Source organism: Melozone crissalis, unplaced genomic scaffold (genome assembly GCF_028551555.1).
Source record: "Melozone crissalis strain CALT ecotype California unplaced genomic scaffold, PUWL_Pcris_2 ptg000006l_1, whole genome shotgun sequence".
In the NCBI taxonomy this organism is placed as follows: Eukaryota; Metazoa; Chordata; class Aves; order Passeriformes; family Passerellidae; genus Melozone; species Melozone crissalis.
Genome location: NW_026535784.1, coordinates 13,673,769 through 13,734,716, shown reverse-complemented (window position 1 = coordinate 13,734,716; position 60,948 = coordinate 13,673,769). Strand labels below are relative to the sequence as shown.

The 60,948-nt window shown below is 41.9% G+C and overlaps 1 protein-coding gene across 1 annotated transcript; it reads left to right on the top strand.

The window, feature by feature from the left end:
- Positions 1 to 7,596: 7,596 nt before the first annotated feature.
- Positions 7,597 to 36,670, top strand: LETM1 (leucine zipper and EF-hand containing transmembrane protein 1). Its single transcript, XM_054295286.1, has 14 exons — positions 7,597 to 7,712; positions 11,785 to 11,842; positions 14,967 to 15,423; positions 19,996 to 20,139; positions 20,821 to 20,958; positions 23,943 to 24,146; positions 24,600 to 24,719; positions 25,789 to 25,920; positions 26,534 to 26,704; positions 27,329 to 27,484; positions 28,238 to 28,372; positions 28,940 to 29,127; positions 30,993 to 31,131; positions 32,429 to 36,670. The coding sequence occupies exons 1-14, from the start codon at positions 7,634 to 7,636 to the stop codon at positions 32,576 to 32,578; spliced, it is 2,271 nt and encodes a 756-aa protein (XP_054151261.1). The 5' UTR covers positions 7,597 to 7,633; the 3' UTR covers positions 32,579 to 36,670.
- Positions 36,671 to 60,948: the final 24,278 nt, after the last annotated feature.

The window sequence follows — 60,948 nt, the reverse complement described above, 5'->3', positions numbered from 1 at the left end:
TACTGTGAACTTGGAAAAGATGCATAAGTATTTCCACACAGGAAGTTTGCAGTTGATAGTTTGGTGTCACAGATAGAAATGACTAGTCTAACATGCCATGAACTAAGTAAGAGCCAAACCAATTATCTAATGCTGTGAACCCTCAGGGTCAAATACAGTCTCTGCTACCATGTGCAATGCCAAAAAAGTTTGCTGACAAACACCAGCCATCAAAAACACTTCTTCCTCACAAACTCCATGTCATAGTTTCCAAAGTGGCCTGTGGTTACATCCTGCTTACCTTCAAATTCCCTCAAAAATACTACAGGAGGTTCTGAGGACGACTGGTTCAATAACGCTGGTTTAATAATTATTAAAAACATGGCATGACTTTATTTATCAGTGGCCTGATATGATCCTTAAACAAATCAGGTTAAGGTAAATGTAAAGCAATGAATTTGCAAAATCCAAATATAAGCAACACATTTGCATTGCTTATCCAAAGTAATCCACAGAAAAGAAATAGGGTATACAGGACATTTGCAGACCTAGCAGAGCAGCTGGCTGTGCTCTGTAAGAAAACTAGGCACAGGTGCTGGGACTGTGCCCAGGGCCCTGATTCCCAGCTGGCACGCTGAAAGAGGCTTCAGGGAGAGTTAGATGTCTGTTCCATGCGAGGAGAGGCCTCGCAGAGGGGAGAAGGTTGTTCCCTTGGCACAACAGGGAAGCTCTGCTGGCTAAGCCAGCTTTTTGTTGATATCTGTTGGGCATATTTCCTTTTTCAGCTGTTGGACTAGTGATTAGAAAAGAAAATGATTGATATGTGTCATATAGGAATGAGTGTGAGGCTTGCCACCCTGACTGATGAGCAGGCTGGACGGCTCACTTTTACCTGCTGCGCACATTAGTCCCAATGAGCTCCGGTCACTCTATCCAGCTGATGAACTCCTAGATATCTGCCGACCCCAGATAAGCCTTCAGTTTGTACACAGAATTCCCTCTTGAAATTGCTTTCAGAGGAGAGTGCCTGCTTTGGGGGTTTTTACTTCCCCTGGATACTGATCAAATCCAATGGCAAAGCTCTTTTACGTCAACTTGGTATTTTCTTACATACACGACTTGCTAGCCACGCTTTGTACACACATGCAACAGGATTAAAGCATATAATGTGTTACTGAGAAAATACCTAATTGCTTAAAGGTAACAGGATGTTTGGGGGTGAATGCCTCCCAAGTCTGTCTCTAGGGGATACTATAATAATAATAAAGTGAATAGAGGCCTAAGACAGGCAGGAGAGAGATTGCTGATTACATGGGAAAGCCCAGACAAAGCGTCTTCTGTTTCTGGTGCCTGAAATTCAGCCACACAAGAAAAAGGCAGGATACTGGCAAAGCACCACTGGGATGTACTTGTGCTGATGGCTCTTTGTTGTTTTTCTATAGCTTCACATCACATTTTAACAGGTATTTCCCCTCAAGATTCTCATATAGCTACAAATCAAGTCTTGTCAACAGAGCTGCCACTTCACCTGACTTGGAGGTCACCATTCTTTCTGTCTCACAAAAACAAAGACTAAAATGTAAATTTTTATCTCTGTCCAAGACTTTTATGATGCTATCTGGCAAGAAACAAGATTTGATGTTACAAGTACATAACTGCACTGATCCTTTACCACTCTGTGTGAATGTCTTTGATAGCAAAGGGTCATGGCATGCATTTGCACCTGTAGAATTGAGGTCCAATAGCTTAGGTCCTGATGAGGTCAAGGCACAGAGATCTAGACAAACACTGATTTGGAAAATTTACAGTAGAGAGCATGGTTGTAGAAAGGGAAAGTGCACTGACCATTCCAAAGGAACCAACTCCTTTTTTAAATCTCTTAATCTGCTTTTCATTATCTCTGTGGGGAGGCCTCTTGAGAAAAGCAGCTCTTTGACTTGAATAAAGGAGGGGCTGTGGGCTTGCATGCTGGAATGGGGAGGTCATTGTACGGCAGCGTGGAAGATAGGAGTGTCAGTCAGGTCAAGGAGAACAGGATGGAAAAGTGTGAGATCTGTGTTACAGGCTTGGTCTGGATTATGAAAGGTAGAAGGTTTAAAGCTGAAAGGTAAATAAGAGAGAGTGAATTCAAAGGTTGGAAAGACACTTTCTGGTAGGGTTATTCAGCCTGACTGTAAGGGAAAATATGAGCCAGGACTGATAAGATCATCAGCAAAACCAGCAAGAAAGAGGTAACGACAGCAGAGGCCCGAGGGGGCTAAATTCTACACAGGAATTTTAAGCATCAGGCTTCAGCAAATGAACATATCCATCTTCAATATTTTTCATTTGCTCTTTTAACAGAAATGCTTAGCTCTGCTCACCTCCTCTGAGGCAGAGAAAACACGAATATGCCTGGGGGACAATGGGACAATGTTGCATTTTGCCTGCACCAAGTCATATACAGCTCTGTGCATGTGCTGGCTGTAACCTGCTCCCCACCAAACCAGTACTTACCGTAAGGAGCCTCAGCCTTGCAAAATTGCTAAAGAAAGTTACATTGCTGCCATTAAAACGGCCCTTGGAAGTAGCACTTTTTCTCCTTTTTAGAATACAAAGGTAAAAATGCTCCTAAAATGGTATTTCTTTAATGGACACAAACGGAAAGGTATCTGTTTTGCAGGGACCTCCTGTCTTTCCAGGACTCCTATAACACTGCTTGACTTTACCAAGAATTTTGTGATATACAAGAAGTGCAGGACCAGGTCTACAAAATCTGGGATGGGGTGGAAAAGAGCCTCCCCAGTCACATGCATTTCTTGTTTTGCTTCTTGATGGATGCATAAAAGCAGTGGTGGCAGATTTAGGGCTTTTATTGACAATAACACAACATTTGGTGTTTTCTTAAAGACCTAACTCTGAGAGGCAGATAATGACACGAAATTATTGGCTTTCTGCGTTTCTGATTACAGACAGGAACTTGCAAACCCTACAGCCTAAAAAATCCTGGAGACCCAGAATAACTCTAAATGCATAGTTTTTAATCCTGTCATTCATAAAATCAAACTGATTCATTTGGAGGCACAACAGGCTACTTAAATACAGCACTGATGATTTTGCAGCAAAATCTATCTTTCTCATATCAGCTGGAGCCAACAGGCGTGTTTGTAACACTAGAGACTCCTTTTTCTTCTCCCTCTGTATTTCTCGTTTCTCTAAATCAATTTGCTTTTTATAGCTACATTCAGGGTTTTTTTTGGTTGTGCATGTAGCCTGAACACTGCCTGCCCTCCCTCTGCTTGATCCTGCCTTGGCCAGAACCTTGTGGCTTTCTCCCCATGTGTTCCTCCAGTGCTCCAGTCTCTCTTTGTGCAGCTTCTCCTGTTTCACATAAGCTCCATCTGCTGGGAAAAGGGAGAACCTCGGTAGTTTTCATTCTGAGCTGCAAATGCTTTTCCCTCAATTTGGAAAGATTTTCAAAATTACCTGTTTCTGCTCCCCCAGCTGTGCTCTTGGCCCACCTGCATGCCAAATTTAACTAATGACAACCTAATACATTATTTGTATGACATTTTGTGTTGCTAATTCGGGTCATGCCTAAGCAATCTTTTAAAATACCACTTTTTGACTTGAATTTGAGCAGGTAGTTAATTATCCTTGAAGGGGAATGACTGAAGCATATTATTTCCACCCAGGCACTCTCTGTGTGGTTCTTCAGCGCAGTGTTTGAAAAGGTACCCAGGGCAGCCTGTTTCTGTGCTAATGTGTAGCCAGTGCTGCTTGGTTTTGGCACATTTACAGACAGAAGTGAACTTGTGACCTGGACGTACATACAGCAAATCTGTAATCCAGCCACCACTTGAACTTTTACCTTTGGTTGTAACATTGACAGAGCAACAGGCTTCAGTATCCCATGAATCTCTCCTAAAAATCCCTGGTCATGAATGGAAGTATTTTCTTTAAAAAACTACTAATAATCTGTTGCCTTTCTCCCTGGAATAGAAACTCAATGCAACTTGCTACACAGTAATGTCTTTTCCCCTCCCTTTCTTCACATTTACGCTGAACACTGGTGAATAAAGATGAGGTTAATCCCGTATTGTTAAACCTATTCAGGGAGACAACCTGGGGGTTGCCATGGAAACAGATCCTACAGCCTAAAAACATAATTCTACTCTGAAGGACTGTCTATGGAACTGTACTGAACGTAGCTTATTGAGTCACGCTGTGTACACAAACACGATGTTGCAGCAGTGAAATGGCAAAGGTGCCTCCCAGCTCATCAGATGTTAATTACGCCCCCACCTCCTCCCGCTTACAGCCAGAGCACCAAACACTGCCCCCCTCCCCCTCCTGAATCCCATCCCCCGGCCCTTCCTGCCAGCTCGGTTTGTCCCCGCGTGTACCGGGGAAGCCAGCCCGTGTCTGTGTCCCTGGCAGCAGTGTCACAGATTCGGTACTGTCACACAGCCACTGTCACAGGCTACAGGGCACCTCAAACTGGGAGTGGGGGGAGCTGCCACCAATCCTCAAAAACATCAACAGGATCTAGGAGAGCTTCCTGGGCCCAGTCTTCAGGGAAGGGGTGACCAACTTACAGTTCTCCTCCTCGTTCATATAAACACTTGCCCCCCAATTTCTAGACAGATTTCTAAACTGCCTCAATAAGAATTACAGATTCATCTCTCCTTTGTCATGTCTATGCAGGCACTGCAGAGCCCTAGGGTTGTTCTGTGCTTTTATAGGTCTTATGCATCATACCTCTCTCAGACAAGTGAAACAGTCCTGCCTCTGTGATATCACTGGGCTCTGCTCACACAGCAATAAAATACATTTCAGTACTCACACAGCCTATAAAAACCATCAAAATGTCCTTATATTTGGAGGTTGTTTTGAATTGGCTTAGACAACTCCTACCTTGCTTTTGCTTCTATTTAATATCCAGGCAAAAAAAAAATTTAACATGAAATAGTAATCTTAGTTCTGTTCAAATATTACCTTTATTTTAATGATCCCTATTATATCCATCAAGAAAGAAGGCTTTGTATTTCTTCCTTTTAGTCTCTTTCATCCTATTCCTGCTGGAAAACAGATTTTTGAGCAAGATGGCTGACAACTTTTCCAGACAACATGGTTGCTGTAAGAACCAGGTCTAAAATGGCTGTGTAGCTGTTGATTTTTTTTTTTTTACAGAACCCCAAAACCCTAGTAACAATGAGGTATCATGTTTTATTCCGGGGAGAAGTGTTTTCTCTGTGAGCTGCTGGGCTGTTGCTCTGGCTGCAGTAGAAGATGTTTTTCTTTAAATCAAAAATTGACTCCTGTGGAAGGCCCATGTGCCACCTACAGTCACTCAGCGTTTTCCTGTGGGAGCAATTTGTACAAATACTTGAAAATTCTAAATTCTCAGTCTTTCCCTAAGCATTACTTCACAATGCTTGGTAAATGAACACAAACAATTAGTATTTTTAAACTGTATCTATTTGGGAAATTTTCATAGAGTGTATAATCAATCCTTTTCATATACAGTAGCAAACCCTGTAACTTCCAGGTATAAACAAATCTGGAACAAAAGACTGTACAAAAACATAACGAATTCAGCTCTGAAAAGACCCATGCATCTACATTGTCTGCTACTCTGAATACTAATGAATTTAATGAAACTATTGAAAGGCTGGTTACTTGTCTGCATAAATGTATTGAGACCTCTGTAATCATCTGTTTGCTGTCTGAAACCTCTTGTCAATAGTTTAATGACTTCAGAGCATATTATTCTTCTTGTATAGGCTTCATATAATGTTTCTACATAATTAAGCAGCTTTGTTAGAGGAACTGCCATTAGTTGCCCCATTTCATTTGGTTTTGTTATCAGCCAACCAGAGAGAAAAAAAGAATAACAAGAGAAAGATATAAATGCAGAGATGTGGAGATTGGGAAGATGTTGTTTGTTTGGTTTTTTTATGCCATTAACGTAAAGCACTATTGCCAAGTTGCACATTTTAAACAATTTTAACCATATAAATGCAGAACATATTTAAATACTTGGAAAACAAATACAGCTGACTAAAAATCTTGCAGTGCATTTGAGAGCCTAACAATTTAAAAGCAGCTCTAATAAGTATATAAATAGTAATACCCATTAATTTTTAAATGATCACTAAACGTGAACAACACTAGCATTTCTATAGCCATAGCGAGAAAAGCATTGTGATTATTTTTTATATCCAGACAATTTCATAGTCCATCTTCATGAATACTTTTGAATTTAAAAATAAAAGTAATATAAATTTCATCTAAATTTTTTTGTACTTCGGAGAAACCCTGAGTCTGTTCTTTAAATACATAAAAGTGCTCCATAAAATTACTAACTAATTTCCTGCATTTGCTTAGTCCTAAGCTTGAATAGATAAACTGCAAACTCACTTGCTTTTTATTGCTATGAAACACTGTTTTCAGTCACGTTTTGGGTCTAAACCTGAACGCTTCTGTTACCCCTTATGTGTAAGGTTAAGTACCATATATTTTCTTTGGGGTTGAGGCAGGTGTAGCAGTGACCGAGTGCCTGGTGTTGTGAGTTACCTGTGAGGCAGGAGAGGTCTGATCCCACAGCTCCCTGGTCCCCCTGAAGCCCTGTCCTTGGGGCAGCCATCTTGTTGGCAGGGCTGGCAGCCATCTTGTCCACACACAGTCCCAGCAGCTTTTCCCCCATTTTTTCTGGAACAAGGAAGGCATTAGCACCTAAACCTCACGTACAGTTTGTAAAATGTCACTGTTCTCAGATTAAATTATAACTTCTGCAGTTTGATTCTTGTTATTCACTGCGTCTACCAATAAAGTTAAAAATAAAGACAGTACAACATAATACTGCATTAATTGACTACTGAAATATTTGATAAGAGATCCTACTGCTGGCCAGGACTCGACTAGCACGCGAAGAATATCATACTGCTTGTAGTCCAACTATTAACCAGCACTAGCGTGGCACATCTGACACTGACCGATTTATGTGCTATTTCCTATTAAAAACCATCACAGCTCCACCAGAAAGCCATTTTTTCTGCCACACCCCGAGACCCACAAGCAACACACGTGTATGCAGCAGAACGCTGCCGCCAGCCTTGGCGTGCGGGCCCACGGCCGCGCCCAGCGCGGGATCACCGGGCCGAGAGGGCGGGGAGGGACCTCAGGGCATCACCCGATCCAACCCTGCCAAAGGGGAGCGCCGGGCGCTGCTGGAGCGCTGCACTTTGCGCCGGGGTTATGTGTGGCCACGGCGCTCTGGGCGGCTCCGTGAAGCACCGGCGCCCGCCCTTCACAGCGGGCACGGCCTGTGGCCTTCCCGACCTGGCGGGACAGTGGCGTGCGAGCGAGCCACGCTCGGGGAAAGAAACTCCGGCACAGGGACAGGCCCCGGTGCCCATCGCAGCTCCCCTCGGGCGGCCGTGAGGCAGAGCCGCAGCCGCGCCCGCCCCTCGGTGACGCCATCCCCGCCGCCCGGCGCCACCGCCGCTCTCACCGTGCGCTCCGGACTACGGCTCCCGACGTGCCCGGCGCCGCGGGGCGGTGCCGGAGGAACGCGGCTCCCAGGCGCTGCTGGGCGTGTGAGGATCGCCGCGGCCCGGGTGGCGGGACAGGAGCGGGGCCGGAGCCGCCCGCCCGCCCTCCGAGCGCCGCTATGGCGTCCATGCTGCTGCAGAGCTGCGGGCGGCGCGCCTGCCGCCTGCCCCGAGCGCTGCGCCGCCCGCCACGGCCCGGTGAGGCTCCCCGCGGGCCGCCCGCCTGCTCCGGCCCACCGGGCCTGGCCGGGAGGGCAACGGGGAGGGAGAGCGGCCGGAGGCGTCGGGGGGCTTCGGGCGTGGGCGGAGAGGCTGCTGCGGGAGGGAAGGGCTGCGGCCGAGTCCCCGCCGCTCTGTCCGTCCGGGCTGGCGCTGCTCCCGGGCCGGCCCACGCTTGGCGGCTGCTGCGGCCTCTTCGCATGTGCTTCCGCGGCAGCGTGGTTGGAGGGGATGAGTTACCCTAAGGGCAGTGGACACGCGTGTCTCCGAAATGCCGGCTGGTTTGGGAAGGGAAAAGCACACGTGCTTTTTGTTGAAGTGCAGGAACGCGTTACATACTACGTCTCGGTCCTGCCTGCCTTGCTCTCGACGCGGCTTGGGTGTGAAGTGGGGCTGTCACTAGTCATGTGCTTCTTTTCTCTATGAAAGCACAAGGGGGTGTTTTCTTAGTCTGTGTTAGGGACGAAATATGAATTTGCCTCTTTCCAAATGGCTTTGGAAGCTTAGGAAAATAAAAAGGGAGCGTATCGTGTGATACTGATTAATAATGAAGATAATTCGGCAGTTTAAATATCTGGTTGGTGAAGCTTTGTGGCAACAAAATTAAACAGCTGATAACTTGTGGGGTACTCGGGGCCTGTGGCTGCTCTTTGCATCCTGAGCTGGAATGGCAGGGAGTGAGCAGGGAATTGTCTGTCCCTGACACAGGGAGGGCCCTGGGCTGGAATGGCAGGGAATGAGCAAGGAATTGCCTGTCACTGACACAGGGTCCTGGGCTGGAGTGATAGGGGGTGAGCGAGGAATTGCCTGTCCCTGACACAGGGAGGGCCCTGGGCTGGAATGGCAGGGAGTGAGCAGGGAATTGCCTGTCACTGACACAGAGCCCCGACTTGTCATGGGAGTGCTGTCACTGAGAGCAGGGCAGCTGTACATCCAGGCAGACCTGATGAGCTGCAGGGATGCTTGTTCATGGCAAAGAACAGCTGTTCTCTTGGTTACCAATAGTCACTCAAGTGTGGTATCTTCCTCTGACTGGTGGGTTCTGTGAGCTACTGTTGTAGAGTCATTTATTTAGGTTAAGCCTGGACAATGTCCTGAACAAAAACCTGGGGTATCCTAACCACCCAGTTTATTTAAAGTGGAAAAAAAGTCACATCCATGTACCTTCAAATTAGATGGGATTATTGATTATTCTTGTGGCATAGCATAAAAAGTACTGCTAATGCTAATTATTGATTATTCTTGTGGCATAGCATAAAAAGTGCTGCTAATGATTGCTGCAATTTTGGTTATTATAAATCTTAGACAACCTAAGCTGAAATGCTGTGATAGAATCAAATAATTAGTGTGCTGTGGTGCACTGTGGTTATGATACAATTAATACTTTTATTTGGGGTGTTAATCTATTAACGCATTCTTGTATGCTGTGGGTTTTTTTATATTGTTTTGCTTTACTTAGCTCATCTTCTTTGCTTTACGTGTAAGTAGTCTAAGATTAAGTTAAAGCTAAGTGCTTCTAAGAATCCTAAACGTTATTCCTGTGAAGATCAGACTGTTAAGTACTGCAAGCTTACACTTCTCTAGGGAATTACTTCATGATAGCATTTTATTTTTAAAAATTCTAAACATAGTAACAGTATGGCTATTCTACATTAAAAACTTTGGGTTTCATGCTTCATTAAATTCAAGTATGAAGTTTCCCATGAAGTTTCCAAAGTTAACGTGTTCCTCACGGACTACTTTTCCGTGAGGGACATGTTAACATACAGCTTCTCTGGCACTACTGCCCTTCTTTCTTACTAAGCCAGTGCAGGTTTCTTAAATAAGCAGTGTTGAGCAACGTTCACCTTGTTCAGATGCTTTTGGAGGTCTGTATTATCCCAGAAGCAAGGATTATGGGCTTTGCCCCTTTTTGAAGGAAGTATATCTTTTATTTCAGGGCTGGTTTACTCCTAGGTGCATGGTTATAAGAGACACTGCAAAACCTAAAGAGCGCTGGCCAGAACTGGCAAAGTTGGAATTAACATTTTCTGTTAGCCTGTTCACTCTGAACGTGCTGTACAGCAAGAAGCTCAGCATGTTTTCTTATGGTAACCTTGGAATTTTGTTCTTTGACCCCTCCCTTAACATTTAATGAGCCTGGTTGGAAAGAAGGTAAGTGAAGTGAAAGTGTCTTGCTACTGTGGAGTTTTATCTGAGAAACTCCAAGCCAGCTGAGTTCCAGATCATCCCTCCTAGTTCTAGGGGCACTGTCCATAGCAGGCGATGTCCTTTCCTAGCAGGACCCTTGCTTTAGGCATGTTAGGCCTTGTGGGTTTCCTGGCACCCGGGTGACACAGATTACTGTGCTGTCACTTATCCCTCCAGACACTGAGCACTTCTCTGCTTTGCTCAGCTGCTCCTTGAGGTCAGGGATGTCCTTCTGGGTTGGCCTCTTGGGTTGTTATTTAGCTACTGTTCTTTCTGTAAATATTGGAGAGTATTGAAGAGTGCCTCACAGATTCTCAGGGCTTGCTTTTTGAGCCAGAAATAGACAGTTTTTCCCTGGCTCTACTTGCCATGACAGTGTGTATTTACTCACTTGATGTGGGTAAATCCTTTGACTTAGTAATACCACAGCTTTTGCTATAATTTCTTCAGAGCCTACTTACTATGGGACATCCCTTGATTATAAAGACTTTCTTCAGATAAGTTCACTTATCTTCTATACCTTCCAATTATCCCATCTGATTTTGGCAGCATCTAGTTTCCCTAATAATTAGGGTATTTTGTTGGGGAGGGCTTTTGGCCATCAGCATTGGGAGCTGTGTTTTCTCATAGGTGTCTCACAGGTGATACAGGTGTCTACTTTATGTTCTTTCATAGGCCACTTCTTGTCTTTGGTGGTGGGAAAGGGTACCACGGATCTCTAAAATAACCTTTGTATCCTGCTGGCTCTTAGGATTGACCAGAAATGGTAGGTTCCAGATAGGAGAAGCAAACCACAGTATGCCTACTCTATCCAGCCTTCCAGTTTTACTTAGGTTACAGTGAATTCTGGAAAGATTGGCCAAAAAGCATCAACACATTTGAAGTCTTGCTTGTTTTGTTTTTATTTATGATCTGTCCAGGAGTCTTTTTGGTCTTGGTGGTAGCTACCTATTGAGTTACTGTAGCAAGATCTTAATACAAGATTTATTTTTTTAAGTTGTTTTAGGAAGATGAATTCCTTTCTAGTGAAATCAGGGATGAATTTCAGTGATTGTAGACTACTAGCATTTTATGTGGTTTATACTTCTTCTGGGGTTGGAAGACTTTCAGACATGGCCATTTACTGCAGCACGTGACTTAAATGATTCATGATTTGATGATCTTCTCAATTTATTTCTAGAATGGATGCTGTTTGTCTGTGTAGCTGAATAGAGGGTGCTCATATGTAGGGACTTTATTAGCTACTATTAGGACTCATCATGAGGTAGTGTTTCAAATAAAGTTCATGTTGAGGGATACAGTGTTTTCACGTGCTTTGGGTCAGGCTCTCACCCCTCCCTTCAAGACAATTTGTATCCTTTGCGGAGAGATCATGGGGTAGAGCTGTTTTTACCAGGTGCTAATCAAAATGGGTAGCAATGTATTGAAATGGTGTTGTGCTTCCACCTCTCTAGTGAAGTCTCTTTAGGTTACTGCTTGTATTTTATTTGTTTTGCTTAAAACCAAAAACCCATTTTAATCCTAAACACTTGGCAGGGGCTCCATTTGCATCATCTGATACTATGTTGTCATAGAGCTGTTAAAAAATTACATTTGCTTTCAGTGAATTTCCACTGCAATACAGTTTCTTGCCTGAGGGACTTGGAAACCTGTCTTGGGACAGTTGAACAAGAGGAAACCAACCTCACGCATCCACAGAATTCAACTCTGAATGTTAAGCAACATCTTTTTTGTGCTTTCAAACGTAGTCATTTCTATGCAAAGATTAATCTTTTCGCACATATATTTGTGTGCAGTTCACTACATGGATAAATGTCTTCCTGAATTTCAGAATTGGTGCTAATTATTGGTATTTTTCTAGGTAACTTGGGAGATCGGGCGTGTCTTAGCTGCACATCCCTGAGGCTGGCAAACAAAATGTGAGTAAATATAAACATTTTTCTGAACTATCAGGGAATGTAGGTTTAAATCTAGACAAAGTACTATAATGTTAGCTCCAGTTTGTGTTAATGACAGATTAAAGGAAGTCTGAGTATTACTCTCTTCACCTGGTTGGTTGTGTGTGGGAAAAAGAAAGTGAAATGTTCTCCCTTTTGCCCACTTCCTTCCTTTTTGTTTCACTTTTAATGTGAAAGCAGTAGAATATTAGTGTCTGTCTTGGGTGATTCCAGGTGTCATAACGGGATCTGATGAGCTTCTTGCATACTTTCTCCATGGAGTTCCACAGAGTAAACATTCAGTTGCAGCTAGTTGAAAATCACAGTTGAGAGATAAGAGTGCAGAGCATCTGAGTGGGATCTCTGATAAACCAAAGAAAGGAGTTTATTGTATGTTGCAGCCTTGGGTGATGGTGTCCTCTTCTGAAAACAAATCCAGCTGTTGTGTGCCCTTATGGAGCTGAAGGAGTTGAATATTGGCAGAATCCATTCTCTGTTCCTGACTTGGCTCACAAGGCATACTTGTAGAGAAGAATTTCCTAACGCCTTTCCTTGGAATGTTAAAATACTGGTTCTGTTCTGTATTTATAAACTGACTGCTCAGGATACAGGGTCTATTCTTTGATTTCCTGAGTTTTCATTTTAACATAAGGATGTGTCCCTAGACACAACCCTGTAGTACAAAACAAACCAATTCTTTTTTAGTGATGTTACTTCTACATCACTTGCTGTAGAATTAATGATGATTAATTTTTTTAAATACATAAAACCTTTTCAAATATTTATTTTTAGTATGTTAGTGTATGAGACCTCTCTCGGGAAGCTGGAAAATTAAGGTTTTAAATCTGTTAGGCTGGAGCACCTCTCCTATGAAGACTGAGAAATTTGGGGAGAAGAGAAGGCTCCAGAGAAGGCTTACAGCACGTTCCAGTACCTAAAGGGGTTACAGGGGAGCTGGAGAGGGACTTTTGTCAATGGAATGGAGTGACAAGGTGAGGAAGAATAGCTTTAAAATGAAAGAAAGTAGGTTTGGATTAGATATAAGGAAGAAATTCTTTGCTCTGTGCTGGTGCGGCACTGAAACAGGTTGCACAGAGAATTTGTGGATGCTCCATCCCTGGAAGTGTTCAAGGCCAGGCTGGATGGGGCTCTGAGCAACCTGGTATAGTGGAAGTAATCTCTGCCTTCCACTAGCAGGGGGCTTGGAACTGTGTGATCTTTATGTCCCTTCCAACCCAAACCATTCTATAATTCTGCGATGAAATGAGCAGCAGAATATTGGAACAGAAAATCTTATTCTATTGAGAAGGTTTGGGGTGGGGTTTTTTGTTTGTTTTGGTTTGAGTTTGTTCAGTTTTTTTGTTGTTGGTTTATTTGTTTTTTTTCCCTAACCAAAGCTGCTATTAATATCATGTTGTCACTTAAAATATAACAAACTAATGCCCACACCCCACATGACACAGATCTGAATGCAGGGGACTCTAGTGATAAGTACTGAGGACAGGTGGGACAGGAATTGTGTGTCTGACATCCTTCTTATGAAAGTGTGCTCAGAGAGGCACATTTCTTGCAATATTTTTATTCCCTGCAGACTCAGAACCAGTTCTGCTGTCAGAGCTTTCTTCCCCTCTCCATGCAGAAGAGTGTCAATGTATGTAGGTGGAACTTGGCTTGTAGGCCTGGAGCTCTGCTTTTGGGAGATGCCTTGGAGTCAGGGTGGATTGATTTATGCAGGTGTTTTAATCTGGTTTTGAATATGTAGCTTTTTTTCCTAAAGTAATTAAACTGTAATTCTTATTAGTTAATATCTGTGTAATGATGTAGTTTTCAGCTAGCCAAGAGACTGTTCTATGTAGCTGTATATGTTCCAGCAGTTGTCTGACCACTGAATGGTCAGATGCTAAAACTTCAGTTTAAACTAGAAAATAGTGTGTCTTTAAAAAGTAATAATTTAGTAATTTTTTTTTGTACAAAGCTCTATTTGAATAACATTGGGTAGACAGAACCATTAAAGTAAATTAAAACTCTGCTGAGGGTGTAATAATTAAATTAAAAAAGTGTTTCTATCTGAAAATAGAGTGAGGCTAGCACTTTTAAGTGTATGATAAACATTTTTTCCTTAAAATGTTACTGAGACCTGTAAAGCCACTTGCACCTATTTTCTGTTCATTGACTGAAGACAAAATCACATTCTGATTTTGCTTTCATGGATTTTGTTTTTCACTGGCTCCATGAAGAAAACACCTCAGTCAGTTCTCTCCTGTAGATGTCTTACTGCTGCTATTTCAGTTTGAGGGACACTAAATGGAAGTAATTTATATGAAATATTTTATCTACTATTTTATTTTTGTCCCATCTTTTTATTAAAAGCATGTACAATCCTACCTGCATATAATGAGTGGTTCTTCTGTGTATATAAGGAGTGCTAGTGGTGTTTAAGCAGTGCTTCCCTGCTAACTTCAGTTTACATTTAATTAAAGAAAAGAACAAACTTCTGAACAAGGTAGAAAAGTGTTGGTTCTTTCTGTCCCAGATCAGTCCTATGATGGAAGTTTTTGCAACAGGTTCTGCTGAATAAGGAAAACTGGATGCATGGAGGTAGTAAGAGAGGAACTCGAATGAAATTGGATTCCTCTGCTACTAATTCTCTGACTCAGCACCCATCCCAAGTATAAAACTTATATTTTTTTTGTCTTGACTGTTTTGCACAAACAGGAGAAGTAATAGAAGGGACTTCATGTTACTTAAGAATTTACATTTAGTTTTATGAAATTACAATTAATTTTCAAGTGTAGCTTTCTAAATGGAAAGCATATGTGATGGCTGCTGTTTATTTAATTGGAGTGAAATAAACTACCTTTTCAAAGTCGTATAATGGAAAATTCCCTGCAGGTTAGTTTTTTTTTGTAATGAAGTAAACCAAATGTTCTTTTCATGTATAGACATTAGTTTTAATAATAAAAAATTATTTTCCCCTTAAATATGCAGTAGATATTTCTCAAATTTTGTGGTTTATAAATACATAGATATTTATATCTGTGCAAATATATGTCTAGAAATAGCTGATGATCTGTTGCTAATTCTTGAATGCTTTTTTCTTTTGAAGGACTGTACACTTTAAATATTGCACTAGTGTCCCTCCTGTTTACGCCTACTCCAAAAAAGCTCACTATTGTTGTTGGACTAAAGGATCTGAGCAAATACACTTCACTCTCACGAGTTCCTCTGGCTCATGGACGCCACTAGCATCCCTGGGTGTTTTAGGTCCCCAGTACCTTCCAGTTAGGTGGTGGCATTCTTCACGTCCCCTTCAAGATGACTCCATAGTTGAAAAGTCACTCAAGTCCTTAAAGGACAAAAACAAGAAGCTGGAAGAAGGAGGTCCTGTATATAGTCCAACAGAAGTGGAAGTTGTAAAGAAATCTCTTGGGCAGAGGATTGTGGATGAACTGAAGCACTATTACCATGGGTTTCGCTTGCTGTGGATTGACACCAAAATAGCTGCGAGGATGCTCTGGAGAATCCTGCACGGGAACACTCTGTCTCGTCGGGAGCGGAGACAGGTACTGAGAACAGACCACCTTCCTCTGGGTGTCCTCGGTGATTGCTCTGCTTGTTAGAACTGAGTTACTGCTTTTTGTTGTCTTCTGTTCCTAGAATTAAAATTCCTCAGTGTGTTTCCTTCCTCTTCACCATGTGGATGCTAAAATTTTTGGGTATTACCCCAAAACTTTTTTTCTATGCTCCCCATTATTGAAGACAAATTTGTTATTTTCTTGTTGGAACAGCAGACATGTACGATTCTGTTTTGTCACAGGGGCAGCAATTGGGGTTTGTTCTCAAGTTCCCAACCATGTGCCATATACAGTAATTTTCTCTGCTTTTTCACTCCAGCTGGAAAAATAGTGGGAAACACTCCTAGGAAACACTCCTAGTAAACACTGCTAGTAAAGGTTATATCTTTGCCAGTTCAGTTCCCATTTGTTGCTTAATGGGGTTCTTTTGAATGGGCTAAAAGCTGCAGGCTGAAATGCATGATTGATGATGTGCTATCTCAGTTATAAATGTATCTGAAATAATTTTAGCCCAGATATATTTCCTTTATTTATGGCATGTTGCTTACATTTATGAAACTAAAAATGCAACTGATAATTTTAAAGAAAAGGGAAATGAAATTGGAGTGCAAAATGTGATTGCTTTCAAATTTGGATAATATATATGAATTTCAATAGTAATTTCAGGTTTTGGACGAAATAGGTGTATTTAATTAGAATGGAAAATTATATGGGTATTTAAAAACATTGGATGTGAGTTCATTTATGAAAAGACTGCAAAATATTAAGCTGGTATCATTAATTTCTTTTTTTTTTTGCAAGGAATACATTGATATTCAACTTCAGTTCATTGGCAAAATATCAAATATGCTGATTTGACAGTTCTCATTTTACCGTTTTTAAGGACAAGCTGTTTAAGCAGTTTATATAGGTTAAAAATTCAAGTCTGTCTTCCTCCCTTTATAAAAAAAAAAAGCATTTAAGCTGTTACTGGAAAGATGTTCCAGAAGAAGAGCTGGAGAGCAGAAGGTGTGTGTGCTCTGGGGCAAAGTGCTCAGTGCTGCCTGTGGGCAGTGTGGCTCTCTGCAGTTTGTACACCTGCACACACAATGTGCTGAGTTCACATCTCTGCCCTCAAAACTTCCAGTAAATGATCAAAAATACAAGTATCTACTCATTGTTTTTATCATTTCCTGATCAAAGTTGGTCACATTTGAACAATTTGGTGTGTAATTAAAACCCATCACCCATCACATCTTAAATGCTGTATGAAAATTCTTCCTAAGTTCACAAGGTTAGACAAGTAGCAAAAATTGTTACAGGCGCCTGTAGCTGTTTTTGTCCCTGGGTGGGTGTGGTTTCCTATCAGACTCCTCTGCTCCGTGGTCTCAGCATCTTCAGTTCTGCCTTTAGTTCTGCTTCAGTTCTGCCATCTTTCTTGGCTGCTACAAGAGAGTGCTTGGCAGCTGATCCAGCTGAGACGGGCCTCAGCAATAAATAAAACAGTCTGCTGACGTGAGAGGGGATTATGGAGTACCAGAAAGAGTGACTGAGGATAGGGCAAGGTGAGGACTGCAGGACTGGTTTATTGAGAGCTTTGGGGAACTTGAAAAGCCAAGCGAGACAAATTAATTCATGGTTTAAAACAGAATGGGAAATTCTCCAGGGCGAAGATTGGAACCATTGACTTTCCTGCCTCTTTCATGTTTACTGAGCCATACTTCTGAGAAATTATATGAACACAGTAATATTACATCAATTGATGGATTTATTCATTTGATTACCTTTTGATTTTGTTATCTAGTGATGATAGAGCTGTCTTGCTCATGCTTAAGTAGTGGCCTGGCTTTTGGCCTTCCTAGAACATTTGCTTTTTGTGCAAATGTTTACTTTCAGTATTAATTCTCTGTTTAAATGAAATGGCCATTTATTGTTTGCAGATATAAATTAGTGTTTACATTGGTGTAGCCTGTCTCTGATCTAATGATGTATGTATGTGATTATATGCATGCAAATCCAGTGTAGGAGATGTAGAGAAAATAGTTTTAATAACTACAGTGATATTAGTTTCTCAATCTAAGTTTTTTGTTTTCTGTATTTGGAGGAAGTGGACATTGTGTCTCTGGAGTTGAGGACATGGTAGGTTCAGAACCCAGGGTCACTGAAAAGCAATCCAGGCTGCAGCTGAAAAAACCCTTTTAGGGTTTTTTTAAACCTTATTTCAAGTTTGTTTCAACACAGCTCATTTTTTTTTTATCAGTTCAACCTTAAATTGTAGTATACTGACTGATTTAAAGAAGTCTTAACATTTTGGTGCTGGATTACCTCCTGAACTTTAAAAAATATAAAATAAAAATTGATGTATATACTGCTTTAAAAGTATTAAGCTGCACATGAGCTGGCAGTCCTAGAGAAATCTTATCTTCATGCAGACTGACAAATGCGTTATTTCTGCCTGCCCTTTCCTTCCTCTTTGGAGGCAATAATGGAAAGATATCCAAGTAATCTAACCACATGAACAAGCAATTGCAACATGGCTAATGCAAAGGGACCTCTTGCTTATCTAAATTACAAGTCAATTCCAAAATTCTGTGCCTACAATTTCTGTCAGTGTTTGGATTCAGCAGGGTCACAGATGTACATTTAGGAGAGAAGGCAGGAAGAAGTAAAACGTGGTACTGACTTTGAAAAACCTAAGTGCTCTGGTGCTGGCTCCTGCAGCAGGGTGGTTCAGGGTGTGGCAGTGAGGTGGCAAACCCAAGGGAGTTTGTGGCAAGTCTGCCAGCTTTACAAACCCTTCCCTACAGAGGAGGGGAGAGTGGAACGCCCAGCTGTAGCAGCAGATACGGGGAGTCACGAGGTTCTCCTGCTGTGCTGCCAAACACTGTATGTGTAATCGTACACCATTGTATTAGGTTCCTGCAGAAAGCTGTCTTCCTTGAGTTAGCCGAGGCTGCAGTGCCGTGATTTGTGAAAGCTGATCCAGGCCAGTGCTGCTCGGTGCTTAAATCAAGTTTTCCCGCCCCACCCCTGCTTGGTGTGTACTGATCCTTTTCCCCTGTCTGTATATGTATTTATGGGTCAGTTTTAGCTGGATCAGTGCTGTGGCTGCCAGTGCACCCTCATGGCTCCTTATACCTCGTCTCAGGTTAGCATTAAGTTGCCTTAATCCGGTGGTAAAACTGCTCCCTTGGATATGGATTTTGTAGAAATACTTGCACGCACTGTCTAAGAATAGAGACGGGGAAAAATAAGAATTCTGTATTCTATAGAAATTTTTGAGGTTTTTTTTTAAGGGAAAATCTACTTTTCTTCTGAGTTTTAAAATTTTCTTCCAAACTTTCTTACTTTTTTTTTGTTTTTTAACTCCATGGTAGTCATTTGCCTTCCATTGTTGGAATGAATGGAAAAATCCTTGAGCCTCCAAACAATGGACCAAAGCATCCCTTCTGGGAAACTGAATTTTTTTATATACAAAGAAAAATGCCAGACGTTCAATCTGTAGAGCATGTGCTTTCCACATACAGTAGTGCTTAAGATTTTGGCTGGTTTTGTGGTAAGAAAATTCTGAATGAAGTTTTACATGTTTTGTATTCTAGCAAATCAGTCCTGAGGACATGGGGTCTGTGCCGGTTGTTGCTGCTGTTCCCCTTGATTGCCATGAACTGTGGGAGTGGGAAGCATGAGTTTACTGTTGTAATTGCATTTATGCTGCCAGTTTTTGCCACTCAGAGCTGTGGTTATCAAGTCCTGATGTGGAACGACAGTGCTGTGGCAGTGGAGACCAGAGTGTACCTCTGATTTAGGGGCTGATGGGATTCCCAACAACCAGGTTTTTTCATTTGTAAAATGAGGTAGAGTCAAGCAAGATCTTCACTCCCTAATATAAACAGAGTTGTGAAGCTTTCAACAATTACTGAAAGATTTAATAATAGACTGTACAGCCTGGTATATATATTTGTGAGTGTCCAGAAATCACAAGGACATTATTTATTTCATGCAGTTCAAGATTCAGTAATGAACGTCGCCTGCTTCAGAGGATTACTGCTCTGGAAATGCAGTGGGTTAAAAAAAAAACCTACCAAGCTGGGCTCATTACCCTGGATTTAAATGTACATTACAATTGTTATAAGGCAGAGGGGGAGGGATCTTTCATTTTATTCTTGATTACTTATTCCATAGTAGCTCATGCATGTAAGAAGTGGTGGAGCACAAATAAAGATGCATAAAAGACGTTAAGCAGCTTTAATGACAACAAATGACCACCTCCTGTTTTCAGGTGCTTTTAAGAGGTTTAAATGAGATACTTGTTCAATAATCCTATTGAGACACAGTGAGGCTTTTGAAATACTTTCTATAGTGTTGAAAACTGGTGAAACTCCAGCACTCTCTAGTATGTAGCAACTTGAAAAAAACACTAAAAACTGACTTTATCACATCCTTTTCTTATGTTATTTTAAAATTTCTTCATAACGAATATATATATATATGTGAGCCTAAATGACAATTGGATTATTAAATCAAGTATTTTTAAAATAAGTTTTTAAATATTAGCTTATCGATATTTTTTTTCTCTTCCAGTTTCTTCGAATATGTGCTGATCTTTTTCGCCTGGTCCCTTTCTTGGTTTTTCTTGTTGTCCCATTTATGGAATTTTTACTTCCAGTAGCTCTTAAGTTGTTCCCTAATATGCTTCCCTCTACATTTGAGACAAAGTCTAAAAAGGTAAGCAGGTTTGAATTTATAATCCAGTGGTTTTTTTTAAAAAAAATAGAAATTTCTTGGTAAAAAAATTAGAAAAAGTCTAAAAACTTTGGAGTTTTTTTCCAGTATTGGGGTAATGCTTTTATCTTCCTTATTTTGAAGATCCTGCTTTTGAACATATAATAATGAACCAGTGCTGTCCTGGTTTTGATATGTGCAGGTGCTAAGCTATCAGGGTTGAAAGCCTCTCTTGTCTTTTCTGCTGTCCTCATTTCCATTTTCTATGACTCCTACAAAGGAGAACTAAAGCTATTTTGTTTTTCTGGTTGTATTAAAGTAGACATTGTAACATTTGCAGTCTTAAACCTTGATACAAAGTTTTTCATATGTATACTTAATATTTAAAATAGTGTCTTACGCTTATTTTAGTTTAAACTTTATTTCTACTAGTTATGTTTTCTCAGAATTGTTAGAGCTTTGTAAAAACCCACCAAAAGAGCCCCACAAGTTTTTGCTTTCAGAGCACACAGTGAGCTCTTCAGTGTGATTTGGGGATCTTTGGGAAAAGTGAAAGCCCCTTTGGAGTGTGTGTATTATAGCAGAAGTTCAGAATTACTCCACATAACTCATCTGGGGGCAGAAGTGATGGTTAGTCCATGTGTTTCTGGCAGGAACTTTTATCAATAAATATTTTTTTAACAGGAGGAAAGATTGAAGAAAGAATTGAGAGTAAAGCTTGAATTGGCTAAATTCCTTCAAGACACCATTGAGGAGATGGCCTTAAAAAATAAAGCAGCCAAGGGAAATGTTACAAAAGATTTTTCAACATTCTTTCAAAAGGTAAAAAGTTTGGAAAATATGTTCTCTCTTCCTACAAAAAAAAAGCCTTTGTTATTTTTTTGGTCTATGGTAATCATCACATACCTTATTTTTTTGGACTTGAAGAAACAGCATGTAGTAGTTTTTTAGGATAAATTTCTTTTTTGTCAGTGTGATGAAGTTTTCTTATTATTAACTTTGGTGTTCTAGCTGGTGCTGTTACTCTCTAATTCTAGAAGCATTATATTTCTGCTCATTTGTTTCTTGTTCACTTATTTGCTAATAGCTTAACTCTAACACGAAACATGGTGTACTCAGTGTTTACTCATGGAGGGTTTGACCTCTTTTTTTCAGCACAGAGTATGAAAACTGAGAGAGGACTTCTTTCCTAATTAACTGATTGAAACTTAATGGGGGAAAACTAAATTTTTTTGGTCAAATTTAATTCTGCTTGTAAAAACAAGTTTTTAAGTGCACAGTTGGTATGCTGACTAGAATGTGGTATAATCTGAGGTTTAGCTAGAATGTAGTTGTTGTGCAAAATTTTCCTATTTAAGTTCAGTTGCTGACAGAGAGACTTAAATGTCAGACATCTGCCTCCTGCATTAATGGCCTTTAGGTTTCACAGCATTTCCTTTCACCAAACTGTAGGTGAGAATAAGGTACTCCCCGGAGAGATGAAAAATGCATTCTTTAGTCTTCTCAGGACAGTCCTTAGCTCTGATTTCTCTTAATTGTGGGGCTGTTGAATAAGAGGTGGAGCCAACAGCATGACCAAGTGTTTGTTGGAAGAAAGGCAGTGGTCCCCTCCTTTGGAGAGAGTGTGTATTTGCACAGAAAAAGGCACATAAGCCCAGGGGTTTCAGACATGAACTTCACAACCTCTTCCAAATAGCTTAAGATTTTCCTGCATGTCAGGGCTAAGGATGAAGTGTGGAATGATAAGATGATGTCGATAGGGCTAAGGATGAAGTGTGGGGTGATAAGATGATGTTGATAGTGCCATGTAGATCACCTCACATAATCATAGTGGTAAATTTGCCAGTCAGTAACTTCTTGCAAAGTCCCTGTACTTTGAAGCCTCTCTGCAGTCATCTGTTTCTGTTCTTTTGAATGTGCAGAACATTGTAAGTGGTTAGTTACAGCAGTTAGTGGCTGAGGCACTGCCCCTGCAGGCTCTGGGAACTTGCCCACTCATGCTTCATGTTCAGAACATTTCTTCTTCTGGAAGAACTACTACTGAGAATTTACATTTGGCCGTTAATTTTCATGGAAATAAATGATGTTTCACTCCACATTTGCTGGAGGAAGTCCCATGTCCCTCTGATGACTAAAAAAGAAGTTTCAAGCCCTGCATTTCATATGTGTGGGTGTGCTTTTTAGAGCTTTATATTTCTCATTTGTGCCACAGAGACAAACTTCATTGATCTCATTTCGTTGTACCGGATAATAAATGTCAGAGCAAGAAACAGCTTCAATGTTTCTTTCTTACCTTTTTGCTATTCTCTAACAGTGGCTTCTGTGGTGAAGTATTTGATACTGCAAGAGCCATTGATTGCAGGCTTAATGTATCTGCTGCATAATTCCAGAATTTGTCTCTGTTGCTTTGTAGCTAGTGATGCACTAGAAAGCTTCAGAAACACATGCTTTCAAGTACTTTCAAGAAACGCATGCGTGGCTCTGTCAAAATCTTTAAACATCTTTAAACAAGGGAGAAAATACTTCCTGTGTTTTTGAAGTGCCATTTTTGGCTCCTGTGGTGAAGGCACTGGCAAAGTGGAATAACAAGGCCTTTGACCTTTCTTTCTTCAAGATGGTTTCTCTGCTATAAAAGTATCCTGGAGGTTGATGGCCTCAAGGCCATCTCATCTCCTGATTTTTACCTTTTTCTGTACTCAGTAGCTCTTCACTAAAATATTTGAGTTTGCAGATAAAACAGGTAGGCATGATAAGTCAGGCAGTACAGGTAATGTTAGGTTTTCAAACTGTACTTGATGTCACCTAGTTTTATGTTTTCTTTACAAGAGTTAAAAAAAGTAGAAGTATTAGGAATTTTTTTTTTATATCTGTGATTAGACTGAAGATGTTAAGACTGGGAGTATGTAATTGTAAGTTCTGTAGATTTTGATGTAGTGATGTCACTAATAAGCTTTTGGTGGCATACCTGAAATAGAAAAATCAACATCTATACAGGTGATAATGCTTTACTGTGACCTGATGAGATCACGGAATTTTTCTCCTCCTTCTTTGAACTGTTATTTCAGCTTCCAGTAACTGGATTTAGTGATTGGGAATTCATTGGTAACACATCACTGAAAAGCTTAACTTTGCATTTGTGCAAACAATTACATAGAACCTGCCATCACAAAGATGCAGAGTCCTTTCCCAAACAGTGCTTTAAACTTTGGAATAACTTCAAGTGCAAAAACATTTGCACTGAGGTGCTGCAGAACATCTAGGAATTGAAAGCCAGAGTATTGTAACAAATGAAGAGAAGTAGGTAGTTAGTATCCAAATCTGTGATTCATGGAGACACCAGTGTTGCAAAATTTTTGCCATTCTTACTTTATCTTCCCGTCTTTATCTTATGTGTTTCTGTGTTTCGTAAATATGGTACCAGAACAAATATCTGCCAGTGTAACTCCTATAGCAACTATTTAGTAACTCAAAGGTGTATATGTATTTCTTGAGGAGGTATCTCATGGCAGTGCAATTCAGCTAGACCTGCTCCTTAGTGTACAGGTGCATCTAATTTTTGTTTTGTTGGTTTTATCTCAAGTACGTTATGCAGTGTTGTTGGAAACTGTCAGCACTATCAATTCTTTTGCCTAAGTAAGATGTTTGTTTTTTTGAGAACTTCTTTCATTCCTTCCGTACGTGCTATTTCTTATCCCAAAACTGTTGCAAAGTGCTTGACAAACGAGGAGAGTGTTTTTATTCAAAATAATGCCCAACTATGACATGTGCTTTGAAAAGCTTTGTGTGTGTTTGGTTTTTTCTCACAGATCAGGGAAACTGGTGAAAGACCCAGTAATGAGGAGATCTTAAGGTTCTCTAAACTGTTTGAAGATGAGCTGACACTGGACAATCTGACCAGGCCTCAGCTGGTGGCACTTTGTAAATTGTTGGAACTTCAGTCAATTGGGACAAATAACTTTCTCCGCTTCCAGCTGACAATGAGATTGAGGAGTATAAAAGCAGATGACAAGGTGAGTCATTCTGAATAGGCACTGGGTAATAATTTTGACACATAGCAGTAATGAATGTGTGTGGATATATGTGTGTTTGTTTTTCTAGGCATTTTCCTTTTTTGTTTTAATTGTCTTGTTGGAGAACTTTAAACAAAAAGGCTTGAAGAGCTTAAAATCAGAAGCATCCTTATTTTTTAAGAAAAAACTGATCTTTTTTTAATCTACCATTAATTGAAATTACAACAATTATATCACAAAGAAAAACACTTCTATGAAATTATAATTTGTAAGGGAGTTGGTAGAAGTATCAGCTTAGGTGTTGGCTGTGCGTGCTGGAGCTGTGGGAGCAGCTGAGGCTGTTTTGTGTTAGCACAGCAGCCTCTAGTGGCTGTTGTAACACGCGGCTGTGCGGTGCTGGCGGTGCCTCTGTTTTGAGCTCTAACACGGCCAGATTTCCTTTCCATTGTGCAGATGATTGCTGAAGAGGGAGTTGATACCCTGACTGTTAAAGAACTGCAGGCAGCTTGTCGTGCCCGAGGGATGAGAGCTCTTGGTGTGACAGAGGAGCGTCTCAAGGAACAGCTTAAACAGGTATGGTTTTGCAAGACTCAGTACACAAACCTAGTTCCAGTTGTTAGCTCTGATGCTCTGGTTTTTGTTTTGATTCAGAGAAGTCATTTTGATTCTGTTCTCATTAAAGGCTTGGTTAAAACAGTCTTTCTCCTTAATAAGCTTTTGTCACATGTACTTTGTAAGTATCTGGTAGCTGTGGGTTGCTGCCTTTTGACCATGATGTTTTGATGATGCAGACAGATACTTTAAATTTAACATATCTGAAATATGTTTGCAATTTTGAAAGTTTGTCTTGTCAGTTATTGTCTTGCTCAAAGGAAGTTTTCACCTAGTAGATCAGTTGTCTCTTGATGTTGCCTGGTTTAGAGGAAGGTCTGTTGGAACATGTCTAGAGGAGGCCACTAAGTTGATTACAGGGGCCAGGAGCATCTCTGTTATGAAGATTGACTGAGGGAGGTGGGGTTGTTCACCCTGGAGAAGAGAAAACTCCAGGGACACTTATAGCACCTTCAGTAGCTAAAGGGGGCCTACAGGAAAGCTGGAGAGGGACTTTTCACAAGGACAGTAGTTGATAGGACAGAGGAGAATGGCCTTAAGCTGAAGGAGGGTGGGTTTAGATTAGATATGAGGAAGAAATTATTTTCTGTGAGGGTGGTGAGATGCTGGCACAGGTTGCCCAGGGATGTGGACTCCCCATCCTTGGAGGTGTTGAAGGCCAGGTTGAATGGAGCTCTGAGGAACAGTTTAGTGGAAGGTGTCCCTGCCCATGGCAGGGAGTTGGAACTAGATGAATGATCTTTAGCCCAACCCAAATGGTTCTGTGATTTTAAAATGCATGTGAAACAAACCACTTGTTCAAATATTCATTCAATATTTCTTGAAATACTTCTTCAAACAAAATACATCTTCCTATATTTCACTGCAATGGCTGAAATTCTTTGCTGGTTATAATTTGTAGTTCCTGTGTTAGGATATTGACTGATAAGTAGTGGTAAAAAAAATTGTATTTACTTTAGCTTGATTTTGTTTGTAAAAAAGAGTAAAACATCCTGAAATTAAAGACTTGTTTTTTATATTGCACTTACAGTGGTTAGATCTGCATCTGAATCAGGAAATTCCTACTTCCTTGCTAATTTTATCCAGAGCCATGTATCTTCCAGATACCCTTTCTCCAGCTGATCAGCTCAAAACAACCCTTCAGACACTACCAGACAGTGCTGTAAGTATTGATGGACATAGTGAGTAACTAACTTTCAGTGTCATGACTGAAAACCCATCCCCAAAAGTAGATGTTCTTCTCAGTTCCTTGCTTTTCCTTGAAAAACTAAATCATAGCTAGGTTTATTTGTGTGACCTTCAAAGGCAGAAATTGTGTTGTATGTGGAGAGATATGAGGATAAAGCAAACACAGAGCAATATTGGATTACATAACAGCAGACAGTAATAGCATAAGCAGATTTAGAATACACCTTTCACATACAAAAAACCAATGAATGCTTCAGGCCATAGAAAGACATTAATACTTAAAAATACATGATGTTATGCAGAGAGAGAAATTATCAGAGTAGATTGTTGGTAGTCTTGAGAGAAAGAGAATGAAGAACATGTATAATTTCAGGGCGAAAAGTTCATGTTTCCACCAAAACTGAAAAGTTTCTCAAGACAGAGAGTCATCTTTTTCTGAGAAATGCAGAAATAGGGTAACATCTAGGGGCTTTGACTTTATTCATTAGCATACCTTTACTACCCATCTCAATCAGCATATCTAAACCTACATTATGCAGCCATACCTGTATGTATGTACACACTTCTATTACTTTTGTTATTTTTAGGCCAAAGAGGCTCAAGTGAAAGTGGCAGAAGTTGAAGGTGAAAAAATAGATAACAAAGTACGACTGGAAGCAACACTTCAGGAAGAAGAAGCCATCAGAAAAGAAAATGAAGAAAAGAAAATGTCTGAAGCTGCAGAGAAAGCCAAAGAAACCCTTGAGGCTGCAGCCATGGTAAGTTCTGCTCACAACTACTGAGGAGTAAATGTCAAGTGATGTGAACACTAGCATGTTATGAGTTACTGCCTCTACTCTGGGTATTGTCTGCAAGAAACTGGACTTTAAATCCATGTGTGGAAGATGTGAGAGAATATTTAAACTCACTGCAATACAGAAGTTTACTATAAAATATTGGCTCAGTCTTACTTATCTTTGATTTCTCTTTTTAATTAAAGCAGTAAGAGAAGACTTCTTTTTCTGTAGCAAAGGTAGTGGTTTTGTTTGTTGTTTTTTTTTTAGTTTTCTGCACCCCACATTTTAAATGTTCTTATCTTTGGCTCTTTCTATTTGTCATTAACCTGAAAATGTTACTGTATAGAATTTGACTATAAAAGCTGCTGGCCTGCTTCATTAGTGAATTAAGCCTCAGGAGCTCACAGAAGTAGTTCTTGAAATACAAGTGGGTATGTTAATGTGAAACCACTTAATATGTTGCAGTTTTTTTAACCTCTTCTCATAAAAATGTGTGTTTCTACTTTGGCAACTATTTCTATTTTGACAAGTCATTCTTTACTGAAGCTAATAGAATTAATGTTTTGGGTTTTTTAAATGCAACCTAATGAGGTGTTTTAAATTTAGAAAGCGGCGGAACCAGCAGCAGGTCTTGAAGCAACTGCTCTGCAAGCTAAAAAAAGCCAGATGGTGGTGGATACTGAACCAGAACTGGCACGGGCAGGTGCAGCAGTGCACTCAGAGGCCCTGATAGATACAGCACCAGTGCTGGAAGGCATTAAGGTAATCTGGAGAACTACACATTTTCATACTTTTGAATGTAAAGAGCATTTGTGTGAGGACTGTGATAAATTGCTTGTCTGCCCTTCACTTTTAACCCTCTCATCACATTCTGTCAGTTATGAACAACTACTTAGTGGATTGAAAATTCACCACTGCAGAAGCTGAAGTTGGCACAAAACATCTCCTGTATCTCTCTGCATTACTGAAATTAATATACCTGTGGGGGGGGGCATTTGCACTCTCTGTAGATGGAATGGGTCTGTGCATATTTTATTATGCACTTTTCAAGAGACAGGTGTACTTACTATGGATGTTCATCCTCATTCTCACAAAGGTTATTGAAGATAGAAAAGTTTTCTCAGCTGTAGAAAACTTTCTCAGCTTTCCAAACTTTACTCTTTTTTTTGGTGTAATTTATCTTTTCCCATACATGGTGAATTGTTTCTCAGTTGTTTTAATTGCTTAGCCCAAGAATGAAGTTAAACATTCTTAAATTAGATCAGGTATGGAATTTCAGAAACTCACATAATCAATCACATTAGCTGAACTTAATACTGGTGCACTTCAAAAAACAGTACCATAGCAAATTAACTGCCTTACCATTTAAAATCTTTGTATTAGCCTCAAAATGTGATAGTAGTGATTCCAAATATGTAAAAAAACCAATCTTGTGTTTTCTCTTTTCTGCTAGAAAATCTTGCAGGAAGATCACAAATGTACCTTTCACTAATTTGTGTATGTTTTCTATTGCAGGGTGAGGAAATCACCAAGGAAGAGATTGATGTGCTGAGTGATGCTTGCAACAAGCTACAGGAACAGAAAAAATCACTAACAAAAGAAAAGGAGGAGCTTGAGGAACTGAAGGATGATATCCAGGAATATAATGAGGTGAAGAATGGGGCATGGAAGTTCTTTTTCTGTTCATGTTTAGTTTTAGCAGAAGCGATCCACAAATTTAAAGATTATCTTTCTTGGTTGTCTGTTAGTCTGAAGTTGGAAGCTGAGTGAATGAACTTTGTGTGTGACAATGCAGAACCTCATTTGTGTAACATGTTCAAAGCCTAATTGTTACCACTAGAGCAGTTTCCAGCAGATGAGATTCCTGCTCCTGCTCTTGCTCCCAGGGACTGGGGTAACAGGAGCTGCCTGACTGCTGCATGCTGCAGTTCTTTCTTAGCAAGTGTAGATGTCAGTATTACAGAAATTTCCAAGATAAGTAAAATGAATCTTAACCAGTCTTATGAAAGGTGTGGAAAATAACATTTAAGAGGTGCATAAAAAAGGCAGCAGTGTTAAAATTTATTGTTCTAATTCCATCTAGTTTTATATCTCTCTAGAACTTGTATTTAATCTACAAATGGCTCCTGTCTTGAAATGCTGGTTGAAGTCAGTAGTGTCTGCTGTTGCAAATTCACACCAGCAAAACCTTTTCTCTCTCTTGACAATTTCTTCTAGGACTTGCAAGAGATAAAGGAGCTTTCTAAAACTGGTGAGGAACAGGCAGTGGAAGAGTCAAAGGCAAGCAAGAGACTGACAAAGAGAGTGAACCGAATGATTGGTCAGATAGACAAAATTATTGTAGAATTAGAAACAAGTCAAAAGACAGCAGATGAAAAGCTGGATGGTGAGGATACTCCTGCTGGGTAAGTGATCTGGGATTACTGGATGTGTCTCTGATTGTTCACCTTCACTCTTGCTTTTGTCTGATGTATGTTTAGAAAAGAATTGGTGAATAACTTGTTTAGAATATTGAGATAATTGATTTTTAAAAAATAAAATTAACAAAATTGTGCTGCAGATTTTCTCTCTTCTAAGGCTAAGTATGGTTGAACTGATGAAAGAAAAAAAGGATGTAAAATTCCCCAGATCCTGAGGATGTTTTGAAAGTCAGTGTTGATTAGAATCTTACCATCTTGCCCATGCCTCTGGCACTGACAAGATTACAGGTGAAATCATCCCCTTAGTCAGGCTCCTCACACAGTAATTTTGCCCTGTGCCATTGACTGAAAAGGTGCACAAGAGTTTGTATTTGTTATTATTTAGTAACAAAGGTGTTTTTGAGGAAAAAAAATTGCAAGGGTCTATGGTGTCTTGAGACAAGTGGGGAAATGCATCTAATGGAAGTGAGATCATTTTACACACTCCCTTTCCTAAAGATTTACTTCATTTTAATTTTTTTAATACACAGATTTTCAGTGAAAGATCTTTCCTGATAGTTTCATTACAAAATTCATTTATCAACACTTATCCAGATCTTAATATTATTGGAGATAATCAGGCAATCCTATGTTAAATGGTCATACACTGCTTGTTACACACTCTGAAATACTTGGAAACTGTGATACAAACTCTCATGGTTTGTAATCATGAATGCTGTATTAATCTGGTTTATGCTTGCACCATTGTGTGTGATTCACTAAGAGAGTATGGCAGCTCCCAAAGAGCATAGCTAAACTGAAATAGGGACTCTGCTTTTGTTGCTTCTGAGCTCTGTGTTTTCCAGTCCCCAGGGCAAACGGTCATTTGTTGCAGATTTTGTGTAATAAGGCAGCCATATGAATGGTGCTACAGAGAAGTCATTGATCAAAACCATCTGAATTTGTAAACTAACAATACAATGCAGAATCTGCTTGTACTGAATGTAATTATACTTTGTAATGGCTGGTTTTCTGGCTAATTTTGTAGGTGATTGTGGCTGATTGAAAATTACTAGTTTAAATATTGCTTAGTTGTCAAAGGCTTGTCTCTTAACTTTCAGGATGGGGCAGTCCTTATCAAGCCATGTCCAGGACATTGAGCAGCAGCATGAGAAATGCTCCTTGCATAAAAGTCTGTCTGTGCCCAGAAGAGCTGGGACTACACTGATAAAACCCCTCTGTTTAGTATTTATTGGCTTCACTGTCTCCTGCATTTCAGCTGGATCTGTGCTGGAAGATGTTTCTTCAAACCAGCAAAATACATGCAGAAATCATGAGATCAGTGAGAAGAGAGTAACATCTGAAACCTGCTAGTCCTTCCTTCCCCAGAGTCTGGTCCTTGACAGGAGCAAGTGAAGCTGATTTAACAAAACAGCTCAATTGCTCAAGTAATTAGTTCTCAGCTTTTGTTTTCCTGTGACTCATTGATTTTCTGTCAGCCAGCCCCTATATGTAAAAGAATGCCAGAAACATGGCACTATATCTTTGGTAAATGGGGAGTGAAGGGACAAAGGGCATTAGATACATAGTCTGGGAAGCACAGAAAACTTTATTTCAGATGCTTCTGGGTACTTATGTTTGTTTAGTAAAACATGTGGAAACTAAAAACATGAGATTTGATTATAAGATAAAAATCTGCTTTCTGATCAGTAACTCCTTTTTTGGTTTTTTGCATTCTGTTCAGGATTATAAATAATTAATTAATAATTTTACAAGCATCCTGCAGTGTAGTAGCTTCCAGTACTGCCTTTTATCAACCTTTTTCCTTTGGAGTAACTGCTTGTCATGAAGAGTTTGTGCTTTCTCTTCAGGAAGAATCTCATCAGCATTACTGAGCTAATTAATGCAATGAAACAAATTCAGAAGATTCCAGAGGAGAAGCTAACAAGGATTGCAGAGGCACTAGATGAAAACAAGGATGGCCAAATTGATATAGATAATGTTGTTAAGGTAAGTTTGTGGACTTAAAGAAAACAAGGCTAACCATCCTTCAAACATTGCACCTGTTTGGGCATAAATTCATAGTGCAGTCTTTTGCAAGGGTCTTTACTTGATGCCAGTGAGGTTTTTGGCATGTATTGTAAGTAGATCTTATATAACAGCATCTTTTGGTGGGGGGGAAATCCTTGTCCGTTACCACATAACCTTTAAAGCTGTAGGTTTTTCTGTATGTCTCTGTCAAGTTCAAAATATGGTAATTTTCTTATTACTTACAAATGAGAAGGAGTAGAACTACCACTGTTAGGGAAAGTCTTGACGTAACATCCATAGATATATTTCATATCAATACAAAATAGTAGCTTTGCTTGCCTATTTGTACTATTTCAGATATTTCATTGAGATCTGTATTTCCTGTGCTTGAAAGACAAGTTGTGTTTGTTGCGTGATTTGTCCTGTTCTCTCATTTTGCTGAACATTCTCAGGTTTTCTCACCCTTTCACCTTCATTTTCTTGTTTCTTTTTCACTTGGTAAATTTAGATTTGTCCTGAAACTTACTTCCCTCAAGTCATTCTGCTACTGGATACAGAAATAGCATTTAAACTATGACCAGCTAGAAAATACAGTATCAGCCTTTTGAAACACATTTTTCCTCTCTGCTGCCCCAGTGGTGATTATCTTCCCTGTTGCTCTAAACTGCCGTTGCACATTTAGCAACACAGATAAAATGTACTTGTAAATTCTGCATATGTTGCACAATAAGTCTAGGAACTTGAGGAGATATGCCAAGAATACATTTGTACAAAAAACTATTTCAAGGAATTTGGAATCATTTACTAGATTATTTTTTCGTTTGCTTTCTGAAAGGCCCACCCCCTCTACTTTTAAGTTTTTCTAAATTTGTGCCTGTCTGATAGAGTAGGTATTCTTAAATAAAATAAAATTAAGCCTATAAATTACTGTCTTAAATACTTTTTCAACACGTACTGAATCTCAGCTTTCCACTGAAACAGATAAAATAAATGGGTGTGTTTTACTAATGCTTTAAAATGTCTTTGTGTACTCCACATACAAAGGCCAATAGTTCTAAGTCTTTTAGTTTACATTTTAGCTTTTTTTTTAGTACTCTGGATGTGTTTGAGGTACTGGTTGTGGTTTGAATTTGTCTTCCATGTAAGAAAGAAAATGCTGTTTTTCTTGAACAAGAGAACTCAATACTTTTGTTGTCTTAACAAAATTTATTGTAGGAAAATGCCTCCATCACGTAAAACCTAAATGTGCGCTCAATTTCATTTTGTGTTTGTGTAGGTTGTAGAATTGATTGACAAAGAAGATATTGATATTGGCACCAGCCAAGTTGCTGAGATTATGTCACTGCTTCAAAAAGAAGAAAAACTGGAGGAGAAAGAGAAAGCAAAGGAAAAGCATGATAAGGAAGCTGCGGAAGCAAAGAATTAAGCTTCAGAATCTGAAGCTAATCGCAGTTATAACCAAAATCTTGTATATCTTTCTGTGTCTAATGGCTACATATTACTTGAGCTTTGTGATTATGGGAAGTGTTTTGAGCTGATTCTGGTAATAAATCGTAGATAAGTTTTCTGACATATGGAATGAAATTTCCGTTCGTCAAGAAGTGATTTAGTGTCATTCCATACTGATGAAAACAGAATAGGCTTCTGTAGCAGTGCTCCTGCCCACAAAAACATGTATTTGCACTCGTTGTGGTACAGTGATCCATTAAACTTGGAAGTTTGCTGTATAAATTCAGTGTATCTATCATGAAGAAATGTTTCCCATTTATTTTCTTCCATCATTACATGGGGCCCAACCTTGCTCTGCTTCTACCTTTTAGCTTTTTCAAAATTTAATACAACCTTTCTGTTCCATCACAATATTACACATTTTCTAATCTGCTGGTGAAGATTCTGTGGCTTCAGTAGTAGCTTTGTAGATTTAGGGGTTTTTAAGCTAAATATCACTAAGCTGTTGCCTCACTGACAGAGAATGTGGCATTATGATCACTTTTATGAATTCATGGTTATTTTTATTTTCTGTTGAGGGGAAAAATCAGATTTATTTTTCCCTGGAATGGAAACTTGGCATGAAGTTTGCTACTTATGGGTGCCTTAAATTTCATAGGACTAGAGAGTAGAGTATGTTGCTTCTACTCAAAATTCCATTAACTATTAAAGCATTGGAATCACAGGAGCCTTTAAAATAATTTCAGAACACAATCTGTCACATGTAAACTGAGTTAAAGTGTTTGTCTGAATAGCAGGATGAAAATAATCAAAAGGGGGAAAATGTCAGTTGTGATCTTTTTGCATATATTTTAAAAAATGTAGCTATCTTTGTGTGCTTGTTTTTCATCTGATAATTATTTACACCATAACTAGTTTTCTTACCTCTCAATTTTCATCTCAGGTATAAAGTCATTAACAAAGTGTAGTCAGAGTACATAAATATGTTCATCTCATGGCTTTGTTTACTGTGCAGTCAACAAGTCATTTCTGGTATTGCCAGTGCTTTGATTACATCCTTGGTTTATAGTCATTGTCTTTAAATGTGTGACTACATACTGGCAGTAGGTCAAGATTTTCTCATTAATATTTCTTCTTAGCAGTAAATTTTAAAGTTTTAAAACTAAAATACTAACTCTGGGATGCTCCATAATTCATGGTAGCCTAAATTTTACACTTTTCTTAAAATATGTTATGAAATACATGTAGTGTGGCTTGAACCAGCAGGGTTGTGGTTTGGGGGTTTTATTCTGTTTTTATTCTGCACCCAGTATTATAAAATGTACAACCATTCTTGATTTTGTGTACATTATTGAGAGCACATCTGACAATGGCACTGTATGTGATGATATTGAGGTGGGCAGTTAGTACTTAATGCTTTTAGTCATAGTAGCATATTTTTGTAGAAAATACCAACTCCCAAGCATATTTCAGCATAATTCCATGTGCAGTATTTATCTAGATTGGCTAAATTATTTGTACAAACTTATTTGAAGTCAGTGGAACAAAAGAAGTTTTGACAGTCTCATGGCTTGCATGATATGGACCATTGTATTTAGTTGTTTCCAAAGCAATATGTACAGTGAGATGTACAGTTCTAGAAAAAGTCAGTGTCTAGTTCAACTATTGAGTTCATATTCTGTACAGTTTGCAAAGAAAGCTGCTTACAGCAAGATCCTCCTGAGAATTACTGTAATTGTATTTGAAGTGTGAAATTGCTGTGGTGAAGCTGAAATTTCAAATCAGTACAATCTTTATAGTTCATGTATCCCAGAACAAGGGGGCTGTTCTCTTCCTCATAAATCAAGATTACCTTGGAGATTTCAGCAAGGAAGTCACTTTGTAGATTTTTGAAGATCTGACTTCACTATGTGCTTTTTTTTTTTTTAGGCCAATGCTTGTGTTAGATGAAAATTCAAGAATAAAACTGATTTCACAAAAATACAATCTAGAAACTAATTTTCCATTTTATAATTTACAGCTAGAATTTATGGGCTTTGAAGTTCGCTCAGTTTTTACAGTGGCATATTTTCAATTTTAAAACAATGTATAAGAATATTACTTGACATTCCTGAAACGTGGTAAAGATACTCTAAAATTACCTGCTACCTTTCATGGAATATCAAAAACCTAAGAATTGTATTCACTTGAATGCATGCAGATTTAAACCAGGGGAAGTAGCAGAAAAAGCTGTTTTTAAATATTTATTGATTAAAGTTTTACAGAGCTTTAACTGTCCTGAAAGTAAATTGACTGATTGCAGTATTTGGGAGTTTAAAACACTTTGCTGCAGTTCTATGTTTACTGTTCACTTAAATTTTCTGTGGATTAAATAAGAAGGGAGCCAAAAATAGCTGATTTTTTTTTTTTATTTTATGAAGAATATTATGATTAAAGTAATTGGAATACATTTGGACTTGCATGAAATTTGCCATATTGTGAAATCTTTACAGATTACATAAAATTCTTTTAAATGCCAGTCAGAAATGGCAGCTTTGTGCTGTGACCTGAAGCGATGACAGGATGTGCACACCAACCACAGGAAGGACTTTCATGGGGAATACCTTCCTTCTGTTGAAAGCAGGCAAACCCATGACAGCTGGACTTGAACAACATGTGTTCTGCAAGCTTTAAAAGATTAGGGAAGCCCTTGGTGATCCACTTTACCCCAACTTTGAACCTCCGAAGCAGCTCTGTACTGGTGATACAGGTAACTGCAGCAGAGTGGAGTAGCTCCAGCTAATGTGCTTGGTTGCCTTTGGTGTTGACCAAAAACCAGGAGCTGCAGCACATTCAGAGAAAGGATGAGTGTACAAGTGTACATTAACTGGTCATAGCTTATTCCTGAGTGAATATTTAATCAGGAGATGTAAATATTTCTTTAAATAATTTAAAGGATATGTGAGATTTCGATGACTTTGTGACTTACACAGGCAAAGCCTCTGAGCTCAGACTTAGGTGATTGGTAAGACCATTGATGGGGTTGTTGCAGATTCAAATAAATTTTGACTATAAACTATTCAGGGGGAAAATAAAACATGCAAAAAGCTTTTTAAAAAATCCATTTAGGAACAGGAAAGAGAAGTGGAGTAGGATGTGATTTCTTTCCCCCTTTCAAAACAAGTGAGTTATAGGAGCTATTTTATTGAAAAACTTGTTTCTTTTTCATCTTAGCCCAAAAGATGGTTTTCACAGAGATTTTCATCCCTGACTACCTACTGTGAGAGTCAATCTGCCTGCAGGTTAAGTGCCAGGAGGCCGGTTCTGTCAGTTTGTCAGCAGGACTGCATGCAGGTAGAGAATATCTCTTGCTAGGATTGTACCTTACACTAACATAGGCTTTGTCCAGGGGGAAAAAGTTACATCTTTTATACAACTCCAAAATACTTCTTGTAACTTTATATCTGTATACCTTGCTAATAATTTTAACTTTAGCTACTTCAGCATGTATTTAAATACTTTTAAATTGTTAATATCAAATAATTGGGTGTACTTAATTGAAAGAATAATCCCATTTTCTGTTCTTCATATGTATTCCAAATTTTGCTTTTCAGTTGATGAATTTCTGCCTGTGTTACAAATTTAAGTTGAAAATCATTTGTCTGTGCTCTGAGCATACTGGTCCTGTGTTTGCCATAACTCAGTACAAATTTTTTATTTTAATTGGAGCTTGTGTCCTTTGTTTAGTTACAATAAAAGTATCATTTTGAAACCTAATCTCTCCATTATTTTTTTGTTGGTTTTGATTGTTTAGTGTTGAAGTATTGCTCTTCAGATGAGATGTCAGGCACAGGGCTGGATGCTGATGAGCTGTGTCTATGAAAGTAATCTCCTGTCTGCTTTAAACCAGGATTTGGGAACATGCAAATGCTGAATCTGCTCTCTAGTGTCAAGTGTTTCAACAGGTGGCTGAAGATAACCCTCTGCCTTGACATGCTTTTAAAATAATAACAAGCAAGGTTGTGTTGCAAATTTTTCCTTCTTCTGCTTAAAGCCAAATACCTAATAAAAAGCTTTAAAAGTGGCAGAACTTGTTCCTTTTAAGCTTTTGCTTTAAGAATTTCCTTTAATGACCCTTTAATTGGGGTGAATAGGTGTGGTGTGCAATGGTCAAACTGGCTAGCAGAGGAATTGGGGTTCGAGTTTGTGAATTAAATGTGGACATTGGCAAGTGTCCTTGATCATATTTACTGAACTCCCAAGAAAGAGGTTGATTTCTGGATTCACTGTTCTCTTTGCTGAGATGTATTGGTTATTACACTATTTAATGAATCTTTATGACACTTTTATAACAATGGTGTGTAACTGTTAAAATTTAAGGGGGAAAGCTTGTAGATTGAGATAAGGCAGTTTACTAAGGCAATAGCAAGAGTTTGTGCATGCGCAAGCAAAGAGGAAAAAAAAATGTGTTCTCCCCACCATCAGGTGATGTTCAGCCACTTCCTGGGAAGCAGGGCTTCAGCAGGTAAGGAAGTTGCTCTGGAAGGCAAACTTTGTAAATAATAAATGTCCTTCCTCCCTCCTCCTTTCCTTGGCATTATATCTGAGCTGACATCACAGGCTCTAGAATATACCTTTGGTAAATTAAGTTGTGTTCCCTCTCAGGACCTTGCCCACTCCCCGCCCACTGATGGGGGGAATGTTGAGGCAGCGCTGGTGCTGTGCCAGCCCTGCTCAGCAGCAGCCAAAACATGGGGGTGTTATCAACACCTTTCCAGCTCCCAGGGCAAGGGCTGCTGAGGGGAAATGAACTCCAGCTCAGCCAGGCTCAGTCAATTACAGACATGGATTTGTGCATTGCCTGCAAATATGCACAGAGGGAATGGCAACTGCCTGCTCTATAGCAGCTAATGAACAGATTGCTGTGACTTCACTGGATGGAATCTTCTTTTGCATCAGGCTGGTCTTGCAGGCAGGCAGAAAACTGGTTGGAAAACCTCTGAATTCAGGACATTGTGGTCTGAAAAGGATTAATGGGGAAGCTTTATTGCAAACTATTTTGGTGAAATGTCATTTAGAGGATGAACACATCTGCATAGTGGTGGTGAGAGATTGATGGCCTTGTGGTTGTTTCATCCACCTGAGGCTTGAGAAATCTGTGTTCAGTTAATGCCCAGTCTATCAATAATCCATCACTTGGTTCTTGTGCCACTGTAACATAAAACCTCCTTGACAGTGACTGGGCAGACAAGTTCTCCAGAGCAGAGTCTGTGTCAGGACCTAGTACAGCATTTTGTAGCAATAAGGATTTTAAATACCAAATGCAGACAGTGACAGATCATACCAGAGAGTTTCTCTGGCTAAGGATTCTCACTTTTCTCACTGCTTATATATTTGGTATTTTCTTGAATTATTTCTCAATGCTGATGTGAGCAGGAGGATGTTTGTAATATGTTTCTAGTTTCCCCAAACCCTGTGTTCACTTCCACTTTTCTGTATTATTGGATATAAATCTTTCTCTGTAGTTAAATATCCTTCACAGGTCAAAATTCTTTGGGGGCTCGTTAGCATGTACAATTTTACCCTTGCCAAACCTTCTGTGGTTTGCAAACATCAGTTTCTCTCATCTAAGTGGTGTAAAGGATTTCTGCTATGCTAGAGATGGATCTAATGCAGATTTGCTGCTTTCCATCTAGTATTTCTCTCAATGTATATTGGCAGAGCAGCCCCTTCATGAACAGCCTGATTTATGGCTCAGGGAGTGCTGCAGCCAGCAATTTGAGATGTCAGCTCTCCCGTGCATGTTGGATTCTCCATCCCTCCTTTTGTCTTAGCTCCAGCCCAAAAGCCATCCAAGCTTTTGCATAGTGTTTTCTAACTGCATTTTCAGGTCCTTGATTAAGCAAGATTTTCAGACTCTGTTGCAAGGAGAGTTTCAGCAAGGAGCTGAAGAGCAACTGGGAGATGAACAACAAAAAAAATAATTACAAAAAAAAAAGAAAAAAAAGAAAAAAAAGGTTATTATCTTAATAACCTTACTAAAGATGACAAGTAACAACCTGTTGTGAAGAAAACCAGGGATCTTAGCAGCCTACTCAAGACTTGTAAAAGTGTTTTCTTCCACAGATGTAATCCCAAAGTAGTGAGCAAATCAGCAGGTGTTTATTCTCCATCCTTTCCATCTCCCAACCTTTTCCTTTTCTCTATCCTTTACTTTAACATGCAGGACCAATTAGAAAAGATAAATGGAGTCCCTGTTGCACATCAGTTCCTCAGAACCTGGCTTTGCCCTGGTAGAAATGGAGTTAAAATATTAATGTTTCCAATGAACTGGGTGGTGTTCAGTGCTTGGTCTGTGCAAACTCCAGTAACCAGCATCCTTCATCAAGCTCTGCTCTCACCTTCCTCAGTCATGACTGCCCCAGCTCATTGTGGGCCCTGTGCAGTCTCTGCTCCTAAGAGCAGGATGCTTTTATCCCTCCCTTCCAATCCTGCATGCTCTTATCATCAGGAGATGCATAAGCCACAGCACTATAGTGGGAAATATGTTCCTAGGATGAGTCTTCAAGATCAAGAGTGACACTGAGAGGAAGCCATGCACATGGCTGTTTTTAGACCTACCTTCTGCAACCATCAAATTCTGTGATTAAACTAACACTGCCATCCCTAAGTGTGATTTAATTTGAATTTTACCTAAGCCACTTATGATCTTCTTCCCAGAATATCCTTTGTATTCTGAAAGTGAGACCCTTTTGGCTATCTAGGTTTTGGACTTTCAAATTCAAGGATTGACTGGTGGCAACCCAAAAGCCCTTTTCAAGTAATGACAGGGGAGAAAGCACTAACAGAAAATCCCTTATTTGTACCTTTTCCGTGCCTTTTGGTGCATAATTTGTAGCTTTGTGCTCAAGAGAAACCTGGTGTGGAAAACAGCTCACCTAGCCAGGCTCAAGGAAGATTTGTAACAGTGAATGGAAATATGCAGGGAGAGCTGATTGTAGCATTTTTGTTACTCATTCTTCTGTGTAATTTTCTTTGGAGTGAGTGGGAGGTTATAATATTAATTTGTCTTACTTTTGTGGATATAAACACACCCTCAATCAAGAGAAATATAGTATAAATATAAGATATAGAGAAATAGAAAATCATTGATGTACTTATATGTGTACCATCAGGCATGATACTCTCCCTGAAGCTGTTGCTGGTACCTGGACGCTTGAGAAAGCGAGGGAAAGGCTTTGAAACCTCATTTCAGCTTTGAATACACGATGCCCGGTGGCGGGTGAAGCAGACAGGACCAATGGGATTTTCAGGAGAGCAGAGAGAGAATAAATTGGCGTGTCCCAGCCCCGGGACCAGGGAGCATCATCCCGCCGGGACCCAGCCGCGCACCGGCACCGCCGGGCCGGGCCGCTGGGGGGCGCCCGCCGGCCGCCCGCCCGCCGGCAGCGCCCCGCGCGGATCCCGCCGTCTGATCCCACACGGATCCCGTCTGATCCCACACGGATCCCGTCTGATCCCAGCCGGGTCCCTGCCCTGATCCCGTCTGATCCCAGCCGGGTCCCTGCCCTGATCCCGTCTGATCCTACCCGAATCCCATCTGATCCCACCCGGATCCCGCTCGCATCCCATCTGATCCCGTCTCATCCCGTCTGATCCCACACAGGTCCCTGCCCTGATCCCGTCTGATCCCACCCAGGACCCTGCTTTCATCCCGTCTGCATCCCATCTGATCTCACTCGGGTCCCTGCCTTCATCTCGTGTGATCCCACCCGGACCCCTGCCCTGATCTCGTCTGATCCCACCCGGATCCCGCCCAAATGATCCCATCTGATCCTTCCCGGATCCCTGCCCGGATCCCATCTGATCCCACCCGGATCCCGCCCAAATGATCCCATCTGATCCTTCCCGGATCCCTGCCCGGATCCCATCTGATCCCACCCGGATCCCGCGCGTCTGATCCAGCCTGGATCCCGCCCGCATCCTGCCCGGATCCCTCCTGGATCCCAGCCCTGATCCCGTCTGATCCCACGCGTCTGATCCCACCCGCATCTCGTCTGATCCCGCTCAAATCCCGTCCGTTGAATCCCGTTCGAATCCCGCCCGGATCCTGCCCGGATCCCGCATCTCCTTCGTCTCCAGGAGCCTGTGCGACACTCACGGGCTCTGCTCACACTCTCGGGATGGTTCGTCTGGAAGGAACCTTGAAGGATCACCTCGTTCCTTTCCCCCGCACGGGCGGGATCGCCGTCACTGCATCAGGCTGCCCCGTCCAGCCTGGCCCTGAGCGCTTCCAGGGATGGGGCATCCTGGATAACCTGTTCCAGTGCCTCACCACGCTCCTGGTATCACAGAATCACAGTCGTTTATGTTGGAAAAGACTTACAGGACCATCAAGTCCAACCTTTAACCAGTCATCACCTTCTCAATGAGACCACAGCACCAAGTGCTAAAAACCTACCTTACATCAAATTGAAATCTACTCTCAATTGAAAATTATTACACCTTCTCTCATCACTGCAGGCCCTGCTGAAAATTCTGTCCCAATCTTCCTTGTAAGCTTCATTTGGGTACTGAAAGGTGCTCCAAGGTCTCCCTGGAGCCTTCTCTTTTCCAGGCTGAACATCCCCAGCCCTCCAGTCTGTCTCCATAGCAGAGGTACTCCAGCCCTTGGAGCATCTCTGTGGCCTCCTGTGTTTGCCACTCCAACAGATCCCTGTCTCTCCAGGCCCTGTGGCCAGGGCCCTGGGGCTGGGCACAGCACTGCAGGTGGGGCTCATGAGAGAGGAGCAGAGGGGCAGAACCACCTCTCCTGCTCTGCTGGCTGCACCACTTCTGACGCAGCCCAGCACATGGTTTGCCCTCTGGGCTGTAAATGCAGAGTCTTGTTTCTCAAATCTTTCATTCCTCACCCTGAGGATCCTGTTTTCTCAAGGGGATGTGTGGCTGTTTCTGCCTCAGTGCTTGGTGCCCCCACACTCCCTCTTCCCATGTTTCATCTCTCTGTCAACAAGCTAACCTTTTCTTGTGAACCAGAATAAATCTTTGCTATCTGGTCAAATGAGCTGGTATAATCAGACACTGGACTTCTCAGAATTAATCCCTCTTTAAAACACAGCACCAGTTCTAAGTTCTCCAATCTCAGTTCAAAATCTGATGGTGAAAGGAAATCCACCACAAACCATTGGTGAACTCTAGTGCTCATGTGTTGCTATCACTCTGTGGTTTGTGGAGGTTTTCTTGCAGAGGGAAAAAAGTCTTTAAAAATAGAAAAATAAATTAACTCCCCACCCTTGGAAAATCAAATAACAAAAAGCCAAACTGTCTCCAGTGAATTTGTCTAACACTGGTTTCTTATTCAATATTTCTATATTGGCCTCAGCTGGTTGATGGAAAAGCCCCTGACAATGTTTTCTTTGTGGGGCTGCTATGGGCTGTATTACCAGAGCTGCTCAGCTCTTCCAAAACTTTCCTGACTCTGTCATCAGTGACCTGTGTCCTGCCCTCCCCAGAGCCCTTCCCTCTGTGCTGGTGGTGTGTAGCATTTGCTTATTAACTCTTCAGTCCTGAGGGCAAGGGGCTCAGTTGTACCTGGGGGAGTTTTTGTGCCCTTACTGCAGAGCAGTGGATGTGACTCCACTTTGAGAGGTGACATCTAAACCCCCAGGAAGGTATCCATCCCATTTGTGATGGATTCAAGTGTTCATCTGGATTTGCATCTCCCCACAGAGCCCAGCACCTTCCCACTGCTGTAAAAGCAGCGGTGCTGCTGAGCACTCCTGTGCAAAGGCAGATTCAACTCTTAACAAATAAAATACTCAGTGCAATAAACACTTAGTTACCAAAAACTGAAAGTCCACACTCTTTTCTTAGCTTTGAGGCACTTTTAGGATCAAATGTTAGGTCAGGTTAGAGTAGGTTACACAGATGTGATTCAGGGGCTTGGATGCAATGCTTCAAGTGACTTGGGTGTGTTATAAAAATCCATAGCTTGGTGAAGAGGTGTGAATCAGAGAGTCAGAATAATTCAGGGTGGAGGAGATCCCTGGGGTCACCTAACTTTCTGCTCAGAGCAGGACCAAATTTAGATCAGGTTTCTCCTGCCGTGTCCAGTCATGTTTCGCTTGTCTCTGGGGATGACAATGACACAGATTCCTGGACCCTGTGTCTGACCACGTTCAGGGTGGTAATTTTTTTCCTGAAATCTGGTGGGTGTGTCCTATGTTGCACCTTATATCTGCTGCCTCTTGTCCTATTTCTGTGCAGCCCAAGGAAGAGTTTGTCTCCGTCTTCTCCACAACTCCTCATTGCAGACTGCAGCAGGATCCCACTGAAGCCTTCCCCTTCCCTTCTCCAGGCTGTCCCCTGAATCCTTCCCCTCTCCTGGCTGGCAGGCCCATGTGGCTCAGCCTCTCTCCAGCCCCTGGCCATCCTGGTGGCCTCTGCTGTGTCCACCCTGGTGTGTTCCCATCTCCTCCTGCTGAGGAGCCCAGCACTGGACCCCACACTCAAGGTGTGCCTTGCCAGTGCTGAGCAGAGGGAAAGGACCTTCCTTGGCCTTCCTTGCTGCCAGAGCTCACTGCCAGCTCATGGCACCTCCACCAGGGAGATGCAGAGATTTTTCTGCAGACATTCTGCCTGGCTGCTCAATGACCATCGTGTGCTGGTACATGGGGTTATGCCTCCCATCTGATGGGCTTTGCATTCACCTTTCCAGCACTTCACGATGTTCCCATTAGCCGGTTCTCCAGCCTGTTGAGCTCCCCTACACACAGCTCTCCCTCCCCTCCCACACAAGGACCCTCTGATCACAGTGCTGAACACTCCACTGAACAGGAGGGGTTGAAAGGAAACAAGGAGGTCACACAGTTAATGCACAATGTGGAATAAGTGAGTCTTACTTGCCAAATATAAGACGTTATTTGGGGTAAACCCCGTTTAATGACAGGCATGACAATTTACAAAATTATTATTAAGTGAATAAACTACCATGTGGTGTTACAGAAGGCCTGAAAAAAATATTAATAAACTGTTGGTTCAAATGTGAAAGTGCTAAACTCATCGACTATGATGTGCTCTAAAAATAGAGACTTGAGCCTCTGCATCAAAAAAATAATGCTTCCCTTAGGAAGACTTAACCAGGTCCAAGCAAAAAGCTTTCTGGCTGAAGTCCAAAAACTTTTTTTGGAAGTCCTGTATTAGCTTTCTTTTCCTTACTTCCCCCAACCCCCCCCCCCCCCCCCCTCCCATTTCTGTTGAGCAGTAGTGTGTGTTCAGTTGCTATGATAATAACAGCAATGACATTCCTATCACCATGAAATGTTTTAAGTTTAAAAGCTTATGTGATTTTTGTACATACTGATCTTACAAGTTAAAAATGCCCTGTTCCCTATTTACGCTACATGGAATGAAACTTTAAAAAAAGGCTTGTTCTTCAATTCAATCTCCACTTCTGTTTTCTGTCCTATTTGTTTTCTAGATGTGTCCTATAACAACATTTTTCTGTTTATTTTACAGAGCTGGTAACTTCAGTTTAGAAAATGCTGTGAAGGAGAGCTGGAACTTGCCAGACCATTGTCCAAAGTCAGTGAGTTCCAAGGTTTTTGTTTGATCTATAGATATTTACACTGTTTGCTCTTGTAGGGCTCACCAGCCCTACAGAAGATATTTAAATGCTGCCTCAATAGTTCAGAGAAGCAGTTTGTTAAAAAGGACTCACAGCCATAGGGACTGTCGGGTTGTTTGCTTCCCAGTGATACCTTAAGGTTATAAAAAAATTACTAAACCCTTGAACTAAGCCCATTACAAGCCTGGATCCTAGTGAGGATTTCTTAGGGATGAGAATCACAAGGCAATTGCGTGACTGCAGATCGCAGTGAGAGCAGTGGGTTAAAAAGTATTTTCAGACTGTAATGAAACAGAATACAAAACATAATGATATCAACAAAAAATACAGTGATATCTTCCATATTGAGCTCCACACTCACTCCCTGGCTCCCAGCCCCGGAAGACTCCGTTTTTGCAATGATTTTGCCTATAGCTGCTGTCGAGCTACCAAGTCTCTGCATCATGCTGTAACCTCCTGGGCATCAGTGTGAGCTGAAAACTGCTTAGCTGGAAGTTAACTATTGAAATAACCCCCAGGCAGTGGTGGAGTCTCCCTGCCTTGCTGTCTCCCACCTGAGGTCCAGTTGTCATTCCTTGCATGGGGTGCACGTTTCCCTGGGGAGGAAATGCTGCTGGTCAGGGGTTAACCACAAACCTGCCACCAGCAAGATGTGAGCAAGAAGGTATGACCCAGTACACAAATTCCTAGAGGAGGCAGCAACTGGTGAGGCTGCAGAGTGATGGGGAAACATCTGGAAGCTGTGGGAGACTCTAATCCAAGTGGGACAGTGTGACACCATTTGTCTGCCCCAAAAGAGCTTTTGGGGCCACATCCTGGGAAAGATGGGTATGAGATAAGGGGGATAGATACACTGGGTGTGGATGAGGTCTGAAGGAGACTGTGTTGAAGCCATGTTTGGGCATTGCTCCTCACCCCTAGACCCAGTGAACTGGAGCGGGTCTGGATTAAAGAGCAGTTGGTTGCTGTGAGGAAGAGTGAACAGCATTGAATGGCTTTAATCTGGAAAATACAGGACTGGAGGCAGGGAACACCCACATTTGGAAATGTTTGCTGCATGGGCCTGGTGCTCCATTTTCCTCAATAACTGCTGGGAGGAGACAGGAGCAATCATCTTAATTTTCAGTGAAATTGCCAGAACAGTGGGGTTTCCACAGACTCTCACTGGCACAACTTGAAGCATTGCCATTTCTGGTGCTGGCTGGAGGCTGCTGGGCCTGTAGCTCACAGCTGTGACAGCTGCTGCAACTCAGCAGTTGATGTGTTAATTTAAACCAACACCACTCATGCTTTAAGTTATTGCACCAGAGCTGCACTACAGAAGAATTTGGGATGAGATCAGGGGACCTCTGTCATCCAGTGCCCTGCACAAAGCAGGTTCCAGCAAGACCAGGCTGCTCAAGGTTTCATCCAGCTGAATTCAAGGACTCAACTCCAGGATAAGGATGCCACAAGCCCTCTGGACAACTCATTTAACCACCTTTACAAAGACTTTAAAGAAGTTTATATATAATTGTAACTTCCCACATTGCAACTTGTGTCCGTTTTCTCTCTCCTATCAATACTGTCAGCTGTTCCTTATTACGTCCCACAATTAATAACTTGTTTCCTGGTAACCAGCTACTGGACTCTGGTTCCATTCCATGCTGCAGAATTGGAGGACATTTGGTTTGAGCATCCAACCAGGACTTGTGCACCAGCTGAGCTGCAGAGATGAATCAAAGCTCTCCCACAGCATGGCAGGCTGGCTGGAGCCCTGGGAACAGCCACCTTTTCACAGGGCAGAGGATTCATCCCTGCCTGTAACTGATGTGCAGTGGCTTGAAGCACTCTGGGTTCCTTGGGGATGAAAAGCTCTATAAAGACTGGAGTTGTTTAATATGGTGATTACTGAAATAAAACTTTAAAATGCCTTAATGTAAGGAGTTTGTTGGCAGGTTTACAGTTTGGTGTGCTTTATGAGGGGAGAAGTTATTTCCAAGAATCACATTAGTGTAAGTCCCCCTTAGGATGATGCAAAAGGAGAGTTCCAGTGTATTAAAAAATCACCATGGCTATAGCTTTCTAAGCTTTTAAGACCCCTTAGTATCAGGGGGAAAGGGGAAAGGAGAGTAAGGCAGCCAGAACAGGAATCTGTTTCTATTGGGAAACTATTAGAAAGATGCAATGTGATGGCTGGGACCCAGACAGAATTTAAATGTCATCCTTTTCCTATAAATAATTAATAAGCATCATTGTGTTCTTAATGCAGAGCTCAGAGGAAAACAATCTCTCTTGATTGAACTGAGATGCAACATTTTGGACTGGAATTCAAAGGTCCCAGGTTCAGGGGTCCCGGTGTGTCCCAGCTGCTGTGTGCTCTCCATTCCCATTCAAGCATCTCAGGAGCAAAGGGATGAGGATCCTGAGGATCCAGAACACATCAGGGGCTGCAGCTTGTCAATTTTGAGGGTTGTCCCAGATCCACTGCAACCCTCACCAGGAAAAATGGACATTTAATGTGAATAATTTTTCATCTCTGGAGCCTGAATTTTACCACCTACATCCACAGTCACAGGGTGTAAAGTCACTGCTCTGAAGCTTTGCCCTATTACAGTCTCACTGGTGGTAGAAAATACCACAAATTTTTCCTGCTAAATACTGAAATTGGAGACATGCCCCTTGTGTGGCATTTATGATGTGAACAGACAAGGCATGAGCAAGGATTTGAGTTCAAAATACAGAGGTTAACACAACTTGGTGAGTCAAAAGACATGTAAAGGGGTGAATGACATGTCCCACATGCCTGTCAAGTGTCCGTCCCATCTTTTAACAGGAACTGTTCTGCTCACTTCCTACCTCAGTGCCTTTGAATTGCTCTACGTGCAGCACATTTGTATGGGAACTGCCTTATTTACACAGCCTGCCCTCTCTGTGTCTGAGCTAGAGAACAAAACTGATGGAAGGAAAATGAAGTGGTTACTAATTAGCAAATGGTTCATTACCAGGAGACATCTGCTTCATATTAGGCAGGAAGAGATGAAGGCTGAGTCTCACATTCCCAGTGACTGGCTGGTTATGGAGCTGGAATTAAGTCAAAATCAGGCCCTTTTTAAGGTTGCTTTTTTTCCACTAGGGGCCATCCACCCTGCCCTGCATCCCAGCTCTGCCTCATCCAAATTTCTTACCTTGGTATTGAAGGGAATGGCTAGGAGGCTTCTGGATTTGGGAGGAGAAACTGGAATTACTCCTACAATGAATTCAAACAGGCTTAAGCCCAGTCTTTAAAGTAATGATGGGAGCAGTCTCCTGTAACAGGTGACCAAAACTCCTCCAAGACACACAGCTCAATGCTCCATCACATCCAGGGAGGTGATGGAGCTGAGAATTTATTTATTAACAACTTACTGGAAGAACACCGATGGCTCATTGACCAAACCATTTTTAAAGCTGTCTGAACAATTGACTTCCTCGGCCACCAGGGTGCCTTGGGAAGTGCCTGTCACTGCATTGTGTGAATATTCAAATCAGGAACAGGAAAAGTTTCCAGCTTCTCCACAGCAGCAGTGGTTTTCTCCTGAAAGGCAGGGAGGAGGATGATGAACTTCACATGGAATACTGTGAAACTGAAATACCACCAAGTCCAAAGATTGTTGTACATGGCCTGGAAAATAGCAGGCAGGACATGCCTGGGAAGTTCTTGTAGTTTTATTTTCTGCTGGAGAATTTGGAAACTGTGTGTGATGAACACATACAAATCATATAGGAACATATAAAAAACCTTCCTTTCCCTTGAAAACCATGCAACTGGCTATAAGCAAATCCTCTCCTATCAAAGCAGCAAAATTCCCTAGATTTTAGGAGCAGTGGAATGGATCAAGAAGAGCAGACTACTGGTTGCATCAGCTACAAAACTCCTTTTCTTTGTTCCCACATGGATTTTCTGCCTTATAGATCAAGAGTATTTGAATTTTGGGTCTTGTCTACCAAGCAAAATTGCCTAGAATAGTCTATTTTGTCAGAGCTGCTCTGGGGCTGCTGCTCCTCTGAACCCAACTGAGGGAGTGTATTCCAGAGGAATTATTTCACTCTGGAAGTGAGCAGTGATTATTCCATCCTAAAATGAGTGTTACTGTGGCAGACGGGCAGCTGGGTGGCTGCAGTGACATTAACACTGCTGCCTGCTGGATTCTTCTCCTCTGTTACACTTATGAACTCCTCTGTCCTAGCATAGGTATGCAACCCTCCTCCCCTCCTTTTCCCTTCCCATGGAAAAGCTGACTTGTTTTATCAGCATTTCTTAACTCCCTTGACCTCTGCTCAATTGGATGCAGCCTCCTTTTGTTTTAACTTCATCTGGCACTTTCTGCCAGTGCTCCTGGAGTCCCCCTTTTCTTTTGCTGGATGTCTGATGAGGGTAGGAGGAGTTCTCAGCCCCTTGGTGCTGCAGTGAGAGCATCACTGCCTGTCACTGCCCCGTGTTTAGAGTCCTCTCAGGCAGCTTCTGATCGGCATGACAGTGTTTTCCTGCCTGAGCCAACTTGAATTAATTTGGAGCATAAGATTTCAGGAGACGGTATCAAGTCCTTCAGTGAAATCCAAATAGATTGCAGCTGCTCTGTGCTCTATTAACCCCATCATTTTGTAATTCTGTCCAAAAGAACCAAAGGGAAGGGCATAGAAAGCTGGAGTCAGGAAGGATTTTGATTCCACAAAATCAAAATGCAAGCTGGAGAGAGTGTAAGAAATATTTTCCTGGAGCAGGGCAGCAGGTCAGTGAGATGGATTTCTTTACCTCTGCATGCTCTTTTGTTCACAATTAATGGTTGGTGTATTCTCCAGTGTGTGTCCCTCATGGGCAATTTTCTGAAGCATCTTGTGATTTTAGATCTAAGGCTTTTAACTCATACCAATTTCCAGGGGGATTTCTGTGACTTAGAGATGGATTCTTCAAAGTAGCTACAAGAAAAAACTAATAATAATTTAAAATACTACATCCTCCCATTCCTCATTAACAACCTCTTCTCAAGACCTAATACTGACAAAATCATTGGATGCTGCTTAGGACTTTAAAAGATGTTAATCTCAATAGTGCTGTGGCACACAAACCAAAGTGAGAATCTTGCCCAAAATACTCAATGTTTTGTTTTGTTGGTTTTTTGTTGATTTTTTGGTTTTGTTTGTTTGTTTTGGTTTTTTATTTGTTTTTGGTTTTTTTTTTTTTTGTTTTTTTTTTGTTTTTTTTATTTTACGTTACATTGGCCCCCTATTGGCCTCTTAATGGATCCTGGCCCTGTTGTCTTCCAGGTGTTGAATGGTTTTTCTTCACTCAGTCATTGCCATGTTTCTCCTTCCCCTGTTTTATGTGGCTTCTATCCTTGCAATGATCATTGGTATTTGCTATTCCCCACATTTTAGTGTGTCCTGGTCTTCAAGTGCTTGACAAGAAACCAAACCAGAAACAAACATCTTGGTTGTACAAAAATAGCCAGTTATTGCCTTGGTGGGATAAGGGGAGAGGAGGTGAGCAAGCCCATTTGTGCATGTTCACTTTTTCCAGCAAAGAAGAGATTTCTCTTCCCTAGCTACCAAGATGCCTGGCAGTTGCCCCTTCCTGCTAAAATATCCCAGCCTTGTGCTTGTGTCCTCCCTGCTGGAGAAACCTGCAGCCCAGTGTGTTTCCATCATGGCTTGGCGGCAAGGAGGACATGAGTGAAGCCAGAGCCTGCTCCAGATCCTGCAGGAAATGAGATGCTTCTGCTGAGTGGGGCTGGGACGTGGTTACACACTGTGGCATCAGCCAAAAGCTGCTGTGCTGACCTCGGGACTTTCTCCATAGAGTTCGTATTGCAGCATGGACAGAAAGAGATTAAAGATAAAACCTTGGGAGATTAGTTCTGGGAAGCAGATACATTCATTTCACTTTCCTTCCAAACACATCATCTCACCAAAATGTCACAAGGGAGCTGTCCTGGATTGCCGAACAATTTATATTCTATTTGCCATCTCTATGGCAGTTGTCTTCTGTTCAGTGGGCAGTTTTCCTTATGTCTTCCACAACCACTCCTCCCTCCTGGGAGACATCTGCTGATAACAGGCTATTGAATGTCACTGCATGACTGATAAGAACAACAGCATCCCATTGGGAGACGTGAGCCCAGAGGGAGGAGCCAAGCATTCCTACCTGGATATAATCTTGAGGTTCTGGAGCACCAGCATGGCTTTCTCCACTGGATTTCCCAGAGGAACAGCTCCTCTTCCACTGGATCTTCAGAGGAAGACTGCACCTTTCTACAGGGTCCCTGCTCCAGCAGAACCACCCCTGACACTCCAGGAGGGCTGCAGCCACATTGCCAATTGGACTGCTACCAACACCCTGACCAACAGGGTGTCAGGTTGTGTTCTGACTCTGTCAGTGTTGTTTTGGTTTACTGCATTGTTTATTTTATCTTTTTATTTTCTTCTCTATTAAAGAACTCTAATTTGGCCTGAGAGCTCCTTAATTTAAAACTTCTGGCAATTTGGAGGGAGGGGATTTACATTTTCCATTTTAGGGGAGTCTCCTGCCTTCCTTAGCATACCCCTGTCTTTCCAAACCAAGAGAGGAGCACTGAGGCATCTTTACCACCTACTGCTATGAGATACCCTCAACAGCCAAATCCCTCTCTGCTTTTCCTTCTCTCTTCCTCAAAACAAAAGAGAATAAAACAACAACAACAAAAATCAAACCAAACCAACCCACCAACCAATCAAAAAACCCATCAAACAACCAGATTTTCTCTTTATTGCCCCCACATCCAATGTATTGTTTTAAGTGGAAGATGCCTTCTCTATGTTACTTTCCAACCAAGTAGTTTCTCTTAGGACATTTCCTTATTAATATCTGTAACACATCTTAATAGAGATTCCTTTCTCTCTTCAAAAAGTACAGCAGAAGCTCAAAAATAAGTTTTTTCTGTATAAATGTTTCTGATATATTTGAAAGGTAAAGGATGAAGTAAATTCCTGTCAGAAGAGGAAGTTCTGGGATGCCTTTGAACTGTCTCTAGCTCTGGTACTAACTCTCTGTGGGAACCTTGCTTAGACAAAGGACAGGGTGTCTTGCTCCCTCAGAGGTCTTGGGAACTCAAACTTATTTCTCTGTGTCTCATTTTTCCTGTCCTCAAAGCACAGGTTGTACCTCAAACCCAGCCCAAATCCAGATGTTCATCTGATGCCAACCAAAGCAGCTCCTGCACAGCTGGTGTTGGCCACAAACTCATCTGCTTGTATTGCTCATAGCTCTTGTCCTTCCCCATGTCACCTCTCTCCTGCTGATTTATTTGTCCCTTCATGCTGTCACATCTTGATTTATTTCACTGCTGCTGATGGCAGGGCCCTGCTTGGATTCTCTGCTCCTGGTGCTCTCTGCTCTGTGGCAAAGGTAATTACCAGCAGCAGAGAGCAAGAGGTTAATTCCAGGCTCCTTTCCTCTGCCTGGACCAGGCATAAATCCTCAGTAGAATCAACTGTGCAAGCAGCTGCCACTCAGTACAGAAATAATTCCATTTTTAAGAAAGCAAAATTTTTATGTAGTGCATAACTGGAGAGGTGATATTTAAGTGTATTTTTGTGGGTTTGGAATTAAACCTTCTATGTAGAGGTTTAAATACTGATTATCTCAGTCCATTTTGATTCAAAACCCAGCATGGTCTGAAGGGAGCAAATATTTCTAAAAGCATCTAAACAATAAATTATTTTCAGACTGATGGAGAAACATTAAATATGTTTTCCTCTTTCATTACTCTTGTTTTAATTAGTATTGTGTTTCTAGTAAGAAGACTGAATATTTCCTGCTTTGGCACTCTGTTTCATTAAGCAAATTGCTTGCTATTAAATCAAACTTAGTTGGCTCCTTGTCTGATTTGAAGATTTTACCCATAGTCCGTCAAACAGGCTGCTGGTGATACCATCAGCAGGGGGCAAAATCTGTGTCATGGAGGGAGGTTTCCCCTTATTCCCATTATAGTTTCAGTCCATCTGCAGCTGGCTGTGCACTCAGGCTCCCAGGTACCACATCAAATGCTTTTTGAATGCTTCCAGGGACAGCGACCCCAGTACTCCCTGGACAGCCTGTTCCAATGTTTGACAAGTCTTTTAGCAAAGAAATTTTTCCTAATATCTGATCTAAATCTCCCCTGGTACAACCTGAGGCCATTTTCTCTCATCCTGTCACTTATTACCTGAGGGAAGAGACCAACACCCATCTCACTACAGCCCCTTACAGGTCTGTCTTACCTGGAAGTCACCACTTGCAGTAGTTCATCAATTAGTGAGATTTTTGCATAACTTGGTGCAGCTGATTATTTTTGTGACCTCATGAAGGGAGCCAAAATGCAGACTGCCCAGTCCATAGCTTAACCCTGGTCCAAAACCAGGGTTAGGGGGCAAGAGTGACCCCCAGGGTCTGATTCCTTCTGTGAAGCTGAAGAAGAGCCCAGAGCAAGAGCCACCGGGCTCAGGAAGTGTTCACCAGAGCTGCAGCTCTCAGCAGCAGCAGAGAGAGTGGGGCTCTACCCAGCTGAAATGTCTCATCCATCCAGCAATCCCCAGCGGGTTCACCTGGAGAAAGCTCTGCCCCAAACCCCAGAGTGCCAGGGGTGCAGCCAGGGCTGCTTCTGCAGAGCTGCCCTCACAGGGAAATGCTATAAGCAGCTGCAAATGTGGATCAAAAGCATCTGGGAGGTTGCCTGAGCATTAGGCACCTGGCCAGGCACAGCATGGGCTGGCAATGCCAGGTTCTTGTAAGTGCAGGAGTTGGGACAGTGATGGGAGAAGGTTAATGTGGAAGTTTTTGGTGGCAGAGCTGGGTAGTGGGTGAGGAGCAGCTGCTGGGGATGCAGGGGGCAACAAGGGACAGTGACTGGCTGAAGAGGTTCTGCAAAAGGCTCTGCTGTGAGGAACACATCTTTCATGAGTTTTCTTCTTGCTATGAAAAACTAGGTTGTTGGTGGGAATTCCTCCTGTGCATTCCCTCCTGCCATGACTGCCTTTTGTTTGGGCTGTAGTTAGCGGGGAGCTGCCTCAGGCTGGGGTATCACCCCAAGAAGAAACGGCTTCAGAGGAATCAGAAGGGATCTGAACAAAGTGTAGGAGATATGTGCCCTCAGGAGAGGACAAGAAGCTGTTTCTTGAGCCACAGGAAGCACTGTCCCAGAGAGGAGATCTCAGAGATATCATGAGGATCTTTACCTCCCAATTTTAGCATTGATGGGTTGTTTCAGTTGAACACACAGGCCATTAGTAAAGCCTTAACTTCATATTTGTGCTTATTTGCCCTTGGGCTGTAAGGAAAAAACAGTGAGATGTGCAGATAAAAGTTTTAGTGTCTTTGGCTGAAACTTCAAGTTCGGGACTGATGTAGGAGGTTGCAGGAGGGGCTCAGGTCAGGAAAACAACAAGGCAAAGCCTGGTGGAGGAAGGGCACTTCTTCAGAAAGGACCTGGGGTCTGAAGGCACACTAGGTAAAGGACCAACAGGAGAATCCCTAAAAGTGATTTCTCTAAGCACTTTTATTCTGTGCACTTCTGCCCAGGCAACTCAACTTGATCCTGAAAAATTTTTCTGGTTTTAAAAACGGCAACGAATCACAAGCAATTGCACATGTGCTTCTCTTGAAACACTCATGTAGCTGCATGTCTGATTATAATTACACTCCTGTGAAAATTTTTGGTGGACCCAAGGATTTAATCCCACAAGCCTCACTGATCACATCACTGTACGTGAGAATTTATGCTTGCAGGATTAAACGCTGCCTTCAGCAATGAAGCAATTAATTGTTATAAGCAGAAAACATGCAGGGGTGGGGGAAGAAGGGACAGGCTAAAACACACTGTGGGTGAAAGGAGATCTTTCACTGCTGTGGATACAGATCCCTGTCACTAGGACTCATTGCTGGGCACTGCTGGCCCAGGCTCTGTGCTTGCCAGGGAAGTGATGATTTACTCTGCTTGACCCAGACAGGGAAATAAAACCTGATTTTAATTCCAGCTGCGTAGAGAGCGTGTGGGTGTGCCAGAAGTGCTTTCCCTGGAGAGGTCCTACAATTCTCTGGTTTGCAAATTTCCTGACAGTCAGAGAGCTGCTGGGGCTGGGCATGGCTGTGGGCATGGGAGCAAACCCCTGCCTCAGCCAGGGGGTGACCACCCACCTGAGCCTGCCCTGAGCCAGACCAGCTGGGCACACGGTGCCAGTCAGTGAGGAAAAAGGGGAAGGGAGGTCTGACTGAGCTGAGGACTGAACAAAGAAATATAAGTTTGTTCAGACATTGAGCTCTGAGTACTGCTGCATGGGAGGTCTTTCTGCTGAGGCTGCCCTGGAAGACCAGGGTGGTGTGTGAGTGCTTAGGGAAGGGATTGCACAGTCCAAAGAAGTGCCCCAGTTTCCTCCTGTGACCTCCACCAGCTCAGCTGCAGAATTCAGCACGCCTTCCTCTTACCTGGGGCTGTGTTCAAAGTCTTGCTCCTGTGGAAAGGAACTTCTTGTGGAAAAGAGAAGTTATTTTCTTGGTTCTTCTCCTGAAAACCTTCAGGAGGCTTCACCAAGTCCCCAGGTACAACACCACACAAAGATGAGGTTTTGCAGAAGAGAACACCTTCTCCTGTTACTCTGGTGTGAATGTGGGGTTCAGAAATAAACCACCCTGAAGTCACCTGGTAATTGAGGAGGGCACCTGCTGATGGTGGATCTCATCCCTGGTGTAAATCAGGAAAAACCTGAGTTCACCTGTTGGTGGCATTATGCCCTCTTGCAAATTATCACTGTCCTGTTGAAACCAGCTGAAGATCCAGATGGAACTCTTTATCCCTTCTCTCTTTCCTCCTCAACAGGAGCACAGTAAGGGAGTAAACTGAAAACACTGAAGGACTAAACTAGGATTTCCAAGAGGCAAGAAAAGCAGTTTGGAGGTGACACTCAGCCCTTTCTGCTGAGCAGAAGGTATCCTTAGCCTTCAATGGGTTTCAGAGAATTGGCATTGGAAATTGCTGGAGCATCATTACACAGCTGCAGCATTACACAGCTGATGGTCTGAGGTCACAACCAAGAAAAGTTAGGTTTTTCCTCACTCACTTCATCTGAATATTTGGAGTAGGGGGAAACAATGAACTCCTGCACACCTGGGCTTTTCTTCCCATCTGTATATACCTGTGTCTTCAGAAATTGTCTATGGCCCCCCTAGAAGTGTCAGGATGGAGCCAGAGCAACTCCACTTCCTGGGACATGAGCATGGGAATCTCTGATACCTTTTTTCCTGCGCAATTTGTTACAGAATTTGTCTCATCTGTGTTCAGTTTCTCTGCCGCAGCTGCCCTGGAGCTGGAGTGGGAAGCTCACCTGCAGGGGCAGCAGGAGGCAGCTGCTGTCCTGTGCTCTTGCGTGACTGCTGACCTGCATGGGCTGTCTCCCTGGAAAACTTTGATGCCCACATGTGAATAAGTAGATCCCAGACATTCAGGGTGTTCTGCCAGAAGCCCCAATGGTTTGGCAGATTTTCCAAGCTCATGCCCCTTCTTGCTTTCATTGATGTCCGTCCTAATTATTTTATATATACCGTTCCTTGCTGCATGAAAGAGTGTTCTGAGTGTGTGAGAAGGAGACTTTGTTGTCTCTTATTACTCACGTAATTAGGCAGTACTGGTAACCTTATGTAAAGGAATATGAAAATATTTGGGTTGCTTTTGGCCAAATGCCCTGCAAACTTCAGAGTCCCCTGAATTTAGATGAATTTCATGTTTTTCTGGGGTTGCTGGAATCTCTTGAGGAGTTTAGCAAGTTAGGTACAGCAGGTCTCTTTAGGGCTTTCTGTCCCTTTTTTGTCATATATCAACCTCTTAAATAATGAATTAAGCCACTGCCATTAATAATGGCTGTGAAACATTCTGATAGTTAAAACATGGCCAGCCCACAAGCTTTAACAGTCAGCAGTGAAAATGTTTGTCACCAGCTCTGCGAACAGGGGAGCGTGTAAGTCTTAAACAGGAACGGCTCTATAGGACTGAGGGAACAAATGGAAGGCTTGCTGTTTTATTAGCTCAACAAACTGCATTTCACTCCTGTCCCTGTTTCCCTTCCTGCATAGCAATATATGCCCCGTTCCCAAAACGCTCCTGTAAACAATGGGGAGGGAAGAGGGAAGCCTTTTGTGTGGCTTTTGCTAAGATTGCAAGTTGTGTGGGCAATGCAACTCGACGGAATTTCAATGAGATTTGCAAGCCTGTGTTCTTGTGCAAAGGGAAGTATTTCATAATGCCTATTCTCTCTTAATTGACTTATTTTTTTGCACACCGTAATTTATATGAAGGCAAAAAGGGGAAAGCGCCTTAGCAAAGCAGTCAAGTCTGCCTTTGAAGAAACCGAAGAAATTTTGTCTGGATGGATTTATTAATTCTGTAATTAAAACTTTGATGCAAACATGACATACTCCAGAAATTGTAAACTGCTCTGCTTAGTGCTCCAAAGGTCTCTTTACATTAGGCAAAGTTCTGTTCTGAATTGTATATTATACATTGTTTTGTGGACCCCTTGAATTTTTTTTAGGTTGGCTTTTTTTTTTTTAAACTTTGAATCTTAGTCTATACCTTTTGGCTCTACATGTTACTGAAGGAGTTCAAGTTCCTGCCATCTGTCCTGTATCCTCATTCATTACTGATATCTTCACAAACATCTCTTAATTATAACAGTGAAGAGAAGTTTAAGTACCTCTTACAGCATCCAAATTGATGTTCATAGTGAGCAATTGAAACTGATACCTACTTTACATTATACAAAGAGTATGCTGGGCAAAGTGTGTGTGTGTGGAACAGTTTGAACTTAAGAAATGTAGCAGGGCTACAGTAAATTTATTCTGGCTGCTTCAGCATACTGTGAATGCAGCTTTCCATCCTACTGGCTGCAGAAGGACACAACCACATTCTCCCTGCACTGGATTCTGCTGTGCTGTAATTACTTATGAAAATCAATTTTGTGAATACCACTGTAGCAGCAGAACCAAGCCAGAGAAACCTCTCTAGAAGAAGGGTGGTCCTTAGCAGTGGAGAATTTAGAAATGTTGGAGTAGGTGGCCATGGTCAGAGCAGGCATGTGGATTTCAGAGGGCTGAGAGTCAAAACTGAGATTCCCAGCACGATGGTGGCGACTCGTGGAAAATCCCTTGGGAAGGGGAGCCTGCAGAGGGGCTGTCCTGGATCTCGAGGGGCTTTGTTCTGGCTTCATGTCCATCTACGTTCCTGGTGTGCTGGCAGTGGAGGGGCAGCTCCATGGGACCTGTTCTGGGAGGGAGGGCCATGTTAATTTGCATCCTTTTGAAAGAGGGAACAAGCATTTCTAGTTCCACAGTGATGAACAGAGTCATGGAGCTTGAAATGTGGGATCTTTGGAGAGTTTCTTACAGAAGCCTGATGTGGGAACTCACTTTTCTTGGGAAGATTCTTAGGAGTGATGGGCAAATGGGCTCTGGGAATCTGGACATGGAGACTGCTCTCTGTTCCCTGCCCTGTTGCAGAGCAGCTCATGGTGCTTCATCCTCTCTCTGAAATCCCAGGCGTGAAGGACCATTGGCCAAAATGTTTGTGGCACAATGTGGGACCCCTACTCCTGCTGTACACAGAAGGAGGACTCAGAGAAGCTGCAGTGGGCAGAGAGGTGAGGGGCCCAGGAAACCCCAGCAGCAATAACAGAGGCACCACTGGTGCCCTTGGCATCAGCAGGGCCTTTTGTTTTGGTCTTGGCAAATGTCAGTGGTGCCATTCTCCTGGATGCGAGGGTGGGAAGGGGAGCTCTACAAAGTGGGATATGGGGTTGGGGTCCCTTGATCTCAGGACCAGAACCTCTGCGCCTTCTTATCCACACTGCTGCAGAGCACTGGGCAGAAATACTGCTTCCAGTCTTGTAATGTGCTGCCCAAGCAAATGTAAAATATTTAATCTGGCATTGCCAAAGGGGTGCTTTATGACTTCTGCCAAATTACATTATATAAACATAATTAAAGGGTTAGCTTTGTTTGAATCTGTCATTCTAAGCAATAAAGATGTCAGATAATTTATTGTTGCATTTTGATACTCACCCTATTAAGCTAATAACTGTTTTTGTGTGTGCATGTATGTATATGAGAGCAGTGTTCATGGAGTTTGTCTTTTTGAAAGGTGGCTGAGTCTGAGGATGTTGCTGATGGAGTCCAGGAACATTCTCTGCTACAAAACCACCTTCCAGAGTTTGCTTTTGAGCCTGGATGCCTGCAGCTCCCAAAACTGCTTGGGAAGGCTGAGGGGAACAGGAATCTGTCCCTGTGCATCAGTGGCAGCAAGAATCTGGTGAGGGGAGCAGGGAGATGCTGGCACTACTGCAGGGGCAGAGCTGGGATTGTGCTGGGTGTGCTGCATGCATTAGAGGTGGGATGTGAGCCCTGCAGCCAACAAGTGTCAAGCTGGGATAGGATTCAACAACCTGAAACATTAAAACCACAATATTTCACATGAAAAAAAAAAATTAATAAGTTCTTTCTCCTGCACTGTGGACCCTTCATGCCCAAGAGGTCTCTTTTTGCCTAGCAGCAGGTGCTTCACTGAGTATTCAGCATTTCAGCCAAGTCCTTGTTTTAGGAACAGAGGTGCAACTACCTGGCTTATTGAAGATGGGGGGAGGATTTGGACACATGCCTGTGCTGTGGGTACCAGACAGGAGCAGCCCTGGCACAGTATAGGATGGAACAGAGCAGAAGACATGTCCTTCCTTATCTGGGAGGGAGCTGGGATGGTTTTGGCTGATGGTGGCAGGAGCTCCATACAATGGGGCTGACGTGCTGGGTACACACTCAGCTTCTGGAGCAAAACAACACTCTCCCTCCCCCTCTATTTTAAGACCTGTGTTACAACCACTAAATTGATAGAAAAACAAGCCCAAATCCTGTTGAGTACTAGGACAAATATTTTTAAGGTTATTTTAAGATTTATAAAAATATTAAACTAGAGAGTAAAACACACTTTATTAAACTGTCCTATTTACAGTCACATACACAGACTCTCTGTTGGGATACAGAAAGTAAAGATGCCTCTAAATTGCATTATCAGATTCTGAGAGAGTTTATAGATTAGCAGGTACAATTATCCTCCTGAAATCTGCTGTTGAAATAGGCTTTCCTTACAGTCCGCTTTCCTTGTGACTGCTGCTGAGTGCACACATAGAGCTGTAACATGCTCTTTGTTCACCTCTCCAGAGCAGTGGGTTCACAGGGAGCTGAGTTTGTCAGTCATGCATCACTCCTATAGCATAAAGTGTCCTATTTAATACTGAGACATTGCTGCTGGATGCCTGAAGAGCCCAGGCATACTAGGGGATTAAAAAAATAGTTAAATTAAAGACCAGGGCAAAAATAGTTTCATGAGTTTTCTGTTTCAAATTAAACTCTTAAAAGCTTCTTTCCCAAATTTCTTCCATTCGAGTTTTGGATCCAGTCCTAAATGCTGGGTCTGAAACCCCAAATTACACCACAGCTTGTGCCCACGTCAGTGGAGGGCTGGATCCAAATAGCAGAAATAACCACATTGAAATCCAGGGAAGCTTTGGGTCCCCTGCCCAGGTTCAGCAGAGCCCCTTTGCCTTGTGGATCCTCTCTGCCATGCCAGACCCCCATCTGCCTCCCCACAGCCCATCCCCACAGGGCCAGCCTGCCTAAATATCATCTATGGTGTAAATATAAAAGGACCTGTGTTAGCTGTGAGGTCTGGTAGGGGTTAAGTCTTTTATAAGTTCAATTAGGAAATGAAACTCGCTGGGAGACCTGCAATGCTTTCCAGTTGTTCTCCAAGTATCACAACAAACCTCCTCATTTTAGGCATGGTATCTAGGGGGGTATCAGGCTTTCTAATCTGGGGTTTGGTTTGGGCTCATCTCTACCCAAAATATTATTTTAACCACTCTTTGTATTTCATTTCCATACTTTTTCTTTGGTATGCTTTGAGAAAAGATTCTGCCAAAGACAGAAATGCTTTGAGCCTGAAAAACATTTTTTTGCTGTGTATATGGAAGGCAGTGTTTTGCTTGGCTTAGCTTGTGAAATACATGGCACAACCTGCATGAAATATTTGAGGCTGAGGAGACATGAGCAAGTCTTGAAAAAAGAAATAAAAGAAAAAAGTGAATTTTCATTCAAGGGTCTCATTTGTTTAGAGCCACACCCAGACAGGAGGTGTAGAGCAGAGCAAGGAAGAAGAGTTGATTTATGAACTTGTAAAATGAAAATTATTATAAAGTTAAAAAAACCCAAAACAACCCTTCCAAAAAGCTCAGACTCATGGCAAGGTTTCTACATATGTGAGAAGGATTTAAATCATTAGCGTTTGATAAAAATTCATGAGACTCCAGAAGTACCAGGGGTTGAGAGGAAAGCCCTGCCTCACATGCCCAGACTGTGGAAAGGGCTGCCAAGCGCCCCTGTCCTCACTGGGGTGGGCTTTTCCTGCCAAGGGTGGCACTATGGGGTGCAAGACTAATGGGGAGTTATCAGAATTGTAGGATAATTTAGGGGACCTGCTGGAAGGGATCTCTGGAGTTTTTCACTCTGACTTCCAGCTCCAAGCAGGATCAACACCAAGTCTGTAATTCCATGGGCTCCTCTGCCCTAGAAGTGTCAAAAAAAGATGCGAGGAAGAGATGGCCGGAATAACTGAATCAGGCTCAATCTGCTCTTTAGTAGAGCTCAAAGCAGAGAAGGGCCTGGTTTGCCCTAT

Excerpts from the sequence above, each read along its gene's own strand:
- LETM1 (XM_054295286.1), top strand. The coding sequence starts at position 7,634 with ATGGCGTCCATGCTGCTGCAGAGCTGCGGGCGGCGCGCCTGCCGCCTG. Across the intron at positions 11,843-14,966 it reads CTGAGGCTGGCAAACAAAAT|GACTGTACACTTTAAATATT; the intron begins GTGAGTAAATAT and ends TTTCTTTTGAAG. Across the intron at positions 31,132-32,428 it reads ATATAGATAATGTTGTTAAG|GTTGTAGAATTGATTGACAA; the intron begins GTAAGTTTGTGG and ends GTGTTTGTGTAG.